The sequence below is a fragment of the Enhydra lutris genome, unplaced genomic scaffold, assembly GCF_002288905.1.
Source record: "Enhydra lutris kenyoni isolate GAN:26980312 unplaced genomic scaffold, ASM228890v2 scaffoldscaffold1, whole genome shotgun sequence".
Taxonomy (NCBI): Eukaryota; Metazoa; Chordata; class Mammalia; order Carnivora; family Mustelidae; genus Enhydra; species Enhydra lutris.
Genome location: NW_019154085.1, coordinates 68,814,539 through 68,886,627, shown reverse-complemented (window position 1 = coordinate 68,886,627; position 72,089 = coordinate 68,814,539).

Below are 72,089 nucleotides of genomic sequence, written 5' to 3'. Positions count from 1 at the left end.
AGAGAGGGGGAAGCAGGCTTCCCATCGAGCAGAGACCTGATGCGGGGGTCGATCCCAGGACCCCCAGACCATGACCTGAGCGGAAGGCAGAGGCTCCAAACCACTGAGCCACCCAGGCGCCCCTGAAAGAATTATTTTTTAAGATTTATTTATTTATTTTAAAGAGAGAAAGGGAGAGAGAGCGCGTGTGAGTGGGAGGAGAGGCAGAGGGAGAGAATCTCAGGCAGACTCCCCGCTGAGCACAGAGCCCGATGTGGGGGCTTGATCTCATAACGCTGAGACCGTGCCCCGAGCTGAAATCAAGAGTCAGACACTTAGCCACTTGAGACACAGAGGTGCCCATGAAAGAATTTTTTAATTTGGGATTTTCTTTTAGCTTATGATCTAGGAAAAGTAATACAAGAGGGTTCTGAACCATTGGGAGGACAAACTGCTTGTGACCAAACCTATCTTGAGTTCAGCGCCTGCATTTGTGCTTCCATGAGACTCAGTGCCAAACTTCAGTGTTGTATACAACACCATACACGAATTGTATACAAGGCAATGTACTAACTTCATTGGACAACCAATATAATGGATCAAGGATAAAGCTTCAAAAACTGTAAACCTAAAAAAAACATCAGTGACAGTAAGGAAGCCTCAAACAATGGTCCTTCATTTCCAAGATTGAAAGAGTCAGGTCAACTAGGGAAATGTAAAGCAACTAAACACATCTTTCCATTATTAAACCCAACATCAGCAATTTAGTGTCCATAAAAATACCATCTATGGCTCATCTGGATTTTACTGGTTTTATAAGCATGGATGATTAATTGTTACATTCATTCTGGTATTATGCTTGCCTAACATTCATAAACCTGGTTTTGTGTGTGCTTATATTTAAGGAACGTTACATTAAAAAAATAATTTGAGTCATCACTTGAGCTAATAAGAATTTTTCCGTGAACAGCATCAGTCTATAAATTAATTTGGAAAATGCCTAAGGCATTAGCTGCAGTTTGGTTTGTTAAACAGAAAATCTCATTCTAACGTCAGCTGTTCAGAAGGAATTTTGTCAGGAACTCTCAAGCAGAGGTTTAAAGCTGGTGGATCTTCCTAACATTGTTCGAAGTTTTCTTTCCAGAGCACCTGTATTCATACAGTCACTTATGCACCCATCAAACATTGAATACCTTTACTATGTACCCTGCAGGCATGAGAATGAGGAATATGATATTATTTTTACCCTCAGGGTCCACAGCATAGTTGATAAACTGAAAAAAAAATACCCAGTATTAATCTATATTTGCCTGGGAGGTGAGAAGCCTCTTTGGGAAGGAAAACCCCAATTATATGTGTTCACTCCTGGGCATGCCTACTCAGTTGGTGGAATGACCAAATATGTTGATTCCTGTCCTAGTCATCTGTTCCCATGATAGTACCATATTGCTTTGATCAAAATAACCTTATGATACATTTTGAAGCCTGGGCAAGTCCTACATCATTATTCTACTTTTTCAGGATTTTCCTAGATAACTCTTAACAGGGATTTTTTTTTTTTTTTTTTGATGAACATTAGAAGATTTTTGTGAAGTTCTCCATAAAATCCCCTTGGCATTCTCATTATAAATTTGTTAAAAACCAAAGCTTAATTGGAGGAGACTGACTTACTAAAGGGTATTATGTCTATACTGGTAGTAAAATAGAACGTGTTTCTTCATGTATTCGAATCCTCTCTTACCTGTCTCAAAAAGGAAATGGGTTTTTCCTACAGATAGATCTAGCATATTTCTATTCCTATATAGTTTATGTTTTGTGTCTGTCTGAGTCTTATTGTGAATAAAATCTGTGATTTTATATTTCCCTTTATCAATCGCATAGAGGAACAGTCTTGATCTACACAATTATTTCGTAACTAATCCTCCTAAATGCTTATTCGTTCTGATAACTGAGTACTTTCAAGTCTTTTTACCTGAATGCCCTCAATGGAAGATGCCATTTTAACTGATGTTATTAACTCAACATCTCTTTCCATCTCGCATTTGGCCAATATTCGCATTTGATTCCTTACTCCAGTACTTGCTGTGATAGAAATAAATTTGGTGATACAATTTTATTCATACAACTGATTCTCGAGGATGACATGGCGAACATAGTTCCCAGGATGTTTGGTCCAATTTTGTTTTCCTGTTGCTTCCCTTGGTTTAGACAATTTCTAGTAGACAGTCTTTCAATTTTAAAATAAGGATTATTTTATCTCCTTTTATATATATATATAGCTCTCACAGAATACTTTGTTCTAAAACAGCAATATAACAGGTTCTTAACCTTTAAACTATACTTGAGTCCAGTGCCCTAAGTAAACTCCGAATTTAGTGGTAACATCGAATAATAACACTGTTTCATATTTCCAAACAGTGACAGGTCAGAAGCAAAAATCCGGTTGCTAATTGGCTGTCTCTGTGCCATATTCAACTCCGATTTGTGAGCAGCAGAATTTTGACATTTTTGTTCTGCTTGCTCACTGCTCTGGCCCAAGGAAATGAGTTGGACGAGTGCCCTTCTTTCTTATTCAGAGATGCCATAGGTTAATTTTAAAGACTTCCTTTCATCTACATAACAGAATGGGTTCAGATAGCCTTTTAAGCTATTATCTGCAGTTTGGAACTTTGTGCTGGAAAGTCATAGCAGTTATACAAAAGGGGTCTGTTGGAAACACTGAACAATGAGAGTTTGACATTTTTCTCCTTCTGCCTCCAGAAAAGAACCAAAGCAACTATTTTATTGCATTTATGTGTTTCATAAAAGAATGTGGGATTATATTTATATGCCAGCAAGCTTCATGGAAATGACAAAACTGTGCGGCTTGTTTAAGGAGACACTCTCATTAATCCCTCATTCTCACTGAGCTGGTGGAGGCAAAGTGGCAGCAAATTATTCCATATGCCCTGCTCGATGCTGAAACCACATCCTTGTTTAAGTGTAATAAAAATAAGGAGTCATGCCTAATTTAGAACGAACCTCAGCCTTATTGTATAGCCAGGGAAGAAGAATAGGAAACAGCGTGCAACACATTTAGACTTTTGGCTGAAATGAGCCTACGTAGATGGGTATTTTCAACAGAAAGTAAACACACACACACACAAAAAAATTACAAATTTGCCCTTCCATATAAGTGCTCCTTGTTTGCATTTATGGGTTTTTTTTTTCCGTTTCCTCTCTTGATTTCATTGATTTTGTGTGAGCCTGCACATGCAGACATTCTTTGAATATAAATTGCTTTAATTAAAAACCACCTGAGCCAGGAAATTCAGTCCTCAGCTTATCAGCGTGAAGATTTCATAGAAGGGTTTTCACGTCCTGGTTGCCCTTCTGAGGGAGCTGTGATTTTCCAGGACAATCTCTTCTTTGAACCCAACATGAAAACACATCAGAGCTCTTTTTGGAACAAAGAAATATACATAGGAAATAAAGACATTGTTTTATCAAATCCTCATCTTCTACTCTGACGTAAGCTGGCTAGTAAAGAAAGTGTCTCCTTCCAAGAGGAAAGTGGACCAAGTCTGTCTTCTCCATACTTTATCCTGCTCAGCTCAACTGGTATGACCACACTGTAGTGTAGACAAAGATCAGCTTCTTATGTTGTACATTTGAAACTAATGTAATGTCCTATACCAATTTTGCCTCAGTTAAAAACAAAAAAGCAGAAGCAAGCTTTCCCCCTTGCCTTCCCTGAAGTTGCGTCCCAGCTTCCCCTCACATATGCAGCCCAAGTGTATGCAGCCCGCACATCCGCAGCCATTCAGCTAGTGGGAGTCACTGGCTGGATGGATGCGGTTGGGTCTGAACTCCTTGGCCAAGACTGCTTCTGGCACAATATTAGTCATATTTATTTAAGCTCATTCTGCCTCATTCTGCGAGAGGAGGAGTTTTGGTGTCCGAATCTGGGCTGCTCAGATCAGTTAGAGGAGAGCAACCCCCCCCTCCCATCATCTCAGGCCCCAAAGGAAGCCTGGAGGAGACAGGCCCATGGTTCATTTGTCTACATGGTGTCCTCTGACACACATGATGTGTTTGTGGTGGCCCTCCAGCTTGCCACTATACAGAGCCAACCGACCAACTCCTTCTTATCCCTTTCAGAGCTCACTCATTACCCCCAAACAATCCCTTTCCACCCACAGACTCAGCTGCATGTTCATGGTGACAAAGTCCTTGCTGCATCCTGTTGCCTCTGGGAGTCTTTCCAGTACCTTCTTTCAGGAGTCTCCCTAGCTTCCTCTCCCTTCTAGATTCTTTACTTGGAATCCAGCTCTTGCTGTCCATGTACTAGTGTGGACTTGAGACAGCCTTGCCCCACACTCATTTTTGGACACAGAATCCAGCCCCACACACCTCCATCACCAGTCTGAGGGCCCAAGACCCCAGCTCAGTTCAAAGACGTGGGCCCCTTCTGCAAAGCATACCTCAGAACAAAAATAATTATGGCTGTGTGGTACACAGACTGCCCAAATCATACTCATTGTCTCTCAGAGCTTGTTCTCATTCTCATATTAAGAGTAAGAACAATCTGGCCATGCTACTTAACAGTCTGGTACCTGGGGACATTTAAGGAACATCCAGACCAAGTGTTGACAAAAGTCACATGGCTTAGTTCATATTCAAGGAGCAAGCACTCCAGCAGATACAAACAAAAGGGTGTATAATAATTGACCACTTTGAAACAGTTTCATTAAAGCGATCTATGTTCAAAATGTTTTTTATACTTACTTAGCACCTACTTCATAGACCACAGAACAAGGTGACAGATACTAGGAATTAATAAAGACACAGTCAGTTACCACAAGGAAGTGTACAATGCAGGACAGGAAATACAACACACAAACCAAGAGCAATGGCACTCTACCAGATGTGTGCTCTGGGCACAACAGCAATCTGCCACAGAGCTTAAGGGACTTTAAAGGAAGGCATGGGTCATTTTCCAAACATTTATCAAAGGCCTACTGTGTTCCTGAAACTAGGAATAGAGTTAAAACACAGTTCCTGGGGCACCTGGGTGGCTCAGTTGGTTGAGTGTCTGCCTTCGGCTCAGGTCATGATCCCAGAGTCCTGGGATCGACCCCCATGTTGGGCTCTCTGCTCAGTGGGGAGTCTGCTTCTCCCTCTCCCTCTGCCTGCTCCAGCTCATGCTCTCTCTCTCTCTCAAAAATAAATAAAGTCTTTAAAAAAAAAACAAAACCCCACAGTTCCTGTTTTCAAGGAGCTCCCTATCTACTGGCAGAAAGCAAGATACACAGATGAATGCCAAACAATGTGATATAGGGCACACCAGGGAGATATGGGAAATACCATGGAACTCAGAGAAGGGGCTCTAAGCATAGGTACTCATGACAGATACTTGAGCAACCAGGTCTGGCTCCAGAAGTAATTAATTGGCTCCATAAAAGGCTACACCAGCTGATGATGAAAGAACCCTGGCCCTGGCCCGGGCTGGATGGCCAGAAAATTTCCTGGAGGAAGTAGTGCCTGATCAGACACTTAAAGAACAAGTAGAAATTGATCAGGTAAGGGCATTTCAGACAGAGCTAACAGCCCATGCAAATGCTTGGTGGGGTGAGCACAGGACCCATCCAGGAGAATCGGTGTGCCTTCACCAAACACCACTGCCCTCTCCATGAGCACCCAGGCCACACACACCCGAAGGGGTTTATCAGAAGATGCCCTGTGAACTGAAGCAGCCTGCTTGTTGAAACCATCAAGAAGCCGTTGGAGGAGACATTTGACAATAGGCAAGATTGAAAACAACAGTACACACATGTATACACACACACACACACACACACCCCACCGCTGTTCATAACCAGAAGCCCAAAATACACCTGGATGTTGAAGACCAACCTCTGAGGCAAGCACAAGAAGGAGAAAACTGGTAAATAAAGAAAAGCAGGCCACAGATAGAGGGTAAACACAAGAAAACAGCCTACCTCAAGAAAGGCTTTTAAAAAAATGCCCAAAGGGGAGATAAAGAGGGAAGATTAAGCCATAAAACCGCTCCAACAATAACATAACTTGGTACTTAAGAGGAATTGATAGGACTGAATGCAAAAATGAGAATTAAATGGAAAAATGAGTAAATCCAATGTTGTAAGTATCTGCTGTTTCTCCCTGCCCACAACCATCCTTATTCATCTGTATTGGAATCTCCCCCTCCTATGATAGTACGTCATAAGCCATGAGGCTCGAGGCCGGGGTGAAGCTCACCCTCCAGGCCCCTCCTCCACCACATGTGACCCCAGAGCGTCTGAGGTGGCCCATTCACTCCAGCTTCAGCCATGGGTTCACAAGTTCACAAGTGATTCTTTGCCAGGACTTTCTGGTAGAGTTTTGTTTGTTTTGTTTAAAAGATTTTATTTTATTTCTTTGAGAGAGAGCAGGAGCTAGGGGGAGGCGCAGAGGGAGAGAGAGAAGCAGACTCCCCACTGAGAAGGAAGTCAGATACAGGGCTTGATCCCAGGGCCTTGGATCATGACCTAAACTGAAGGCAGATGCCTAACCAACTGAGCCCTCCAGGTTCCCCTCTGGTGGAGTTTAATGAAGGACCTCTTCCTCACTGGGAATTGGAAGGAGGTTGCATGTGAGCCTCGGGATGCCAGAAACCATGCACTAGTGGTGAGAGATGGGGTCCTGGTGACATTCATTTCAGCTTCTAGAGCTGATATTCATCCCTGGGTTTCTCTGTTATTTGAGCAAATTCTCATTTTCACTCGAGCTCATTTGAGTTGGAGTCTGTTGCTTACAAACCAAAAGGTCCTGATTAACTCAAGAAGACTTTCAGTCACCAGCATAATGTTTCAAGTGACAGGCATTCTGGCCAGTTATTAAAGACATCCCTAAATGACTAGACCTGACATATATTAAGCTTTCACAAATGGAAACATTGGGAGTGAGAGCTAGGTAGCGGTCCCAGAAAGCGCTTGGTTCTGCTTTATCAAAGAATTTCTGGTACAGAAAGTTCATGCCAACAAAAAACATTTTGCATAAGTCAGAAACACTGCCTAATTTCTACCTTCACTCCATGAAAACGTACTGAGCAGGCCCAGGACCAGGAACTACACACAGTGCTGGGGAGACACCACACAGCGTCCTTGCACAGAGAAACTCACAGCCTGGGAAGATGGATCCGTGAACGCGAGCAGAGTAAGAGCTATAATCCAGGAGAGACAAAGTGCTGAGGGAGCCCAAAGGGGGAAGCAAACAGCTTCCTTCCATCAGAAGGAAAAACAACCCATTCTACTTCAGGGGACAATAGATCACCAGCCGCTCACCCACTACATTCACTTTAAACATATTCAATATGGCAGAGAAGAATGCCTCAAGCTTTGAGACGTTTCCACACTCAGGTGAAAGAAAGGGCACCTAGACTTGTTAGTTGAGTCCCTGCTCTGGACCGGGCACAGATGCTTGATCTACGTTACCTCAGAATAGATGGCGTGCTGTGGTGCAGCGCTGCCAGGGTTTTGACAGGCTCTGAAACCATCACGAGAACAAATTCAACAGCTAATCTGACAGTAGTGGTCATTGAAATACTGTTGACTCCAACAAAATAAAAGGGGTCGCCAAAGAAGCCAGTAATCAAGATAATTCATATTTTAATGTCAAAAATCGAAAATAAACATCAAAATTTTAAATAAAGATGGGCTCAGGACCTGTGTTTGTATGACTTGTCCTCACTTGCCTTATTCCAGTTCCAGTCTTGCTCTGGAGATGGTGGCTCTATGCACCTCTGTGCATAAGTTTTGTCATCTCCTGTCTGTCTTCCTGTCCCAAACAGCAAAACAATCCTTAAAATGGCCGTGGCTCATGTGTCCGTATCTGGGAACACCAAAATCACGTGAGGCCAGAAACTGCCTAAAAGCTGTGCCTCCTTAGGTGGGGAGGAGAGGCAGGGAGACCCATCCTGTACCCAATCTAGGTTGGAAGGAGAAGGAAAACCAGCATGGATCATGGAACCCTGTCTTCACTAACTGAGATAAGGGAGAGGGGACTGTCTGGCCTGTAAGAAAGCCTCCCTCACCAGGATTATTGGAAACATCAGAAACATCATACCCTCTCTAGTTCCCTGACTAGCCATCACCTCAGGAGTTCTGAAGACAGCTTCGAGTGATGAAATGCATGCCATCTCCCCTGTTTCTCCTCTCAGTCCCTTAATCCAGCCTCATGTTCTAGGAGACCCTGGGGCCCAGTGTCCCAGTGGTAGAACTGTCCTCGTTGAGCTCCATGCAAAACAAAAAGAATGAGGCAGAAGTAAAATGAAGAACAAATGGACTACCAACTCAGGTTTAGGTCTCTGAAGAGACTGGGACCTAACATTGAGCCAAATTCAGCTAAACCATCAATTTTTTCATGTATACATTGAAGGTACTCTTCCTTGCCTTGCTGTGTGAAGGCGTTCCTAAAGAATGAAGATTACAAAACAAAATGGCCTTCAGATACAAAAAATTATTCTCTGTGTTTAACTAGAGAATTTTTCAAGAGTTATTTTGTATTTGTTTTTATCATTCTTTTTATATGCTTTTAATTTAACAAAAGGGTAGGGGAATTCTTGGCATTAACCATGATTTGCACTGATGGAGGAAGCATGCCACTTCATTATCTATATTAAAATAATCAAAATAGCTACCGTTTATGTGCCACACACCATGCTATGTTTATAAATATTACTGCCTTTAAAGGTAGGGTATTTCTTTTAATAATGGAGTTCAAAGAAAGTTAAAGGGAATTTACGTATCTTCTGTATATTAAAAGATTCACTTTTCATTCATTTATTCCTTTGGCAAATACTTCTGGATGGAGACATGAGCATAAAGGCTTTTTCCTTCTGCATGCTTAAGGCCTCATAGGACTACTTCATGTTATCTTGGGAGACTTTGGAATTTTACTTGTAAGAAAGAAAACCAGTTTAACCAATAATCTTATTACATCACCACCAAAAGTTAACCCAGTCTCTGAACTCATAGCATTTCCTCTCCTGATACCTGGAAACCTAGCTATCAGTTTTAAAAATACTTTGACTCTTGGTGGTCTCACTTTTCCTGGAAAGTCACCGAAACTCCCTGAGGTCGTTCATGCGAAGCAGTCATTCAAATAACATGTAGTTGGGGCACCTGGGTGGCTCAGTGGGTTAAGTCCCTGCCTTCAGCTCAGGTCATGGTCTCAGGGTCCTGGATCGAGCCCCACATTGGGCTCTCTGCTCAGCAGGGAGCCTGCTTCCCCCGCCCCCTTCTGCCTGCCTCTCTGCCTACTTGTGATCTCTCTCTGTCAAATAAATAAATAAAAATCTTTTAAAAAAATAACGTAGAGTTAAGACCTACTATGCACTAAGGACTACAGGCTGTTAGTGGCTGAACGTATAGGAATAAACAAGGCACAACTCCCACCTTCAGGAGGTCATTGTCAGATGAAGAAATACACAAGGGATTATGATACTTCGTGATTCGTGACACAGACAAAATTCTGCACCATGTGCTGTGGGCAGGTGAAGGGAAAAAGCACGAAATCCATCATCACAAAGCCTGAGGAGCGCTTTCCGACTCTAGAGAAAGATCGACGACCAAGTAAGAAGACGACCCAGGAAGAATGGTGTCTGGAAACCTTACCAGGAAGTGTGGATTATCACACTCTTGAGAGGCGTCCGTTTCACCCGTGTGTGTGCAAGTCTTCTGGAGTCAGATGGTGAAATCAATCACGGGGGCGTCGGGTTTCAGAGCCAGCTGGGAAGAACTGGCCGGATTCCACTTCTAGGGAATGGCCTGGGAGGGGCGGCTCTGGGAGATAGGCATCTCACGCTATTTGCGGAAACCCCTTTCAGCCTGAGCTGAAAGAGAGAAAGAGAGCACAACAGAAATTCTCAAATGAGTTAGAAAAATGAATTCCCCATCTTGCTAAGCCCAAGAGGATCCATTTAGGAGACTGAGGCTCCCAGGAGCCTATAATTTCTTCCCGATGAGCCTTTCATTTTGACCGCATTTCCATGAAATAAAAGAACTGCCATCCATGTGGACTCAAGTCACTTGGAGATAGCCCCCTACCACTCTTGCCGATAATCGCAATTAGTTTCCCATACGTGGAATTGGCAGGCTGTTGACTACTGACACCACATGGGAGGAGGAATTTGCTCACTGTAGAAGAGTTGTCTGAGGCCCAGACAGATGAACTGAACTGTCACACAGGAAGGCAGTGGTAGACTGAGGTGTAGAAGACCATAGCTGAGCTCTGACGCCTATCTGAGGACTTTGGTCCAAAGGTGTCTTGTATATGTAAAGGTTCTCTCCTATATAATAATACGGAAGAAGAAAGAATGATAGTGTTTCTTCACATTTGTGAAAGATTTTCTTACATATTCACTAGCTTTTGTGTACTTTATTTTTTCCTTGGCAAGGTTGGTGTCTCTTCCTAGCTATCAGCTCAGTCCCCTTCTGTGGTTCGGGTTCTTCAGGTCAAGATGAACAGCCCTAAAGTTCAGCCCGAGAGATCTATTCGCACTTCCCAGTCTCCTCACATCTGCTGTGGAGGGGCCGCCTGGAAGCCTCCCAGGGCAAGTCCTCCTGAGGGAAGGGAAGAGAATACCACCCAAAGAGCTCTGTGAGTTCCTGCCATCTCCAGTGTGCTTGTGTTCCGAGGCTCTGGCAGAGACCATCGTTGGAATTTAGCAAGAAGCCTACAGAATAATTACTGTTCCTATGAGGCTGACAGCTGGTAAGGACTCATTAAGGAGTGTCAGTTTTCCATAGGCAACTGCATTTCTGAAAAAAGGGCTTGAACTTGGCGGGGGTGGTAAAACCCCACAAAACCAACAGCTATTTCTATTTCAAGAGAACAAGTTGTTGAATCTGAAGTGACAAGAGAGTTTACAAACCCTTTAATTGCCCACTTCTGGCTCATTCCATCCACTCTTAAGACTAAGACGTGGGTCAGGACTATAAAATAAGCACTTGATGAACCTTCCTTTTCCCTTCCCCAAACACAAGCTGGGAACATAGTGAAGGGTTTCAGGAATTCCTCACAATCATGGAGGAAGTTGGGAGACTTGGTTTTGAAAGATGAGACCAACCCGTTATGACGCACACCTGGATATCTGTTCATCATCTCATCGTGTTTGGGGATACCAGTAAGTGCACATACAGTGGCTGGTGTTTGGAAGAAATGAAAGAGGCATCAGATGACCATCCCTGCCCTGCAGCAGCATACAGTCTGGAATGAGACCTACCCCCTTCGGCAAAAAAGACCAAATTACAAGCTCTACACATAATTCAGATCTAGTATGGCACACACTAGAGGTTAGGGACCAGAGAGATCACCAAGGGCTAGAGTGTGGTCCTCAGCCTCCCTTTCTTCAGGCCCTCTGTGGATGTTGTCTTCTCAGGAGTCTGTCCCAGTTTTCTTGTTCAGTCTAAATCTTCTAGTTCAGTGGTTTCCAAGAACCCACTTTAAGACTCTCTCACTCTCGGGCGCCTGGGTGGCTCAGTGGGTTAAGCCTCTGCCTTCGGCTCAGGTCATGATCTCAGGGTCCTGGGATCGAGGCCCGCATCGGGCTCTCTGCTCAGCGGGGAGCCTGCTTTCTCCTCTCTCTCTATGCCTGCCTCTCTGCCTACTTGTGATCTCTCTCTCTCTGTTTCAAATAAATAAATAAAATCTTTAGGAAAAAAAAAAAAGACTCTCTCACTCTCTCAGTTGCTGCTGGATACATACCCAATTTGAATGTGCCTAGCAGTGGATATCCGTCTTGGTAGCACATTAGAATCACTTGGGGAGCTTTAAAAACGACCCGTGCCCAAGTCCTATTCCAGACTGACTGAATCAGAGTCCCCAGGAAGGGGGTTTTGAGCATCAGCCTAATGGGCAGCCAGGTGGAGAACCACCAATTAAAGCAAGAGAGGGTAATTTGCAGACTCACAGAGGGAAACCAGAGGAAGGGCCAGTGGAGTTGCCCGAAAGGACAACCAGAGCCAGGACACTGAACACTGTGAAGATCTCTCTGCTCCCCAGCTCACTTCTCCCACGTTTCTGCTACATCTCAGAACAACTCTTCTGTGAGATGGGAATCACTGGGCCTAGCAGCTCTGATTCACACTTTAGCAACTAAAGAGGACAGGTTTCCTTCTCCCACCTTCATTTTGCACCCTCCAACCTCCCCAATAAAAAAAAGCAAAAACTCTGATGGGCCACACAGCTGTCATGTGCCACCCCTTGACTTGTGTTGAGATATTATTGTTGGTTCATGTTCAAGTTCTTACCCCTGAGGAGGGGTGCTAGGAAACGGAACATAAAGCCTCACTATTCAAAGGGAGGGCCACAGACGAGCAATGCAAGCGTTACTAGGTGCTTGTTAGACATAGATATCCTCAGACCCATCTCAGATTTGCTGAACCTGCTTTCCAACAAGACCCCCAAGTGATCTGTACACACATGAAAGCTTGAGAAGGATGGCTCTAGACTCTGCATCATTTTCTCCGGTGGGCAAGAATAGGGGTATTGTTTTCTCTTGGTTTCACATCAAAGTCTCAGGAATAGGACGCCACCACTCCCCCTTTTCTGCTTCTGACAGCAGCAGAACCCACACCAGGTCTTGCCTGGGTGGCAAGAAACCCAGTCAAGTTCCTTGCGCTGTTTCACATTCCCCTTCTTAAAAGCTGGCTCTGGGGGCACCTGGGTGGCTCAGTGGGTTAAAGCCTCTGCCTTCGGCTCAGGTCGTGATCTCGGGGTCCTGGGATCGAGCCCCGCGTCGGGCTCTCTGCTCAGTGGAGAGCCTGCTTCCTCCTCTCTCTCTCTCTCTCTGCCTGCCTCTCTGCCTACATGTGATCTCTGTCTGTCAAATGGGTAGATAAAATCTTTAACAAAAAAAAAAAAAAGCTGGCTCTGGGGGCTTGTGGGATGGGATCTGTAGTTTGCTGCAAGAGCTGATATGGAAGAGGATGTGGTGCTCAGGGCCAAGCAGGGTCCAGCAGCTGGCGCTTATCAGCCACACCCCACCATCTACACAGATGTGTCCACGCTGACCTTCCTGGCTGAGGATGTGTGGGAACTCAGAGCTTCCCATGGGAATAGATGACAGAACAGGGAAGCGAGAAGGTTGATGTAGGTGTGGTGGCCTCCTGCCAGCCACCGCTGAGCACAGAGCCCCAGCACCTCTGCTAATCATCGAGAGGGATTTGCCTCTGAAACCTGAAGCATGTAAGAAGCACAAACATATCATCTAAGTGTCTCTCTGTTTGCTCAGTGGTGCTCTACGTCCTCCATGGAGGTGCCATTTTCACCTTGGGGGTGCTCCCTAAGCCCCAAGCCCGTCTTCTGTGCCCAGGCAGTCAACCAGTTTTTTCTCTTACTTTTTTCTTCCTCTGTCCATTGCCTCTCCTGCTCCCAGAGGAAAGGGTGAAAATCAGGGGGCACTCGATAAATATTAGTTGAAGAAATAAATAGTTGAATAAATAAATAAGGGAGGTTTTTTCACATTTTCGGAACAGCTGAGCTTGACTTTCATCTGCTTTGATGGATAAATAGCTTTAATTCTGGGAAATGACACAGAATGGCCACAAGAGAATCATCATTTCAATTTTGTTTATATCTCTCCTGCATCTCCATCCTCCACAAACAGGAAGTTCTCTATAAATTTGTGCTTGAGAACCTCAAGTTTTTATTCTCCCTCGTATGAGCTGTAGGAAAAGCCTGCCTCTGGTGTCCATGGCCTCTTACCAGCCGTGCCCTTAGGGATGAAGATAATTTCCGCCCCCCCCCCCACAATCATTTGAATACTTTCATCCCAAGAAGAGATATATTTCTATCCCCTTATTCTGGAGCAGAATTAGAATGGAGAGGCATCCTAGCTGCTTCCTCCAGGAAGCCACTAGATCTGTCCAAGCCAACACAACTAGTAAGAGTTTCCTGAGTTTGGGTCCAGTTCCTTCTCCTTTCACACCACAGCCTACTGATGGCCCTGCTATCAGCCCTCAGTTTCGGGACAACCATGCCATCACTATCCCGTGACCTGACGGCAGCCTATGAAAGGGCCCCTAAATGTTCCACCCAGTGGCATGGCCTCTAATGGGGGCTGGTGGGAGATGGACAGAGTAGGATTCAGTGGCCAGTTCCACACCAACCCCAAAGTTACAGACCTGATTTTCCAAAAGCCCATTTTTTTTCTGTCTCCTTGAAGCCAATGCAAGCAGCTGTGGAGAGGATTTTGCTCAGACTTTCCAAAATAACTTCCCTTTGGGCTGAGACCAAGCATATGTAGCTTCAGGCCAAAGGAATATGGAGAAGTTTATGAGCCACTAAAAATAGACAGTTACAACAGAAACTCCCTCCTTCCTCTGCCATTTTCCCTGTTGGCTACACAAGTATGGAAGCCGACTCCAACCAGGAAGGGTGGAAAAAGCAGCACAAGCTCCAAGCTGCAGTGTAATCAGATGGGAAATAAGGAAGACTAGTGCCGTTTCGGGAATAGGGATGACCCAGATATCACACCTGGACAGTAGAGGACCCATTAGTGTGTCCTCTGGCCCCAAATTCTAACCTCCCACAGCCAGAGAAGGGCAGAGGAAGGACTTACGGCAGGACTGAACCACAGCAAGAGGGGCAAACCCCCCACAGGCCTCTGACCGTGTGCAGGATCTTGTCTCTTTGGGGGAATGGAAGCCAGGTGTAACCATGCCATAGATTCAAGAACAATCCAAATCAATTCCAACAGCACAAATGGTTTCTTTGAAGTACGTTTGGCCTGGTTATGCAAACGATCCTTTGCCATCTGCCTATACTAGGTCTGTACCTGGCTGCCTTAAAGATTCTGTTCTTCTTTATTGACTTTATAGAGTGAATAAAATAAGCAAGTTAAGTCTTTAGGTCCCAATGTACCTGGTTTCTCGCCAGCCACAGACCAGGAATCCTTGAAATACACTCCACTGAGGTTAATGACCAAAACTTAGAGACTCGAGTTAGTCCAGTGTCCACGAGGCCTGTACGGCTCTCTGTATGGCACCGGGATGAAATTCTAGAATCCCACCAAGAATGAGGATCAACACAAGTGCTTCAGAGGAAGTAGTCGTATATTTGGTGGGTCCTAAGCAAATGACTTACGGCCCTCAGGCTATATAGGTATGTCATAAAACACCTGAAGTTATACCAAGCAATAAAGCAAGAATAACAGAGGTCTGCAGAAGAGAAGGCAGGTCTTTTCCATCCACTCTGTCCAGGTGGTGGGTGGGGCTCTGACATCATTCTCCCAATACTGGTTCTTCCCCAAAGGAATAATTGAAGGTTGAGCATGTTCCAAGCATCGCCTGTGGACTTCTTATTCTTGAACTCTCTTCATATAACTTTGCACTGTTGGAGGATGGCTCCCCGTTCTTTGTTTTTAAAGACTCTCAGAGGAGGAGAACCAGAGCCCTCCTTTACTGGCCTTTTTAGTGTTTTAACAGCTCTTTAGAGAAAATAAAGTCATCCTTATTCCTAACTTGAATCCCTCGTGCTGCTGTGTAAATTCATTTCTTCATGTTTTGGTCTTGGCAAAGATAGGTAACACCTGGTGTCCTTCCTGTGTCTGTTGTACATGTCCTCTCGGGCTTCCCATTTTTGTCTTTTTTTATCTTCTTATCCATCTCTTCTAAGTCCCCTCTAAACTCTTCACCTCCCACCCTTGTTAGGAAATCCAGAAGTAGTAACAATACCTGAAATTCGATACCAGTGCCCCAAAGTGAGATTTATGTAATATAAATATTAGATGATATAATTATACATACATACAATCTTTTTTTTTTTTACCCACTTCATCCATTTCTTCCACCCCCCACAACCTGCTGCTGGCAGCCACTAATCCGTTTTCTGTATCTGTGACCTTGGTTCGGTTGTTTGTTCGTCGTTGTTTTGCTTGATTCCACATATAAGAGAGATCGCATGGTATTTGTTTTTCTCCGTCTGACTTGTTTCGCTTAGCAAAATGCCCTTGAGCCCCTTCCATGTTATGGCAAATAGCAAGATTTTATTCTTTTTTAATAGCTGAGTAATATTACATCATGTAAATGTGTACACCACGTCTTCTTTACCCATTTGTGTAAATGTGTACACCCGTCTTCTTTACCCAATGGACACCCAAGTGTCCATTGATGGACACTTAGGTTGCTTCCATATCTTGGCTTTTGTAACTAAGGCTGCCGTGAACATGGAGGGGCATCTATCTCTTCGAGTGTTTTTGTGTTTTCTTTGGATAAATACCCAGAAGTGGAATTGCTGGATAATATTGTAGTTCTATTGTTAATTTTTTGAGGAAACTCCATGCTGTTTTCCCCTGTTGCTGCACCAAGTTACACTTTCACCATCAAGGCACAAGGATTCCCTTTTCTTTCCATTCTTGCCAACGCTTGTTATTTCTTGCCTTTTTGATAACAGCCATTGTGACAGGTGTGAGGTAATATCTTACTGTGGTTTTGATTTACATTTCCCTACTTTTGACCATCTTTTCATGTACCTGCTAGCCATCTGTATCGTCTCTTTTGGAAAAATGTCTACTCAGATCTTTTGTTCATTTTTTTAAATCAGGTTGTTTTTTGTTTTTGTTTTTGCTTTTTGCTGTTGAGCTGTATGAATTCTTTACATATTTTGGGTATTAGCCCCTTATCAAATATATGATTTGCAAATATTTTTCCCATTTGGTAAGTTGCCTTTCAGTCTATTGATGGTTTCTTTTGCTGTGCAGATGCTTTTGAGTATGATGTAGTCCCACTTATTTATTTTTCCTTTTGGTGTCAGATTCAAAAAAATCATCACCAAGATCGATGTCAAGGAGATCACTAGCTGTTTTATTCTAGGAGATTTATGGTTTCAGGTCTTACATTCAAATCTCTAATTTATTTTGAGTTAATTTTTGTGTTATGGTATGAGATGGTGGTCACATTTCTTTCTTCTACATGTGGCTGTCCAGTTTTCCCAACACCATTTATTGAAGATACTGTCCTTTCCCAATGTGTATTCTTGCTTCCTTTGTCATACATTAATTGACTATATATGTGTGGATTTTCTTTGGGGTTCTCTATTCTATTTCATTGATCTATGTATCTGGTTTTATGCCAATACCATACTGTTTTGATTACTAAAGCTTCGTAACATAGTCTGAAATCAGGAAGGTTGATGCCTCCAGATTTGTTCTTTTTTCTCAAGACTGTTTTGGCTATTCAGGGTCTTTCGTGGTTCCATACAAAACTTAGGAATATTTAATCTCTGTGAAAAAAATGACATTGGTATTTGACAGGGATTGCATTGAATCTGTAAGATTGCTTTGGGTAATATGGCATTTTAACAATACTGATTCTTCCAACCTATGAACATGGAATATCTTTCCTTTTTTGTGTATCCTCTTCAATTTCTTTAATCGTGTCTTACAGTCTTCAGAGTATAAGTCTTTCACCTCCTTGGTTTAATTTTTTCCTAGGTATTTAATTCTTTTTGATGTGATTGCAAACGGGATTGCTTTCTTAATTTCTCTCTCTGATTGTTGTTTGTGTATACAAATGCTACAGATTTTTGCATATTAATTTTATATCTTGCTACTTAACTGAATTCACCTGTTAGTTCCAATGGATTATATATATAAACTTTAAAAAGGATTTCCATTTGCACTAGCTCATTTGAGCCTTAAAACCAAGATTCTATGAGACCAGTGAACAGCTATTATTATTTCTATTTTGTAGATGAGAAAACTTGGGGAATTGAAGTAAGTTACCCAGGGTCACAAATCTAGGAAGTAACTGAACAAGGAGCCAAACCCAAACCTAATCTCCAGTGCAGGGCCTTTTTCCTGACACCTTCTCATCTGTCATGGGTAAATCCTACATTGTAGAAGGACTGTGTGGACCAGGTCCCTGTCTATGTAGACCAGGCCCCTTCCTCCATAGTTCCACTGCATTATTTTCGCACTTATGTCAAAGCTAGGCAAACACTCCATTCCACTTGTTTTTTACTCCTGGAGGGCAAAGACCAGATCCTACTCATCTTGGAATCCTGCATCCTCTTACCTTACACAATGGGTTGACCCTGTAGATGCTTAACAGGCCAGTCAGAGACTGAATGAATAGGGAGCATTGGGAGGCATGGAGAAAGGTGTTTATGTGATTAATTCTACTATTCTGAAGCAAATAGGCTTAAAAGAACAAAAGGTACAATTACACAATTCCTTTAGAGCATTAAATGAAGCTCACACCTTGATAACTTTTATGAAATGAACCTTCCTAGTCACAGTGTATTATCCAGCATTGTAACATTCAGATTATATCAGGTATTTTTGTGGTTATAAAATAATAAAAATGTATATAACACGAATGTTAAATATTAAATGAATTGTTTCATGTCACTTCAAGTCCAGGAAACATCCAGTGGACAGTCACGTTCTCCATAGTAAAATGGCCCTGCCTTTTTAAAACTTTTTTTTTTAAGATTTTATTTATTTGATAGACAGAGATCACAAGCAGGCAGAGAGAGAGGGAAGCAGGCAGGCTCCCTGCTGAGCAGAGAGCCTAGTGCGGGGTTCGATCCCAGGACCCTGGGACCATGACCTGAGTCGAAAACAGAGGCTTTAACCCACTGAGCCACCCAGGCGCCCTCCTTTTTAAAACTTTTTTCCAAAACATTGCCAAACAGTTCATGTCTAATCTGTCACTAAGCACAGGGCAAATATTTATTGCTCACATTGATGGGGTCCTAACTTTTTAATTATTTATTTATTTATTAACATTTTTATTCCTAACTTCCCATAAGATGCTACATAAGATAAGCTAGCTTACTCTTTATAAAGTATTGCATCACTTTCTGTCCCATTAAAAAAATAACAGAATATTAGAAAGCCCAACCTACTGTACCTGGGTGGCTCAGCGGTTAAGTGTCTGCTTTCGGATCAGGTCATGATCTCAGGAACCTTGGATCAAACCCTACATTGGGCTTCCCACTAAGTGTGGAGTTTACTTTTCCTTCTTCCTCTGCTCTGCCCCTCCCATTTGTGCTTTCTCTCTCACTCTCTCTCTCTCAAACAAAGAAAATCTTAAAAAAAAAAAAAAAAGAAAGAAAGAAAGAAAAGAAAGACCAGCCTCTGTTTAGGGAGTGACCTGGCTTTTAACTTCGTTATGGTTTGGGATAACCTAAAGTTCTGATAGTTAAAACTAAATACTGGAGCTAGGGTTCACACCTAAAAGCATAGTTTTAATCTAAACACTTCATTTAGCCAGAAAATTTATGTCCTCTGTAGACATACTGTAGAAATGGCCTAATTCTTTGCTTGAGGAAAACAAAAACTTGCATTCAGTGTCCTAGTCATGCATGGTGTACAAATTAGGGGCCAGCAATTCATCAATAACAGTGTCTTCTCACAACTAATGAAAGTCTTAAACACCAAGTACTTATAATATTTAAATCTTCTATTTTTATTCACTGTAAAAACTTAAGAAAAATAGTGGTGTTTGATGTCATTGCTAAAGTACCATTATAGGATTACAAGAAGAAAGGCAAAGGCTGAGTAATTGTTTATGTAATTATTTGTGGTTTCTTATCTAAGATCAAACTTTTTTAGGTCCTCCAAAGGGAGAAGGGAAGTGCTTGTTTCCTGTACATAAAACTTGCTTTGTCACAATCAACAGTTTGGAGACCATAATAAGCAATGTGGAACTTGATGGTTTCTCCACCAGTAAGGACATTCTTTAAAGACTTTCAACTGAGCTTTTTGATTTTGATGAGCCCAGAGGTCCCTTGCCGGCAACCATGGTGGTGGAAATTTCTGGCATTTTCAATTCTAACAACTTGGAGATCCCTTTCGGCTAAGAGAAGTCCAGTGTGATAAAGAAAAGATGGAACATTTCCCACAAATGAAAAATTTGATTACAACTTGGTACAAGAAATACCTTCACAAGCTGAAGGAAGGACACAGTAATTCTTGAAGGTTAGCCAGATGAAACTGTAGGTAACTAAAGGCTGGCTTCCAAAACATGGATGCCATGTTTGCTTGCTATACGGTGTTGAGTCATTCTATCATCCCATTGCAAGATTTTTATCCAAAGACTTGACTAAGAAACCAAATGAGAGCCAAAAAGTGAGGTCATGGCCAGTAAAAGTTCAGCACTTGGTTTAGACACATCAGGCCCTGGGCTCGATGCTTAGGAATCTGGAATCTGGATTAGTACAGACTTCAGAAAAGCAAATACAAGGGTGAGTTGACTGGTCAATGACAGGTCTCTCAGTCTGGATCACATGGTCTGAGAATGTGGTTGGGGTCAAAGTGCAATAGTGCCAGAAGGATAGAGAGGAACAGATGATACCCACATTAGATTTGAAGTTCAAGAGTTTGAGAGACATCATCCAGACACAGAGCATTGGTCAAAGCAAGTGAAACAGACAAAGTGGAATAGGCAAGAACATAGGTTTGACCTCAGCTCACCTCCCCAGTCTCATCTGAAACCAGACACTCCAGCCATATTGAATACCTTGCAACTTTCCTGAAGAAGCTAAACTTTCCTCACCTTGCTTCTGGGACTTCCCACTTATGGCTATCTCTGCCTGGGAGGTACACAGCCTCCTTACCCGACCTTACACACACATTCAGGAATCACTTTATCATGGAAAGCTTTCACCCATGCATTCCTCACCCTCAAAAATGGACTAGGTGTCCTTCCTCAGGTATCTTCATGGCCCCCATGGAGACACTGCCTGAGTATTAGAATGGGGTTTCAACCTTATGTCTAATTAACAGAGCATTTTCTTCAAAAGAAATCTTACTCAGAACTCAGTGCAAAAGAGCCAGTGCTCTGAGAGTGTGGAAGCAAGAGAAAGAGGGAGACTCTATGCCAACCTGCCTGTTTGGCCCCATTCTTTACCCAAAGAGGCTGCCTTGAGCAATAGCCAAGGAAAGGTTAAAGGGACTCAGAAATGTTTTTAAAATCCCAGGCCCAATATATGTGACGGATTATGCATAAAATACAGCATCTTCATTTAAAATTGTCCCATGAAATACTTATTTATATTAACATTATTAGTCACTGAAATGGTTCCAATCTGTATAACATGACATCGACTAATCAGAAAATACACCAGCTATTAACAACCAGTGTATTGTCCCAGTACATACTAGGTGAATATAAGAGCTGAACATCCACTGACAACTCAAAATTTATGCACCAGAAATCTTCTGTTAGTATGTATTTTTTCCATGCCATGAGTCACTAGCACTCAGTTAACAAACATTTTTTTTAAAGATTTTATTTATTTATTTGACAGACAGAGATCACAAGTAGGCAGAGAGGCAGGCAGAGAGAGAGAGAGGAGGAAGCAGGGTCCCCGCCAAGCAGAGAGCCCGATGTGGGGCTTGATCCCAGGACCCTGGGATCATGACCTGAGCCGAAGGCAGAGGCTTTAACCCACTGAACCACCCAGGTGCCCCAACAAACATATTTTTAACGCAAGATGGACCTTCTCCCTGCCCGTCATTTTACATTATGCCGAACACCCACCATGGCCGATAAGGTGTGAAATTATGGCACCGGGCCTCCCAAGGAGCAACAGAAGTGATGTGGAATGTAGGATTTGGAAATGCACATCTTAGGGGGCCTCGCACCACCTCCAAACAGATGGCTAAGGAAACTGTTACATATCAAGGTCAGTAGACAATTAAGGATCAGTACACATCACAGGTAGTAGTAGTAGTACTGGGAGGTTTAACCCACAGCTGTACAAATGAAAGTCAAAAAATATCAAAGTGTTTGCCAGTGTACAAGGGCTGGGGACACCGCTCGAGTGACCGTACACTTCCCTCTTCAATTCAGTCAGGGTCCTCTCGTCCAGAAGGCATTTACTGTATGTCACCACCCTCGGTCCCCAGGTACCTGCGTGTGTTTACATGTGCATCCCTGGAGGCATTTCAACTAAGTGGTTGAAGGTAGTGGGAAGGGGAACTGGGAATCTGCACAATAGGAATGAGAATAAAATGGTTCACTCTAAATCTTCCATATGCTGTGAGTTTTGTGTGTTCATGTATAAAATCACTGGCCTTTTTGCCTCGTCCATTAAACTGTAAGTTCCTTGAGGGCAGAAAAACCATGCCCTATTCATCTCAGTATCCCCCACACCTGGCATGTAGTAGGAAGGTAATCAATAGATGGACGGATGGAGGGATGGAGGGATGGATGGATGGATCGATCAAAGGCAGACCAACAGTTTTAGCACCAAAGAGGTATGACAGCAGGGACCAAGGGCCTGGGCAAAGAGCTCAGGGAGGGAGGATCTCCACAGCACCAGCCATGTGAGGCTCGGAATCTAACTGCAGAGTGAGTGGGTAGCAGGTGCGGAAGGGTGCAGCGGCAAGACTGACTCCCGCCAGAGCGGCAGGTGGGCACTCCTGGGGCCCGGGGTCCTCCCAGAGACTTGGAATAAATGGAACTCCGTTGTGCCCAGATTGCTGGGAGAGTCAGGTAGAGGAACCTTTGAAGCCTCATGCTCAGAGCCTGTAAAATACTTATCAGTCTCTTATGTAAGGGGTTTTCTCAGCCTCTAGAAAGAAAATGAGCATTATGAAAGGACCTTAATTGGCCCGGACAGTGCCAATAGTTACATAAGTTACCATGGTAGCTAATGCACACACTTCCTTCTCAATAAATAATGCCTTCTTATCTGCTTTCCAAACAAAGATGAATGAAAGAAGGAGAGAAGAAAGCAAAACTACACCTCCTGCCAAAGATGTCCACTTCCTTCTGCTTTCACTTTTCTGTATTCCAACTGCTGCCTGGGACGCTGCCCTGTGATTTTTTGGATCTCAAAGAGCAAACAAGGCTGACTCCATAACCGACAGGGTAAAGTGGTGCAAAGGGGTGGTTTACCCTGTTTGGCGGGTGTAGGGGACGCACTTGGAGGCGCCCGAGGCAATTGGGAGAATTACACAGGGCCCACTCACGAGGACACCTGCAGGAATTATGGAAGAAGAAATGGGACCACAAAAGGCTTTTTGAAACGAATTCTGTCTTTAAAGTGGAAAGGAGGATTGTACGGTATTTCAGAACGGCGGTATGTGTGAGTGGTCTTACAACTTCATTGGTGGAGACCATCTAGAAATCAGGACGCAACTAAGGACTAAAGGGCGAGGGGGTGGGAGGGCGGGTGAACTTCCTTCTTTGTTTCATGGTTCAGCTCCAGTCTTTCTCCTTATAGAAACCAGACACGAGGAAAAAAAAGCTCTGAGGTCATCTTATGGATGCCCCGCAGGGTCAGCGGCAGTCTATTCTGCTTACTTGAGTGAAGTGCTTTATTCAGGCTATTTTGAAAGGATTTAAGTAATGCGGTTCCCACTGCTTCCTTTGGCAAATTTGAGTAGTCACAGCCTCGAGCAAAGGTTTGGGGGTTTTTGTTGTTGCTGTTCTACACGAGGCAGACTTGCTTTCAGGCCAGCAACCTACAGGCTCTGCCATTGGTAGAAATGCCATCTACATAACAGGGACCTCCGTAACAGTGCCACACCAGGATGCCCTGACATCAGGGGTGCTGTCGGATTGCTGCAGAATTATAGCAAATTTCATTTTCTTCCTTCTCACCTTTGGTCTTACGTTCTGGAGGGAGCCATAAGCTCGCAGTCTTCCACTGGGGAAAACGCCCGAGCCTCCTGCAAGGAGACAGGACTAGGCAGGCAATCCACAGACTGGTGAGTAGCCCAGAGGACTGTTGGTGACAAACCCAGACCAGTCACATTCTGTGTCTTGTAGATGCTTGAATATAAGGTATGAGAGCACAGATCGGCAGTGAGTAGAGTCCGCAAGTGAACCAAAGTTCTAAGTAAACGTTAGTCAGTGAACATCCCTGAGCTGTGGGCTAGCAGAAACCCTTGGCATAGAAAGATGGGAGCACTGGGGTGGCTCAGTCAATTGGGAGTCGGGCTCTTGATTTCACCTCGGGTCATGATCTTAGGGTCGTGAGATCAAGCCCTGTGTCAGGGTATGCTTGGGATTCTGTTTTTTCCTCTCTCCCTGCCCCTCCCCCCATAGATAGATAAATAAATAAATAAAATCTTTATTTTAAAAGAATAATAATAAAAGGCCAGTTTTGTTCATGAGCCTTCTTTTGGTCATGGGTCTCTATGGGGGCAATAGAATAATCTGCCATATGTTTAGTACATGGCAAAACCAGAAGAGCCTCTCCCCCAGGAGGGGCACACCTTGGCCCTGAGACATGGGCTCAATGCCCGAACGGAAGCATGCCAGGACCTGCAGGAGGAGCGGGCGCGGAGTCATAGGTCTGCCCACTCCTCTCCTGTCTTCCCCTCAGGCATAAGCTCGGGAAGCCACAGACCTCAGAGCCAGCATGACCCAGTTCCAGGGTGAATGGGACCCCCAGAGTTGTGCAAGACAGTCCTGCCCGATAGCCTTTTAGACGGCGCAGTGGCAGGAAAGCGCGTTCCTCGGCGGTGGCTGTAGTCCACTCCCTGCCCTGTATCTCCAACCTTGGCCATCTCACTGCGCTTCCAAGAGACAGCCCCAACTTGGTCACTTTCAAACACCAAAGTCAGCCTTCTCTCTTTGCTCCATTACAGCCCCTTTGGCTGTGACACAAGAGGGATCCAAGTCAATGACCTGAGGCAGCCGTGACGATGAGCCACTGACAAATGGCAACCCTGGCCCTTTCTGAGTTGGGAGTGTGTGATGCGGGGCCCCCTCACGAGGGACCAGCACAGCCATTAGTATTCAGCTTGCTCTTTGATGAGAACAGCAGGGAGGGAAGCCCAGGAGAGAGCAAACACATCTATCACTACATGTCTATACAGCAGTTCATTGCCAAAATAAATAGGAAAGAGAGAGAAATTAGACATCTTCGAAAGCCAAAATGCAACTTATTAGTGTGTTTGATTACAAGTAGTCACAAAGTAGGGTGAGGTGATGGGTCTGTTGGATTCTTCTTTAAGTCCCAAATCTGGTACTTGGATAGTACACTCGTGTATGAGAAAGTGGCCGGCAAATATACATACACCACTAGAGATAACGTTTCAGACTTCTTTTCCGATGGAGACTTTTATAAGCAATTCCCAAAGTTTTATGGAATTTGTGGCCAAGAAAAGTAGGTGGGCCAAAAGGCAGCCCCCCTCCCCTCTCCCATAGCATTGTTCTCTGTATCTGAAGGCTGAATTCCTGAAATCTCAAGGCACAGTTCTTGTTCCCAAAATGTAGTTATGAGTTCAAGATGGCTCATTGCTCAGATCCTATGTGCTGATGCTCTCTTGGCTATGGATTACCCCAGAGTCCTCACAGGCAAAACCTCACAGGCCACCATGCAAGCCAGCTAGAGGTGCCTGTCTTGAAAGGCCACTCACAGGCAGGACAATTCTGAGTAAATAATTGAGATAAATGTAGGTACACTCAGGCCTGCTTCCTCAAGAAATGTAGGTCCTGGGAGTTTTTAGCGAGACACCCTGCTTCCACCCTCAAAGCCTGGGCGGGTCCAGCAAACACTATGGAAATGTCTAGAAGTTGCAGGAAGCTCCTCCGGTTCTGAAAGGGCATCCGGTAAGGTAAGAGCTGAGCGTGTTTGCAGTATGTCTTTGCAGTGCCTGGCTTTCCTTCCCAATGGCTCCATTCCCAAGCCTTTGTGGCTCAGAAATTCTGTTGCAACACAGTGCCTCAAATCCTCCGCCTGTGGGCCTAGGAGGATTCTATATGAGGATTTAGAACAAGCTCGGCATTCACCAGAATAACCCGGCCTTCTTTTCTCTCCTTCGATTGCTATGTTAATGAGGCTGTTGGCCCTCCCCGTGACCCACAAGCGCCTACGCAGCGGGAGAGCCCCGCCTCTGAACTCGATCTGCTGCCCTTAGAAAGGAAGAGAGGCCCTGGCCAGGCAGAGGGGATCCGGGCGTTTAGGATGCCTTCCAAGACTCAGGTCATTGTGGGGAGATGTGAAAGATCACAGCTCTGCTGGTTATTACCAGTGAGAAATGGCTGGGCCGGCAGCTCTGCCCCAGAATGGCTGAAATGGAGGAAACCTCCTGCAATGAGCCGCGATTGAGGAGGAAGCACGAGGCCTGTGGCCGAGTGACCTGAGTGGCAGAAAAGCCATGTGTCACCTTGCTGCGAGAGTTTACAGCAAATACTTCACTGTCTGGGATTTGCCTTTAAATAGAAACCGTAGATGACGCAAGCTGAGGGCCATCACCTCGAAGCACCGAGAGAGCCCTGCCGGTGGGGAAAAGCACGCCGCGAGGTTTCACAGGTTTGGCACCAAAGAGCCCAGCTGCTGGAGTTACATGTGCTGTTTTTTAAAGGACAGCGGGCCTGTGAGAGTGGTAGCTGCGGATAAGCAGCCTTTATCTCAGAGGCTCTAAACCAACTCGGGGTTCTCCGCTGCTCACCGCCTGAATTCTCCCCAGCAACTCGGACCTCAGGTCTATCCCGTAGGGGTCCCACCCGTGAGGACTTCCCGAGAGTCTCAGGCCTCAGGGGAGGAATAGCAGTGTCCATCGGTCTGGACAAAGGCACCAGGGCCAGAGACGCCCTGGCACCATGTTGGTCACACCCCTCTCCTCGTTTCATTTCCATGACTTCAGAAACAATGCTGAAAAGTGTGACTGGGTTGGGTTACCATTCAACACCAGGAAAGACATGCTTAAGCCCTAGGAAACCAGGCAGACATCCCAGAAGTAGGACTTCCAGGGGTTCAAAGATGGCGCCATCCTAGAGGTCTGGCCATAGGAAGTATTTGATCCAGGAGTGGGCAGAAAGTAGCATTGTAGGTGCCCAGGCTGGTGGAAGGAGCAGTTGCACCTTTGGCTCTCACCCAGCAAGCCCTGGTCTTGGGCCCAATTCCTTCAAACCACAGTTCTGTCTGTCCCTCCCCATTTGTCAGTCATAAACGCGCCTCCTCTTCCTCTAGGTCTCATGAAAAATTTCTATCCCTGCATTTCCGCAGGGAGAATTTCCTCTGAGGGAGTTTGAGCTGAGGGAAGGGCTTGACATGGTCATCACAGCTTAAATAGCATCTTCTTCTTGTGTCCACTCCCTATCCGCCTAGTCAAACAGGGCCACTCGGCGTTATCAGGCAGCCTGTGAGGGCCAGGCATTCCATTCTCTAGGGCTTGAAGTGAGTCAACCAGGAAACAGAATCTACTCAATTGTTAAGCACACACTCCCCAAACAAGTTCTGTTACACAGTGCACACTGATAGAATTTAAAATGTAGAATATTAAAAACTTAGTGGCAAGGATCAACACCTCAAAATGCACAGAGGTAAAAGATCAGCAAACATAGGTCATAACTCAGAAGTATAATATAATAGGGGCCTGGGTGGCTCAGTGGGTTAAGCGGCTGCCTTCGGCTCAGGTCATGATCTCAGGGTCCTGGAATCGAGCCCCGCATCCGGCTCTCTGCTCAGCAGGAAGCCTGCTTCCCTCTCTCTCTCTGCCTGCCTCTCTGCCTACTTGTGATCTCTCTCTGTCAAATAAATAAATAAAATCTTTAAAAAAAAAAAAAAAGGAAGTATAATGTAATAGAGAGTTCTTAAAGCAGACATCCAGGAAAGTATCTTAAAATGCACAACATGGTCAGAAACAAACACTGGGACTACACAAACTTACATGAGTGCAGGTCTGTGTGTGCATGTGCCCTTGTAGATGTGTATGTGGGTGTGCATATGTACACACACACGCATATGTATAAAGAGAGGAAGGTAGAAGCAAGCACAGATCTTTTGGCCACTACCCTTTCTTTCGTTCCCTAATTCTAAGATGCAAAAAAAAAAAAAAAAAAAAAAGAAAGGCCCTCAAGATTAAGTTTTTAAGTTAGAAGGGATGCCTAGGACATTAGAGACGAGGGCATTAGTACAGCTAATGGTAATTGATTTGACATTCACATAATACCCACATGATCTGTCTTTGCACAGGACCCTGGCCCCCTTCTCTCCCGTCACTCACTCACTCCCTTCCTCTGACCTTCAAGCCACTGGCCCAGAAATGTGCAGGTCTCTATGCGGACACGGTACAGACTCTCTCAGGGAAGGACTCTCTGCCTGGTTTGTTTTATGGGACAGCAGGTAGATGAGTTCTTCTCTGTCCACAGGCAGGAGAGAAGAGCGTCAAGCTGGGATGCCAAGCCACGCTGGCACAGGCGGCCATTCCAACCAGTCTGCTCAGGCAGAGTAGGATACAGGGTGACTGAGGTGACTGAGGTCAGCTGTCATGGGCCCAAAGAGTTCCATGCTGAACTGGAACCAAGATCTGGGAGCAGTGGTTCTAAACAGAGTCTGAGGCAGGAGGATATGTGCTTGGGAGCGCCTCTCTGGAATTGGGCTTCATTGACCATGGGGAGCCATCACCATTTCAGGGGCTGAGCACTTCCTTCTAGCAACAGATCATCTTCTCAGAGCAGAGGCTTTGCCTGTCCTCAGTGCCTTTGGTGATCAGCTGGAGGAAAATCCGCAGTGTGTCAGAGTCAGAATGCTGGACCTTTGCTATTCCAAGACATCTGCGGCTTCAAGGCCTTCAACATTCTGCCAAAAAGGTCACAAGACAATACAGAAGCAACAACACGCACCCCCCCAGGCCACCACCCAAAAAAAAACAGAAAAATGCTGGGGCTCAGAGAAGACTGAGATGAGGGAATTCATCTTTCTATCCACTCTCTTTATGAATGCCTTTACTATGAATATACTAAAACTGATATGCATTTTTCAGGTATTTAGCCAAAATACTAAACTATTTTTAAGTTCAACCAGAAGGAGAGTTATTCCTTCGAAATCGCTACCTTGATAAATGTTTTTATTTTATCCCCTGGATGGTTTTAATTCAGTCATTTGCTTATTGCACTGAGAGAGGCAAGCTTCAAGACCTTTAATTATGTCTAACCTCTATCTCATTAAGTAGATTAAAAGTCTAAAGCATTTACTGGCCTCGTATTCGGCAGATCTGTTAGATACATATTTTCAATTGCATCTTGCAAAAAAAAAATTTAAAAATTGTATCAACCTTAAGACAGTATTTATTCAGGGTTTGGTTCTATGATGAACTTACACTTGGGTTCATTTGACAAAGCAAGGAAATAATATAACAGTGAAGCCACTGCATTCATAAATATATTTCTGTTAGTGAGAGAGGCCAAAGGAGCCATCCAATGCAAATTTATCCTTGGCTCCTGAGTGATTACTCTTCCAAGGACTTGGGAAATTGACAAGACTTATGGTTCGGTGCCAGCAATACTCTTAAATACAATCTTAGAGGGGGAAAACGCCAGACCTAAGAGAGTAGATGGAGGAATCTTATTTGGATGAGGTCTCTCCCAACTGGCACTTCCTTAAAGGGAGTCAAGGTAGAATCTAATCACTGTGGTGTCTGGTAATACTCATCTACTTGCCCCAATAAGAAAGGTAAATATCTCGGTAAGAAATCCTAGCTGTGGGGCGCCTGGGTGGCTCAGTGGGTTAAGCCTCTACCTTCAGCTCAGGTCATGATCTCAGGGTCCTGGGATCGAGACCCACATCAGGCTCTCTGCACAGCAGGGAGCCTGCTTCCCCCTCTCTCTCTGCCTGCTTCTCTGCCTACTTGTGATCTCTCTCTCTCTCTGTTGAATAAATCAATAAAATCTTAAAAAAAAAAAAAAAAGAAATCCTAGCTGTGAGTGATGCGCATAGCACAATATTTTGATGCATGACAAGGTTTTCCCTGATACATTGTGCTCAGACGAAAGGTAGTAACACCAGTGTTAAGAAGGATGTAGAAGAAGTCTACAGCAGAAAAGGGTATGCCTGTGTGAACACAGGGGCATGCTGGTAGATGTTTAACCACCAACCCTGTGAGATATAAAGCCCTGGTTTGTAGCATTTGCAGATTCCCATGATGTAAATACTCCCACCATAGCTGATTTCAAGCTACCAGAGGTTGACTTCACTGAACACAGCTGGGAAGAAATATATGGCAGTGCATTATTATATAGTGTCCCCAGCATACACATCTAATAGATGCAAATAATCAGGAGGGAATGGATTTTGAGTATTTCTTATCTCTGCTTTTAAAATAATTCATTTAATTGTGAAGTTTATGTAAATTTTAGTCATGGTTGTGTTTAGCCATTGGCTTGCAAATTTCCTGAAAATTTAAGAGCTGGCTCTCAGGAGCACACCGACATGTGTATTTGTGCGTGTGTGCATGTGTGTGCACATGTGTGAATGTGTGTGCATGCGTGCACGTGCACATGGAATTTAATTGTGGTCTGGACAAAGTATATGCTTACCTATAGGCTAAGGAGTGTGCCAGTTCTAGAACCCTTCCCTCTGAGTTTGAAAAGAATTCCAGAGTAAGGCAGGAAGCCTAGGGAATAGAACAAAAATTGACCAAGATCAGGACTCCAGACTGAATACAAAAGCCAGAGTATAAATTCAAGACTCCCGAGAGTGTGGGTGACATTAGTGACAGGCTGAGAGTGGAAAGGTACTCCCACCTTAGCTGACCCCTCTCCACAGCCTAGGATTTTAGCACAATCCTTTTGGCTAAATTACTCAGAGGACACTATGTTTTTATTTATGACACTGGAATTTTTAGCAAAGAAAATATATTTCTGTAGCCTGAAAATATCCTTGACTGTGGATCAAAATACATAAAAAAAAGGGGCTGCCATAATTCTCATTCAGCAATTTTTTTCAGGTAGTGGACCGTGATCATACATTTTTTCTTTTGGTCTAAAAATTTCGTACACACCCATTTTTTGGTAACTGATCCAGGCCTCCTGACCACAGAAGCAGGTTTATAACTCAGTTCTGCCAAATTAGAGCATTCCTTCCATCCCTCTGGGAACAGTCATTGGTCTGTGGCATCTGTGTTCGACTCCCTGGATCTAGCTGAGACTAGATCCCTGCACTTCTCAGTTCCCAGGTAGGTAAGTAATCAATTTCTCCCTGCCCCAACCCCTTCCGCTTCCTCCACCTCTTCTTCTTCTTCCTCCTCCCAACTCTTCTTAATTAAGCTAGTTGGTTTCTGCCACTTGCAGTAAAGAGTCCTAATTAAAAGAGAGATTGGAATAGGCAAAACAAAATCTCTAGTTAAAATCACTGAGAAGGAAAGAAGGAAAGGAGGAAGGGAAGAGGGATGAAGGTTAGGAAGGAAGAAAAAGAAGAGAGGAAGGAAAAGATGGAAGGAAGGAAAGAAATAAAAGAAAGTCAAATTTAAGTGATATAATTATGTATGGGAGGTAGTTGGGAAATTTGCCTAACAGTTCTTGATCATTTGGGGAAAATATGGATGAATCATTACCCAAAATATCATTATAAATATTCTTCTGAAACACTCAGCTGTTTCCAGACATTTTTTCAGAAACTGTCTCTTTAAAAAAAAAAAAAAAGATTTTATTTATTTATTTGAGAGAGAGAGAGAGTATAAGCAGGGAGGAAGGCCAGAGGGAGAAGGAGAAGCAGACTCCCCACTGAGCAGGGAGCCTTGACACAGAGCTCACTCCAGGCCCCCAGGATCATGCAAAAGGCAGATGCTTAGCTGACTGAGCCACACAGGTGGCCCTGACAAACTCTTTCTTAACACAAGCTTTAGATATAAGGTACAGGAGCAGTGGCAAAGGAAGTGATTTGCTGTAAGGAGACTGGACAAGTGTCTCATCGAAATATCTCTTAATTCTGACCTGCTCACCTTTCCTCTTGTTGTGGCCCTAAGTTCGGCCCTCTTCATCTCCTGCCTGGATTGTGGCAGGAGATACTCTTCTCTCTGTTCTTGTTGTTCTAATCCCCTCTTTATTTGTCCAGTTTTTATATTACTGTATGAATTATCTTCCTAAATAGAGATCTGATCATGCAAATAAAGTCTAAATGCCTTGATACGGCCCAGGACGTCCTTGACCCTGGCTTTCTAGCCTCTTCGCTCACCATGCCCACCTTACACCTAGCCCTCTGGCATTCTGTCCAAATTTTCTGTTGTTTCCCATACACACTGGGATTTTTTCCATTGTTGTGCTCCTACTTGTGCTATCCTTCTATCCAGGATAAACTTTTCTCTTTTCTTCTCCTGAAAAAGTCCTAAACTTCCTTAAATACCCAGTTTAAATGTCACTAGGAAGCCTTCCTGAAATCCCCCATGGAAAGAATGCCCTTTCTGCATATTAATAACACTTTAGTTCATATTGTCACAATTACAATTATCCCAACACAGGAGGAAACTTTATATATTTGTTTCTGTACTCAGCTGTGAGCTCCTTCAGGAAAGGGCCAGCTTCTTGTATTACCATTATCTAGCTCGTTATTTGGTACACTTTGGACATTTGGCATATTATTTGAAGGAGTGATGGCATGAATGATCAAATTAATGGTAGCATAAATTCATATGCACTTATTATGTATTAAATACTTTACTGGATTATTTTGTCTGATTCATTCCAGAACCAATTTACCCAAGAGGAAACCAAGGCTTAGAGAGTTGAGGTCACACAGGAAACACTGGTGGAGTCAACATTTGACCCAGGACATCTTTCTTACTCCTACTTTTATTCCTATATGAAACTGCCCCCCTAGGCTGAAAAATCTTCTTTTTGCCCCTGTTATTCTTTTTTTTTTTTTTTTCTTTTAGGCCATCTAGGATTGGAGATCTACACAGCCAGCTCTTATTCTGGAAACCATTGAACATCCCATGAAAATTTAATCCACAATCCCAGTTATACTCTTACTTGAGTTTGGAAGGAAGATCTCTAAGACATCTGGGTGTAGGGCAGAAAAGGATTACTCACCCCTGAGGGCAGAACCCTCCTGGGAGAGCTCTTTTCTGTCCTTCCAGGGTAGGGCTTTAATACTGAAAGAGCTTGTTTTAATTAGAGCATTTCCTGGCTGAGTAAATATTAAACTTAAATTCAGCTACGCCTTTGGTTAGCAAGTCCCAGCTTGATACTTCACCCTCCATGTTTCCTCCTGGGTTCTTCATGGGGAAGAGGGTGAGGAGGCAAAGAAAGAATGTGGTCCAGGGAACAGAGACCCCGGGAGCGCTGACCAGGCAGAGACCAATCAACCGGTGCTGCAAATCTGTTGCTAAACCCCATATACTCAATTACCCGTTCCAGATGGTTAAATATTAATCCATGGCTCTGTTCCTGCCTTGGGCATTAATTAGGTTTTGTTTAAATAAGTAATTCCAACAGTCACTTGCCAGGAAGGCTATCTTAAGCAAAGCAAGGGTTTCTTCACATTCTAAGAGGCCAGATACTTGGCAGTCACAGAAAAAGGACTCTGGAGTTTTATAGGGCAATGGGAATGTCACTGGATTTAATCCTGCTTTTCTCATTTTAACTGGAACACTGGCCAGAGGGCCAAAATGAAGACTGCTACACCTGGAAATCAACCCAGCCCACCCTGCCCCCACCCCCTCCCAAGCTCACATGAACAAGTCAGACTTTCCAATGGCCTATACACACCAAGAACTTGGGAATTAAGGGCAGGACAGGGTGACCAGGCACTTTATTAGAGCTACTATTATTGCAGGAACTATTGTGTAAACCAATTTGGATCTTTGAGGAAGCTGTGAGTTCTAAAATAAGAAAAGGTAGAAGCTGTGAAAATTAGAGAATAGGGAACTGAACCCAAGGACACACTCCTAGGCATTGCTGCTCAAGGAGGTTGGCACCTACAGCACTTAGCAGATGGTGGTTCTTCTCACCAGTGTCCATCTACTCTTCTAGAAGCAGTACTCTCTAATTTTACCCTAGCGACCTAGCATCTCTCCTTGGTTGGGACCATCAGTCAAAACACCTTACCCACAAACAGCCAAAGAGAGTGCCTCTGACCCAAGCAAGACTATTTAGATGCTCTCTCTCAGGAATCTGAATTTTGAACAAAATGACAACATGACTGTTGGAGTCAATTTCTCCTAATAGGACAGCATCAACAATCCTAATGCTCAGAACACGCCTTCTGCTTCCCTAAACTTCACAATTCCTGCCTGTCCAAAGCTGACTTCTTGAACTTCCCTTTTGATTCTATGACTTACTCCACAGCCGTTAAGTAAATGCCTTTTCTGTCTGTAAGCCAGACTTTCTTTCTCTCGCTTGGCACCTAAGAATCATAATTGATATACAATGTAAATATATACTAACACTATATTTATTTACACGTTGTATTTATGGGTATGTGTCTAAACAGCATCCTACTGCACAACTGAACATTTTTCCCTTCTGTCTGTTTCAGTGCCTGAAGGCCACCCATTGGACATAATTTGAAGGAGACTTTTTATAATGTAGACATGGAGAAGAGACTGATAGAGGAATGATCAGTGAAACACAAAATGGTGCCAATCAGTTCAGTCAGATTGCTCTCCAGCTGCCGAAGGGGAATGCAAGCCTTGTCTGGGCAAAAAAGAAGGAAGTAATTGAAATGTTTGAGGCCCATGGGGAAATTGAGCAAGTCTGGGGTGGAGCTCCATAAAATCGCTTGAGTGCACTGCCGCCCAGGAGGTGGGGGACTCCAGGAAGTGAAAGACAGGAATAAAGGAAGATCTGGGGCAAATGTCTTGTTTCTCCTCCTTCTTCTTCTTTATCCCTGGGTCCCAGCTGCCAGAGATCAGGTTAGTGATATCTAGATAAGAGGGTGGCTTCATTGATGTGTACACAGGTGTTCGTGGGAAGGCCTAGAACTCTAATGATCTGTTTAATGTTGTCTTTATGGCAACATTGTTTTCTAGTATCAAGGAATTGACACGTTTTCTGGACCACCATTTTCTAAATGTTCCACTTCTCTATCTCCTCCATTGCTTCTGGCATCACAAAATCTACCTGGGAGACTTGGCATTGTTGCTGACATCTGTGGTCTTCTTCAACATTAATATGAACTACTTACATATTGATATTAATATGAACTATTAATTAATATGATATTAATATGAACTACTTACATATTGATATCCCCAGTATGCGTGGATTACCCACGCCCTGGTCAAACTTCATTTTGGATCAAGTTGAATAAATTCCGTATCATTCTAGTTAATAGATATTTCAATCTCCAAAAATCCATTCATGATATCTGGGAGGTAATAGAAGCTATAAGATCAGTTGTCAAAGATGAGAAAAAAATACATATACATTTGGCCACAAAGAGATTTCTGGGTACTTCTCACATTCAAATTAACATCGAGTCATGCTTATATATCATTGGAGTCTGTCACCGAGGTCCTTGTTTGGTTCTGGAATACTGGTAATAGGTATAGATCAATTTATGAGCCTTTCAAATGAATTGTTTCCCAGACAAGGCAATACAGATTCTTCTTTCTAACCCTTACTCATCAGTCTTCCATATGAAGATAAAAAATAGAGTCAGGATGAGACCTGCCCAGTTAATTAAGTTTCCTGAGTTGCCTTACAGGGTGATCTTCCCAGCATAGCTCTAGGCAATGTTACCTAGGGGTGAGGAGAACAGAAATTCCATTCCCCACTGAGTCACTCACTGCAGTGTCTTGGGTAACTTACTCAAGCACCCAGGGAAAGGATGAGGATGAGGAAATAAGAATCCCAAGTAACTACATAATTTAGAGGAATGGAGGAGGGATTAGTGACAATATCTGCAAGGGATGACAAGTAGCCACAAATGACACCTTGTAGGGCAGGAATATTCACAGTCAGAAATGTAAATATGCTTGACTATGGGTATTCTTCATTCCTATAAAATCTTCTCTCCAGAAACAGGTGAGACTTTCATTATTCAAAAGACAAACAATTTAGCTTTTGTTTTGTTTTATTTTATTTTTTAAGTTTTATTCATTTATTTGAGAGAGCAAGAGAGAGCGCTCAAGCAAGGCAGAGGGGCAGAGGGAGAGGCAGTAGCAGCTCCCCGCTGAGCAAGGAGCCTAATGCAGGACTTGATCCCAGGACCCTGGGATCATAACCTGCGCCGAAGGCAGACGCTTAACCAATTGAGCTACCCAGGCATCCCAACAAGATTTTATGTCCATATGAAGATGAGAAAATAGAGTCAGGATGAGACCTGCCCAGTTAATTAAGTTTCCTGAGTTGCCTTACAGGGTGATCTTCCCAGCATAGCTCTAGGCAATGTTACCAGGGGGTGAGGAGAATATTAAGATTTTAATAACCACATTTCATCTGTTCAAAGATACTTATTGCTGCATTTTAAATTTCTGAAATCTGGACGTGTCTTACAATTCTTGTTTTCACATTGCGGAACTAGGGATGCATCTTACAATTTCTGGCGTCTTAATGTTAATGACCCATGGTGTTTCTCTTCTCATTTAAACAAATAGGTTTACATAGACTTACTTCCTTTGACCAATAGGCTTGCTGACGGGATTGTGGTGACCTTGCTGGCTTTGGAGCCCTGAACTTTTGCAAGGGGTTGACACATTCAGAAGTAACCAGCAGTACCATCAACTAAGTAGGACTGATTCATTTAGAACACAGCTTGATTAGTGACGGCTCTGACAAGTGGACTCACAGAATTCTATGGGACCAGCCAGCCAGATGCAGTTGGAGGAGGGCTGCCAGGAAGACTTCCTAAAGAAAGTGACAACTAAGCTGAGAAGGAAAGAAAGGGTTAAAGTTATCTAGACAATTCTACTCAGTGTCCACTAAGGCATCCAGATTGGGAAGGAAGAAGTAAAACTTTCACTATTTGCAGATGACATGCTACTATATAGAGAAAACCTTGAAGACTTCACCAAAAAAACCACTAGAACTGAGAAATGAATTCACAGAGTCACAGGATACAAAATCTATATACAGAAATCTGTTGCATTTCAATATACTAATAATAAAGAAAGGGAAAGAGAATTAATAAAACAGTCCCATTTACAACTGCACCAAAAATAATAAAATATACCTAGGAATAAACTTAACCAAGGAGGTGAAAGACCTGTCCTCTCAAAACTATAAAACACTGATGAAAGAAATTGAAGATGACACAGAAATATGGAAAAATTTTCCATACTCATGGATTAGGAGAACAGACATTGTTAAGATGTCCATACTACCCAACACAATCCATAGAGTTAACACAATCCCTATCAAAATACCAACAGCATATTTCACAGAACCAGAGCAAACAATCCTAAACTTTATATGGAACCACAAAAGACCCCGAATAGCCAAAGTAATTTTGAAAAAGAGCAAAACTAGAAGTAGCACAAACCCAGATTTCAAGATATACTACAGAGCAGCAGTAATCCAAACAGTATGGCACTGGCACAAAAATAGACACAAAGATCAATGGAACAGAATACAAAACCCAGAAGTAAACCCATGATGATATGGTCCATTAATTCTTCAGTAAAGGAGGCAAGAATACGCAATGGTAGAAAGATGGTCTCTTCAACAAATGGTATTGGGAAAACTACATAGCAGTTACATGCTGTGTAGTAACATGCATGTAATGTTACTACATGCTACATGCTAAAATGTAGCTACATGCTACATGCAAAAGAATGAAACTGGACCACGTTCATATATCATACACAAAAATAAACTCAAAATGGACTGAAGATCTAAATGGGAGACCTGAAAACTTGTAATTCCTAGAAGGGAGCATAGGCAGTAATCTCTTGGACATCAGCTATAGAAACAATTTTCTAGATATGTCTCCTCAGGCAAGGGAAACAAAAGCAAAACTAAATTACTGGGACATCAAAATTTAAAGCTTTTACATAGTGAAGGAAACCATCAACAAGCAAAAAGATAACCCACCAAATGGAAGAATATGTTTACAAATGGCATATCCAATAAGGGGTTAGTACCCAAAATATATAAAGAACTTATATAACTCCATACCAAAAAAACACAAGTAATCCACCTAAAAAATGGGGAGAGGGCATGAATAGACATTTCTCCAAAGAAGACACACAGATGGCCAACAGACACATGAAAAGATGTTCAACATCACTCGTCATCAGGGAAAGGTGAATCTAAACCACAAGGAGATACCACCTCACACCTGTCAGAATGGCTAGTATCAAAAACATAAGAAACAAGTGCTGGAGAGGACGTGGGGGAAAAGAACCTTTGTGTACTGTTGGTGGGAAGGCAAACTGGTATAGCCACTATGGAAAACAGTATGAAGTTTCCTCAAAAAATTAAAAATAGCATTACCATATGTAATTCCAGTACTGGGTATTTACCCAAAGAAAATAAAATTACTAATTCAAAAAGATATATGCACCCCCTATGTTTACTGCAGCACTATTTACAACATCTGAGATATGGAAGCAACCCAACTATCCATCGATAGATGAATGGATAAAGAAGATATGGGTATGCATACAATGGAATATTACTTAACAATAAAAAAGAACAAAATCTTGCCATTTGCAACAACATGGATGGATCTAGACAGAATCATGCTAACTGAAATAAGTCAGTCAGAAGAAGATAAGTACCATATGATTTCACTCATACGTGGTATTTAAGAAACAAAACAAAGGAACAAAGAAAAAAGAGACAAACCAAAAAACACGTATTTAAATATAGAGAACAAACTGATGGTTACTAGACAGAAGGTTAGTGGAGAGGATGGGTGAAATAAGTGACAGGGGTTGGGACTAAGAATACATTTATCATGGCTCAGTGTGTTAAGCCACTGTGTGGCTCAGTGTGTTAAGCATCTTCCTCTGGCTCAGGTCATGATCCTAGGGTCCTGGGATTGAGCCCCACATCGGGCTTCCAACTCAGTGGAGAGCATGCTTCTCCTTCTCACTTTGCCTGCCTCTCTGCCTACCTGTGCTTGCTCGCTCTCTCTCTTTGTCAAATAAATAAAATCTAAAAGAGAGAGAGAGAGAGAGATTACACTTACCATGATGAACACTTAGTAATGAATAGAATTGTTGAATCACTATATTGTATGCCTGAAACTAATATAACACTGTATGTTAATTATATTTGCAATAAATGGAAATTTTAGAAGTGTCAGTGCACTAAGTCTATTTGTGAACAGTCTTCCCTGGTTAAGTACAGAAATTGATAATTAAGCATTTAGCAATTTTATAACAGTTTAACAAATTGGTGTTATGTCTGCTGACACAATAAAAAAAATTGGAGAGAGTCCTTTGTGTCTGATTTTAAAACTTCAGTCCCTGGTAATTAACTTTATTGTATTTTATAAAAAAATATTAGGTCAGACTGGAAATTTTTTAAAAAATGCAAAAACCCATCTGGCTCTTCATTACAGATTTTCAGAGAAACACTAAGCTAGGGGCAGTGATGAAGAAAGACTTTGAAGAGGTCAGCAGTGTCTGTGAGGCTCTGGACCTGAAAGAGAACAAGAGAGGAAGAGAGGAGGGTGGTGGGCACGAGTGATGACCATTTTTATAAAATTTCATGTGGGAGTTAAGAGACGGGAAAAAATACTAACCAAAAAGGGACAAGCTGATTATCTCTGAATGGTGGTTTTCGAGAGATTTTCATGGCCGCATTTTTAAGCTTCTTCACTACACGAATCCTGCGGTGAATGCGGTTTGGTTTTGCCTACTCAATATCTTTCCCCTTCCACGGAGACCCTCCCCAGTTTCCTTCTGGAAATTTCTGCTCCCCAAATGTGCATGGTCTTAGAGGAACCATTCATTGAGCACCCTGCTCTCCTAAGTCAAAGAATGGATGTGGAAGTCATGCTGGACCAGCAGCGCCGTCTCCCTGGGATTTGCAAGAACAGAAGTGTCTGGGGCTCCTTCCACCCTCTGTGGCAGTGGGTATTTGGTTCTGGTACCAAGAGCTGCAAGCCACCCTCGCTTCTGTGAGGCGCAAGCCTGCGCCTTCGGTGTTCCCTTGCATTCTCTGAGCTGTCTCATTCTCTTCAGATAGATTCCCTTTGGTTCAAGTTGGTACAATCAGTTTCTTTGCTTGCATCAAAGTACGTTGTCTCTTAAATATGTATGTAGTCCCTTTGCAATAAGAAAAGAAATTATGAAACTAAAGCCCCTGGGGATTGACTGATAGCACTGTGGAATGGGGAAAAGCATGGGTTCCAGAACCAGAAGGCAAACCTCAAATTTTTCTCTGGTCGCTTACCAGCTGTGTGGTTTTAGGCAAATTTCCTTCTTCCTTCTTTTCCTTCCTTCCTTCCTCTCTCCCTCCCTCTTTCCTTTCTTTCTTTCTTTTCTTCCTTCTGTCCTTCCTTCCTTTTTCTTTTCTCCTTCCTTCCTTCCTTCCTTCTTTGCCTCCTCCTTCCCCCTCCTTCCTTCCTTCCTTTCTCCTTCCTTTTCTTTCTTTCTCCTTCCTTCCTTCCTCTCTTTTGCTTTATTATCTTTTCTTCCTTCTTTTTTCCTTCCTTCCCCCCTCCCTCCCTCCATCGTTCCTCTCTTTCTTTTCATTTTTTCTCTCTCTTTCCTTCTTCCTTTCTTTTCTTCCTTCCATCCTTTCTTTCTTTTCTTTTCTCTTTCCTTCCTTCCCTCCCCCTTCCTTCCTCCATCCCTCCCTCCCTCCCTTTCTTTCTTTCTCCTTCCTTCCTTCTTTCCTCTCTCTTTTGCTTTCTTTTCTTCCTTCCACTCTTCCTTCCTTCCTTTTTTCCTTTCTTTTATTTTATTTTTCCTTCCTCCCTTCTTTTCTTCCTTCCTTCCCTCCTTTTCAAGATTTATTTATTTTAGAGAGAGAGAGTGTAAAAGCAGGTGGAGGGGCCGAGGGAGAGGGAAAGGATCTCAAGCAGACTCCCTGCAGAGCCTGGACCTCCATGCAGGTCTCCATCCCACGATCCTGAGATCACAACCTGAGCTGAAATCAAGAGTGGGCTGCTCAACCGACTGACCCACCCTGGTGCCTCTAGGCAAATTTCTAATCTGTATCATCCGTTTCCCTCTCATATGGAGAGAACGGTGAAAGCACCTAGCTCAGGATGTTGAGGACTGAATGAGGGGATAGACGAAAGTGCTCAGAACAGCGATTGTCACAAAGTGCTATGAAGGCGTTTGCTTATTTTTGTTTTGTGCACAGAGCCCTGGACTGGAAGACAATGCCGCTCTGGACACCAGATTATCTATCTGTTGATTCAGGCTTAGAAGTTCACTGGTTCCTACTCTAGGACATAGCAGTCGTGACACACGTCCACTCACTCCATTTCTTCTTCTCTTCAGACTTGTCTTCTTGGCCTGATCCCTACTGTCTGGCTGTGTTTTATAGTCAAACCCTGGTAGGACACGGCTCTGGTTGGCCCAGTTAGTCTCCATCCTTACCGACCCCCATAACCACTGTTGCCCAGCAAGCGTGCAGAGCAGCAGCCCTTGGGGTGGAAACTCCTGCTGCAGCTCTCACATGCGGCACAGCGGGTTGGCGATGAGCAGGGCACCACCTTGGGCTGCCACGCTCGGCACCCTGGTGGACAGTCGGGACATTTCCAGGACACAGGTCTAGCCTTCCCATTGCAGCTACATCAGCTCCAGAAGCCCACCAACTCAGTTCTGGCTCCAAAGGCGCCAACTGATCACCCTGTCTGGAAGCCGGGTTCCAAGAGTTTCTTCCAAACACACAGCATGCACCGAGGGTGGGCTATTTCCCTGCCATCTCTTCCTGCCATAGCTTCAGGCTCCTTATATCATGGGGAAACATTTCAAAAAATGCATCAGGAGAATGAGCTTCCTTGTGGAAAATAATGGGCTTAGAAGGAGCCCTAATTTCCCCCATTTACGTAATTCAGCTGGCTTAGTGTTCTGAAGGTTGGGCTGTTTTATAAGATTGCTGAGAAGATGAGTACAGGAGTCCAGCGGTACGATTATACCCGGACCTTATACTGACGGCTGCAGATGTTGAAGACATCTGTGATTTATCAGCTCCTAAGTGAAGCAGACGCATAGCAGCACCTGCCGCAGAGAATTCTTTCAGCGTTGCGGCATCTGGAGCTGGATTCTGCTGACACCACATAAATTCATCTCTCTATAAAGCTTCCCCCCCACACCCCGAGAGCACTTAAAAGGAATAAAGATCAGGAAGCCACATAAAATGTGGGCTCCGGCTTCTGTTAGCCAGGTCTGGGAGAGGGAGCAAGAAGAAACAAAGCCCAAAGCAGAAGAAGCCTGTTACAAGGGACTTACCAGGAGACAGGAGATGGGACTAATATCTGGAGAGCGGCCTAAAGTATGAACCTATCCAGCTGTTACATTGTTACCACAAATCCCACGTAACAGGCTACATTATAACTGGTTCACGTTATTCAGAAATTGAGGTATTGAAAATTTCAAGCCCCATTTCTTGGTTGAAGGCTCATCTTTCAGCTTTATTTAGTTTCTGCATGGAAGTTTGGAGCTACCGAGGTGGGGAGAAAACTCTGGGTGCTTCCCAGACAGCATCTGGAGAAGGGGAGATGGGGAGTTTGAACTGGGAGTGCAGAGACTTAGAGAAGGTGTGCTGTGGTTCCCTGAAGCCCCAGGGTGAGGATCATGTCAAAGGTTCCTGGGGGCCCCCATTTTGGAGCACATCTCCAGCTCCCCATTTACTAGGGGGCAAAATCAGAATGGAAAAAGGGCACACAGTTCTTGTCCATTATAAAGCTTACACCTCAGTTCCCATTTTCTCTGTGACAATATAAAAATCATGAAGATCTAAGGAAAGAAAGTCAAATCAAACAAACTACGTGCTCTGTCTGCTATAAAGTGTCCCAGTCATGCTATGCCTATGCTTGTCTCTCTTTTAGCAGCACCGAGGACATTCCAATCACACCACGCTTGTTGCTGCCCCATGATCAAGCCAAGGTTTCCTATTTACCTTTCCCTTTTGCATTTTTTCTGCTTAGAATGCTTTCCCCAGTCCTTTTGCATCTGGCGAACTCCTACTCATCCCCTAAAACCTCAGCTCAATATTTTGCCTTTCTGGGGAAACTTTTCTGACTCTCTCTCTCTCTCCCTTCTCCAAAGTAAGGCATTTGTTTCATTGTCTGCATATGATGGATACTGCTGGTTGTTCCCTAGAATTCATTCTTCCCCTCTTTAACAGAGTGGTAACTAGACACTGGGTCACCCAGCCAGTGACTTACTTTCCCAGCCCACACCCTGTCTCCAGTTATGTGTGACCACATAGAACATAGGTGTGATTCGTGCCACTTCCAGGCTTTCAAGCATCATTCCTCTATGGTCTATCCCCTTCAGGTGAGCTGGAACATGAACACACCATGACCCAGCTTTGACCATTGTATCAGTGAGTTGTCTCTGTAACAAATCACCCCAAAGCTCAGACTTAAAACAACAATTATCTGATCTGTCCAAGGGTCAGCTAGGTGATTCCACTCCAAGCTGCTGGGCTGGCAGGACCTGACTCCTTGCTGGGCTTGAGGTCCGATCTGCTTCACAGGTTCACTCTGTGGCCCAGGCTGGAGGGGCAGCAACTACCAAGGGAAAGTCTCATTGTCACAGCGCAGGGACATGAGGGCAAGTGTACACATGCAAACACATTTCAAAGTCCTGCTTGAGTGCTTGAGCCATACCTACGAACCTTCTAACCTTAGCCAAAGCAAGTTACATGATGGAGTCTAAATTCAAGGGGAAGAGCACAATATATCTCCCACTTGGGTTTGGAGAGAAATACTCTGAACAACTCAACCATGCAGACAAGAGTAAACTCCTAGGAGGGAAGGAAAGCAGTATGAAGCGAAACTGCGTTTCTCAAGGACTGTGGAGCCGAGCAAGTTGCCTAACCTACCTTCTCTGTTACATGAGATAGATAAATTCATTTTTTTACATCACCAAATTGTTGGGTCTGTTTGTTATAGCTGTTTATCCCTCTACCATGACCAATATAGTACACACTCCCCCATAACACATATTATTTGCTTTTTTCTTTTGTTTACTGGTTTTCCTTTTCCCATTAGAAGTTTCTTAAAATCAACAATTAGGTCTTAATTTTGGAATTTCTAGCACCTAGAAGAGGATCTGTCATAAAATGAGTGCTCAGTGAAGAATTGCTAAATGATTGGATGACTTTCCTGTAGTTCTGATTTTTATCCAGAAAATAAATATATCTAAAAAGCATGACTTGGGCTGGTTATGGAAATAACAAAAGTACATTAGAGGCCCTGGATGATAATCCCCTTAAAATGTGCTGATGTTTTGAAGAACTGCCATTCTTCTCAAGGCAAGTGGCTTCAGGAGGACCTTCATTCATTGGCCCAGCCATTGTACAAATACTTCTTTAGTGCATACTACATGTCAGGCACAAATTGGGTAATGAGGATACAGCAGGGAACAAAAAAGACAAAACTCCCTGCTCTCTCAGAGACAAAGAAAGAGATAACAAACAAATCCGTGAGTAAAAGATAAAGCCAAACTGAGGTGCCAGGGATGAGAGGGATGGAACTCTTTCTGAGGGCAACATTTGAAGAAAGATCTAATGAAAGAGGTGATGGAGCAAATATATAACTATTGGGAGAGAGCTTGTGGCTAGGGGAACTGTCAAGTATAAAGGTCCTGGGGTAGAAGCCTCCCTGGTATGTTCAAGGAACAGTAGGAGTAGACCAGAGCACCCAAGGGGAAAGTAGTGGGAGACGTCCTCCAATGTTGGATTCGCCCAAGACGAAAGCAAACACCCAAACAGGTTTGCCCATGGGGGCATCCTGACAGCCTGTTTAGCCAATAAAAGTTCACACAACAGATTTCCATGGCTGTAAGGCTGCAAAATCCATTCTATTGAAGCAGCACAGGGTGCATTTGCCTGGGTGTCTTTGTGACTGATGAAGGCAGGGTACAGAGGCCAAGTATTAAAGCTCAACCCCATTTCTACACTTGGGCTCATTTGTCTATGTTCCTTCTCTAAGGAGTGATGCTGGACAATCAACATCAAGTCTTAGATGGCCCATTACATATGGTTTTTGGGCATTCATGTCTCTTCTCTACTGCTCAGAGGCAGATGGCCCTCACAGGGAGAGACTGGATTGTGTTAGGCGGATCCTACCCAGGCTCTCTGTGCATCCTTGTTAGCCATACGTATCATCACTTAAGTTCCAAGCCCATGTGCCTTTCTCTGTCCACACTAGCTAGCTTCCCCCTATTCCTCTTTCTTATTAAAGAAAAACCATAGCCGTGTGTGTGTGTGTGTGTGTGTGTGTGTGTGTGTGTGTGTGAGAATGGTTTGGGGGGGCTTCTTTTGGCGGGGGTTGGTGGAAAGGTGATACTGTGGATCAGAGAAAACAGATTTCAAGCAGAATCAATAAAATTGAGAGCTTTTGAACATGCTGTCTTAAAGCATCCTCTTGGGTCCTATTAACTGACTAGAAAGGAAGTAAATTAAAGATGGAAAGGTGAGGTCAAATGCAGCTTCCCCTGCTTTTTTGTACATTCTAGGTGGAATAGTTTGGGTAGTAAAAGTCAAATGTGTTAAGGTTATTGTCTTATGAGCCCGTCCTATAAAAATATTGTTAGAACTGGTGTGTTCCAGATGTGGTAAACACCAGTGGAGGAGGAATTTGGGAAGGGGTGTGCTCTGTTGTCTGGCTTGTGACCTGTGTGTAGCCTGTTGTTATGGGTTCTTCAGAATTTGAATGAGTCTCTAGGCTCCTGAATCACAGGTCTCTAGATTCCCCAAAGGGAAACAGCTTTGTTTCTTGTGATATATTTGCCTAGTAAATTATAATTTTATTTGTTCTATTAAGCAGCTGAAGTTCAGCACATTTTTATTCATTTTGTACAATAGGCACTAAATGTTTCTGAATTCCAGGCACCTAATCAGATTTTAAAAACCTTCATAACATGAAGCCAACGGTTTATGCTTTTGTGCCACAGTGAATTTCCCTGCGATTTAATCTGAATGAGAAAGTCAGTTCTTTCTCCTCTAACCCATCTCAGGGAGGGAAGTAAAACAACTCAGTGCTTTCAGAAAAGCTCCCTCTTGGTACAAAAGGCCTTATCCCCTGCCTCCCACCACCACCTTGGTCATTTATATTAGGGCTGAGGGTGAGGAGAATGGGCCCAGTTACACAGGATCAAAAGGAACATTGGGGGAACCTGGGTGGCTCAGTCAGTTAAGTGTCCAACTCTTGATTTCGGTTCAGGTTATGATCTCAAGGTCTTGAGATGGAGCCCTACCTGAGCTCAGGGTGCTCAGTATGGAGTCTGTTTGAGATTCTCTGTCTCTCTCCCTCTGCCCTTCTCCTTGGCTCTCTTTCTCTCTCTCTCAAATAAATAAATAAATAAATAAATAAAATTAAATTAAAAAAAGGAAGATTTGTCTATTGGTTTAGCAGCCAAATGATATCCTGATATGCCAAAACTGGACTTAGCTCTTAGCAGGTTGTGGCAGCATCAACATCTGTACCTGCTCTACTGAGAAGCTAAGCCTTTACTCACCTTCCAGAAGAAAGTCGGTTCTAACTGAAACTATGAACCCAAGTAAGCAGATGACCTAGGTCTGGCCTCAGGAACTTCCATTCTTGCCCTGATCATACCTTCAGGTTGTACTTGGCAGTTTGTCATATGGGAAAAAGGAATAAGGTCACAAAACATCAGTCATGTCAACTTCAATGAAGTTTTCACAGGAAGCAAAAAAAAAAAATTTTTTTTTCACTTTATGCTGCACACTGAATCCTTCAAAGAAGACTTTTTTTTAACCATCAATAATTTTTTCTCAACATTTTTCTCTGTGGGTCACCACTTCACTTTCCTTCCTCTCTCTTTTCCCTCACACAGCTTCTGAAACTCCAGGGGAAGTCAGTTCTGGTGCTCAGTTTGCATATCTCACTTAGCAAAATAAAATCATGGTGGCATATCCATGCAATGGAATCTTACTCAGCCCTAAAAAAGAATGTAACACTGATACATGCTACAACATGGATGAATCTTAAAAATATGACGCTAAGTGAAAGAAACCAGACACAAAGCTCACATGTCGTAAGGTCCCATTTATACGAAATATTCCGAGTAGGAAGAGCCATAGAACAGAAAGAAGATTGGGGCTACCACAGGCCGGTGGAGGGTAGAGGGAGGAGACAATGGGGGTGACTGCTTAATAGTACAGGGTCTCCTTCTGAGGTGCAGAAAATATTTTGGACAAGGCAGGAGTGGTAGCTGTACAATACTGTGAATTTTTCAGTTGAAAATTGTTCCTCCTATGTTATATGAATTTCATATCAGTAAAAATAAATACATGAAACCATGACAGTAAGTCCCCCCCCCCCGCAGTATTTTCACTGGAAAATAGCCCTACAAACATCTATTAATATTCAACCATGTCTGTTGTCTCCCCACTCCGAAGAGTATATGAAAGTATATTCTCAACACAACTGGTGAAGTAAGACTTACAGAGGGCTAAGAAATGAAGATTTTATTTTCCCCATTTACTCAAGAAAATATTCTAGAGAGAGTGGGTCCCTACAGAGCAGGCTCTGTCAAAACTCCATTGGGCTGGACCATGAGGCTTCCATGAGACTTGTCCCAATCCAGGGAAGGAAGTGAAGAATGAGCCAAACAGGAGCACCAATCTCCACCATGGTGAAGCCTTTCAGTGGGGAGGCCATGAATCACGGCACAAGATTGGCTATCCAGGCTTATCTTGGGCCATCGGCATAGCCAAGGATGCCTGCTGTAGGAGAGGGGGTGATGAGGGCGGTAGGGCTGAGGCAGAGGAAAGGGCTGGCAGGTGCCACTTCATAGGCCATAATCCCACCAAGCCAGTCCAAGGTCATTCTTGTTAAATTCATCAAAGGTGTTCTATATACTTATGTTTCTATAATTTTGTGTCTAGTTGTGTTTTATTTTGTTCCTTAGTAAAGTTCCTTTTGAAAATTTCCACATGTGTCTCAGATTTATGCCATATCACCTATCTTGGGTTATTTTATTATTAGTGATAGACTCCAGGGACCCGCTGGCCTTGTTCCAGGGTACTTGGGGGCCAGAGGTGATGATGGGAGATAATAATAACACCAGCTCATATTGTATGACATGTTCCAATTTTTATCACATTTAACCCTCATGATAGCTTGAAACAAGTATTATTGTTCCTGTGTTAGAAAGGAGGAAACAAAACTTAGATTTAGAGAAATACAGTGGCCCATAAATATATCAAGTAAAATCCAGGAACACTGGGCCAGTTGATGAAGGGAAATTCAAAAGCATCTATTATAGGTTCAGTTGTGAACCCCCACCCCAAGAAAGATATGTTGGAGCCCTCACACACCCAACCCCAATATTTTGGATAGGACCTTATTTAGAGAAAAGATCTTTCCAGAGGGCATCGAGTTAAAGGGAGGTCATATTCAGGGCCCTAACTCAACAGAAATGCTGTCCTTATAAAAAGGAAAAATTTGGACACAGAGATGAACACACCTAGAGGGAAGGCAATGTGAAGAGACACAGGAAGAAGACAGCCATCTACCAGCCAAGGAGAGAAGCCTGGACCAGAGCCCTCCTTCACAGCCATTGGGGGAACTAACACTGCTGCCATCTTGATTTCTGAATTCTAGCCTCCAGAACTGGAGGCAATAAACTTCTGATGTTTAAGTCACTCAGTCTGCAGTACTTTGTTACGGAAGCCCTAGCAAATCAATACCAGAGGAAAGAATTATGGGGAGGCTTGACTCCCCATAATTCCTTACTGATGGGAAGCGGCAACATGCAAACATCCCCAGAGAAACTTCACATACTAGTTTGGGGTACCAGCACCCTTAGAAAGATTGTTCAGGTAGTTTCCTGGTGGATGAAAGAGTCACTGCCCTGGAGGGGAACCCCAACATTAGTGGGAGTCCTGGGAGTCACCTTGTACCAGAAGGCACTGACCATCGAGGGCAAAGGAAATAGAAACATGAGCTATAAAAGGAAGGGTGGGTGTAGTGGCGACGGGCTTGAGAATGCTTCATGGTCCCCTCCCTTGTTTCTCTATCCCTTCCCTCATTCCAGCTATCTGAGATGGCTTTCCTAATAAATCTGCATGCACTTTGGATATTCTGAACCAAGCTGGGCTGGAAATACAAAGTATCTCCCACATGTCAAGGTATGAAAAATCATATAAAGCACCCCCTCATATTAGTTCTCTAGTCCTGCTGTAACAAATCACCACACATCTGATGGTTTAAAACAACAGAAACATGTTCTCTCACCTTTCTGGGGACCTGAAAGCTGCACTCCCTTAGAGGGCTGGTGGCGGACTTGGTTCGAGGCTGCATCCCTGACCTCCGTAGTCACATGGCTTTCCCCTGGGGTCTGTGTCTCCTCTCCTGTCCCTTATAAGGGCACTTGTCATGGGATTTAAGGCACCGCCTGATAATCCCACAATTTAGCTCAAGATCCTTAACTCAATTCTACCTGCAAAGACCCTTCTCCCAAATAAAGTCACATTCACAGGTTCCAGGGATTAGGACGCAGATATAACTTTCAGGGGACCACTTTCCACTCATGACAATTGTTAATTTTTTTTTTAGTGTTGGTGATAGGGTATGAGTTCACTAGGGCCACCATAACAAAATGCATAGACTCAGTGGCTTAAACAACAGAAATCTATTTTCTCACAGACTCACAGAGACTGTGAGTCCAAGATCAAGATGGCAGCCCAGTTTGTGTCCTCCCAGGGGGCTCTCCTCGGCTTGCAGACGGTGGCCCTCTTTTTTTTTTTTTTAAGATTTTATTGATTGATTTGAGAGAGAGCAAGAGTGAGAGAGATTGCAGAGGGAGAAGGAGAAGCAGACTCTCTGCTGAGCAGAAAGCCTGACACCAGGCTTGATCCCAGGACCATAAAATCATGACCTCAGCTGAAGGCAAATGCTTAACCGACTGAGCCACCCAGCCACTACGGATGGTGGCCCTCTTGCTGCCTCTCCACTCGGTCTTTTCTCCACGCACATACATCCTGGAGGTCACTTGTGTGTCCAAAGCCCTTCTTCTCATAAAGACATCAGTTAGATTGGCTCAGGGCCCACCCAAAGAGTCTATTTTAACTTAATATCACCTCTTCCGAGCCCCTATCCCCACGTGTATTCACAGTCTGAGGTTCTGAGGTATAAGGGTTTGGGCTTCAACATGAATCTGGGGGGAAATCAATCCAATCCAATTCATAATAGATGGTAAAATAAAATTTGGGTTAATGGGATTAAATGGAATTTATTATTAAAATATAAATTAGGGGCGCCTGGGTAGCTCAGTGGGTTAAGCCGCTGCCTTCGGCTCAGGTCATGATCTCAGGGTCCTGGGATCGAGTCCCGCATTGGGCTCTCTGCTCAGCAGGGAGCCTGCTTCCCTCTCTCTCTCTCTGCCTGCCTCTCTGCCTACTTGTGATCTCTGTCTGTCAAATAAATAAATAAAATCTTTAAAAAAATAAAATAAAATAAAATAAAATATAAATTAAAAAGGATGGAGAGGGGCATCTTAAATGCACTTGGACTCCTTGTATATTTGTCCAGGGTCTGCCCTAAGTCACCCCAGCCCCACCCCGCTCCGCTCCAGAACAAAGGCTGCTCCTGGGAAATCCTAAGGCCTTGCTCTCTGGGTGGTTTTGAGAAACATGGGAGAAAGGAGACCAGGAAGAAAGTCCCAGCATTGGTGTTACTGAGGGACTTTAAGGACAGAACAAGGAGACCTATGAAATCCATTTGAGGACCTGTTCTGCAACCATGACTCCACGCCTACACACATACCATCTCTGCAAGTCTTGAGCAGAATCTGCCACACCCCTAAATGTCTGTTTCTTTAAAGCCATCAAGGGAAGGGCCTGGTCCGCACAAACCTGAGAGGAGAGAGCAGCCACAGACGTGGGATGTGTGTGAGCCAGAGGCCAGCAGGAGGAGGAATGTGGAACCACAAGTGACCACGAAAGCCCTGGGAGTTTCCAAAAGATCTTTGGGAGGGCGTCTGACTTTCCACAGGATGTGTGATAGGGGGCTTGAGCTAATTTTATTTAGATCTCAAAGAACAGGGTGACGTCAGCTCACATCTGGGTTATACTTGTTATCAAGGAGTTGAAATGAAGACACAGGAGGCATGCTTATCAAATTTGTAGAGGACAGGAAGCTGAAAGGAACAGCAAATACATAATTAGAATCCACAAAAGTCTCAACAAGCTAGAATGCCAGCCTGAATTTAATAAGAGGAAACTTAATAAGGACAAAGGGAATGCCCTGCACTTGAGATTTAAAAAAAATAGTAATCAAACGAACTATCTGTACCAAGCACATGAAAAGGGGTCAGGGGTTTGACTCAGATGGGGGGTACCTCAAAGCAGGTGGGATCTGAAACTATTCTAATAGAAAAATGGGATGTGAAGGAAGGAGGCAGTGATCAGGTCAATTCTTCCTGGCTAGACCCCTGTAATATCAACTTCAGGTTTGTCCACTTGTACATTGAGAAGGAAGCAAACTGGAGAGAATGAATGACCAGTGTGATCAGGGAACTCCAATCCACAGAAGACTGGAACAGTGCTGTTTTGCTGGAGAAAAGAAGCATCAGGGGAGAAGTAAGAATTCTTTATAAGTATCTAAAATTCTGCCTTGTGAAAGGGAGACTGGGCTCATAATGGATAGCCCTGAGGAGTGAAATCAAGATGGTGGGTGGCTGCTTCAGGGAGCATGTGGAATAATATATAATAAAGAAAGTAAATGTATCCATTGGGATTTATGTAACTGGAAGTAATAGAAAATCTGATTAATCATAGCTTAAAAATTTTTTCCCATTACTTAAATAAAAGCCTAGAAATAACCCATGATTAAAATATCAGGCTTTTTCCAATCTTCTTCTCCACCAACCTCAGGGTGTTGGTTTCACCCTCCTATGAGGCCTCATGGTTACAAGATGGCTGCTGAAGCTCTAACAAAAACAAATCAGCATTCAAAGCAAGGGTGGGGGGTGATGGTGAAGGGGTAGGTAATGTAACAAGGAGGACCTTTTCCTTATTGGTGCTAGACTTTTGTCAAAAGGTAAATAATTTCTCAGATGTCCTCATATATCTCATTGGCCATACTGGGTGATTTGGCCAATTCTACCCACAAGAGAGACTAGAAAAGGATTATCTAGCTTTTCCAGCCTATATAGTGTGAAGCTGGAAAAGAAAAAGAAAATGACATTTTAGTAGATCTCAATAGTATCTGCCACAAGAAAAAAATCACCGTAAATCAACTACCAATAGAGTGTCTTAATCCCCTTAATGCAAATATATGTGTGTTCAAATAAACACATATGATCACATATAAGTTTTCACATATGTGTATCATAAAAAACTCTTATTTCCTGTTTTTTTCTACTTAATACTTGAGTATCTTCCCATAATATTTTGAAATTCTTTAAAAATACAATCTTCAGTAGTTGCAGAATATCCTATATGCTATTTCTCATTCAACCATCCCCCTACTGTTAGACATGTATGTTATTTCTAGGTTAATAGAACTTTCTAGCCACCAGCTCCAGACACAGAATGGTATGCCTTGGGAGTCCCACCCTTGGAAGCATTCCATCAGAAGGATGAAATAGATAAGACACAGCTGGGGAGGGGTGGGCGGTATTGAACTCCATGACATGTCAAGCCCTTCCCCACCCCCTGAAGATGCAGATGATAGGGTATAAAAGAGATGGGAGACCAGGCAGGGCAGAGCCCTGTACCCTCTCTGTTTCATCCAATCTGCTGCCTGAGTCCTTAGGCTGGGCCACATTCCCCCAAGATCCGCACCCCACCTGCTTGTTACACTCTCTCTCTCCCTATCTCCTGTCAACGAGGAACAGTCTAAATCACTCTTAATGTGCTTTAAAGTTGCCGGAATGAAGACAGCAATGCTCCTGGCTTTTATCAATGGGGTCAAACATGAGAATGGACGTGAAGGACTCAAGGCTGAACCAGAGGGACCAAGGATAGAAAGAACATAAGACACCAAGAGCTGATGACAACATTCCAGTGATGTTCCTCTGCTCCCTCTTGCTGCTTTGAAGCCTATCTGTGGCTTTCCAGTGTGCCACGGGGACAGACAGGGGTTGGAATCCTCATTATGACTGCTCAGCAAACACCACGAGGGGCACGCAGGCAAGCTGGGTAATGGAAGGAGTGAGAGGTATCATTTCCCAAGGTCAGTGTGCTCAGGGGTCACAGACACAGGGGTGGTGTTGGGGGACAGAACAGACACCTGCCTTATCAGTAAAGGGTTTAATGTCAGCCTTCACTATATATAGCTATGTTTCAAGGGATGTGATCAGATCTGAGTCTAAATGAATTTAAATCTACCTTCCATGGGATAAGTACTCACTCTCTTCAATAGGGTCAATATTCCAAGCCTATCATTCAAACGCTGGATTTCAAACCCACTTTTTTTTAAAGACACAAGCAACATGCAAGATGACCAGTCAATGACATAAAAACAGCCATTAGCAACTTCCAACTTTGCTAGTTTATTCTCAAATAGGTGGAGCTTAGCTCATTCCTCCAGTATCTAGCTCTTTTAAGGAGTCTTAGGGGCAAAATATTTGAAGGTCAAATCATTTCAGTAAACTTTAGTGATACAATATCACTAACACCACCCACAAAACACCCAGTAAGAAAAGCTGTAATGATTCTGTCTCCTTTTTAAAATGGATTTCCAGTTGTTTGCTGGTTGCACGGAATTGGCAGTCACTCACTTTGCCATGGTCAGCAACCCCAAAGGCTGTTGCCTTGCCTATGAGGGCAGTGTGTCTACCAGGAACTCCAAATGGCATGAGAACATCTGTACTACCAGCTCATTAGGGACAGACCAAAGGATAGAGCAGGGCACCTGAGAAGAAGAACTCACCTGTGTCTTAGTTCTACCAACAAGTGCTCCAAAACCATGCCTCTTAATTTCTCCATGACTTAATTCCTCCATGTGTAAGTTCTTACGTGAGGTCCATGAAGCTGGCTGCTGGAAGAAATCTTGAAAAGTCCTTGCTACTAATAGCTGCCCCTTTTTCCTTAGGTGAATATCAAAGAAACCCTCTTTAATTTTATTAAATCAATAAAATAATCCTCATAGTATTATTTTTACCTTTGGAAAAGGAACACAAGTCTCATTCTGTTAATCGCCAATCTCTTAAAATTCTGTAGATGCTAAGTCTTAGACCAAAGTGTGTCTGACCTTAGTGAAGCATAAGTTGGAGATGTTAGGTATTCCACATGTGTTTTCTTTCTCTTTTTTTAAAAGATTTTATTTATTTATTTGACAGAGATTACAAGCAGACAGAGAGGCAGACAGAGAGGCAGGCAGAGAGAGAGGAAGGGAAGCAGGCTCCCCGCTGAGCAGAGAGCCTGACTCGGGGCTTGATCCCAGGACTCTGGGATCACGACCCAAGCAGAAGGCAGAGGCTTTAACCCACTGAGTCACCCAGGCAACCCCCCCATATGTGTTTTCTACTGTAACCCTCATAAGGTTCAAGACGTTGTATGAGGCAACCTGCCTCATACAGGCAACCTGCTTGTTTATAGAACTGGGTAGACCTGGTCTCCAAGAACTTCCAACATGGAGATGAACCCAGCTGCACAAATGATTAATATATATATTAAGAGAGAAAGGAAAAAGGGATACATTGGTTACACATAAAATAAGAACAGCTACAGAAAAGGTATCTGGGATATCCATCCAGCCCACAATAACCTGCTTTCTCTGAGAACTGCCTCCCCCCTGAGACACTGCACCGCAATCATGTTTGCTCACCGTTGCTCACTGTTGCTCACTCTCGACCTCAGCCATGGCTGTTTGGAACAGGAGAGGATATCTGACCAAGCTGAGCCAAATTCTCTCTCCTGGGAATCTGCGATTGTGATCCAGAGTACCTCTACACTCAGTGTAGGTGATCATTCCTCTGAAGGAGGAGGACAAAGAGAACAGAGAACAACAGCCCCTTAGACCCTGTGTGCCTGTCCCCATGGACAGAGAAGATGGCTGCCCCGATCGCCAACAGCTTTGCCCTCTCTGGTTCTAGGCCCCCACGGGGTCCCAGCGACATTCTTATCTTCCTGAAACATCTGTGTTTCCTATGAGAAATTTCCCATTTCCCCTTGAGCTGGCTCTGATTGCCATTACTTACATTCACATCAGCCATGACGAGGATTTGACCACTAATATGTCCTTCCTCATATAAAAAAACACACAGATAATCCCAAATAGCTAATAATCCAAAGACATTTTTGGCTCTGGGGGACATTGTGAAATGAATATGTTTAAATTGCTGGAATTCATAACACCTTGAATGGAAGGACGAGCCCACCTTGAATGAAAGTACATTGCCCACAGCAATGGAAACTTGATTGGAAAAGGCTGGGAAAGACTGTCCATTTCCTTTGTCCTGACAGAGACTCTGTTCTCCTCTGCCCTCTGGTCTTTACCGGACATGTAAACATAGCCCCTCTCCCCCACCTCATCTCCCCAGCTTGCCCATAGCCACCCCCACTATGTCCCACTTAGAGTGTCCTGTCTTTTTCCACGGGTATTTTTTTTAAAGTCTTTTCCTGGTATAGCAGCAAGCAAAAAAGACGTCAACTTGGGAAAATAGTCCATGGAGAAAGCAAGGAGACCATGGATTCTTCTTAGAAAGAGTTTACCACCCACCCCACCCCCAACACACACACCTCTGATATTTATAAAACAAATAAAGCCTGAAAGAGAATAAAGCCTAAGAGAGGCCACTTGAGTGGCTCCTTCCCAGCCAATGACGGCTTCCAGAGTGGTTCAGAAGTTTTAAGGGAAGAACCATGGAGAAAGGAAACTGTTTGAAGATCCACAGAAATAAAAAGTGCCAAGGGGACGAGGGGGAAGAGGACTATCTCAGAGCCACTTGAATGTCTGTCTGGGGGAGGAGTGTGCTGAGCAGGGGTGCAGGGTGGAGGGGGGTGTGGGTGTGGCGGGAACAATGGAGCAGTAGTTACAAAGGTTGGGTAGGGCCCCTGTTCCTGGAAACAGAATCCACCGATTGCATTAGAAGAAATCTCTTTGTATAACCCAAGTTGTTCTCAGGGCAATTTCCTTTTCCTCTTGGCAGCTCCCCCATGAGTAAAATTAGGTTAGAAACACACACACACACTCACACTCTCTCACCCTCACAGACACACAGGTACAAGCACAGTACCCCACGTTCTACCGCATGTTCCCAGAGTTCCCCTCATCGCTGCCCAACACCAACATCTCAAGTAGTTTGCAGACCTACTAAATACCACAGCAGCCAAGGACCATGTCTGGTGTCTTCCAGACAGGCACATGGGCAACAGCTTCCAGGTTATGAGGACTTTACAGGTAACGTCATTCACTCGCAAAACAGGGAACTGGACAGGAACCTCATGGAACCCCTTCCAGTATAACTCCCTCCATTTCCAGATGAAACCAAGGCTTGGCGTGGTCACCAGAAAAATGATCCTCGTCTAAAGACCCCCTAACGTTAGATTCTCCTTTGTCTTCCAGTCTGATGGGACCGACCAGCCTGGCCTGCCTTCCAGCCCAGGCATGCGACATCCTGCCAACAGCCCTTACAAATGTCCAGCAGACCGGTTGCCAAACTCAGGCCGCACCCTGGCTTGTTATCTACACACAGGGCTCTCCCATGACTTTCTGGCTGGCCCTGCTGCCACCTCTCTCTGTGGGACAGCTGTACCAGCTTGGCTGCTGGTGTGTTCGGTCACAGGTCCTACCTTTGTTCGGTGGATAAGCACGGTCAAGTTCCACATCCTACCACTGTGACACAGGCACCCCTGCCCCCACTCTCCGCAAGCCCATGCCACCTTCACAGTCTAACACGTAGGACCTGGGGCAACCCAGGTCCGAGGCTTGGACACAGGGGAAAAGAGGAAACTGGAGTTTCCAGGAGCCACGGCTCCAATAGTCTTCAAGAATCACCCTCCTGGGGGCCCTTGGGTGGGGGCTGTCACACATCTGACTTCAGCTCAAGTCATGATCTCAGGGTCCTGGGTTCGAGTCCCATGTGGAGCCCCATATTCAGCAGGGAGTCTGCTTCTCTCTCTCCCTCTGCCTCTCCCCCCACTCATGCCCATGCTCCCTTTCAAATAAATAAATACATACACACATAAATGCAAGAATCACCCTCCAGCGTTTCCTGCCAGTTGGCTCTCTTTAATTATTCTTTTGCGCCTCAGTTATTACAGCTCTTCATGTCCTGAAAAGCTCCTTTCCTGGGAAACTTGAAACACTCAGTAAAAATCACTGAGTAGCTTAAAATATCGAGGTCAATGTTTCCAAACTGAGGTCCACATCAGAAACATGGGGTGCTTGGGGCACCTGGCTGACTGGGTCAGAGGAGCATGTGACTCTTGATCTCAGGGTCATGAGTTCAAGCCCCACACTGAGTGTAGAGATAACTTAAATAACTAAAATAAAAATGAAAATGAAAAAAGAAACATGGGGTGCTTGTGAAAAACAATGGCGAAGGGCTGTATCCCAAGCTTTCTGACTAGAATCTCTTAGAGGAGAGCCTGGCAATCGGTTTGTGAATAAGCCCCCCAAGTAAATGTGAGGTACACTAAAGTTTTAAGACCCAGTGTGGGTATGACCTAATTACATCTGGCAGTAGGGTATAGTTTTGTTCCCTAGGACCTGCAGATCTTTTCTTATAAGACTTCTGTGGAAAAACAAAAAAATTACAAAGAACTTTGAAAATGTCAGCTTAATGATTAAGATAATTAATATTTGCAGGCAGGAGTCCATTTCTTTCTCCCTGACTTCACGTTATCAAGTCCCAGCAGTAGGTAGGATAAATGCACAAGGAGGATACCTAAAACCCTGGGCTCATGGACCACCTTCCCTCCCCATCTCTATACAGAATTTTTAGCCCTCCCCCCCTCCGACTCCCAACCCATGAGACCCACTTGATAGTTTAGTGCCCATTTGGGGTGGCACAGACCTATGGATTTCTTTTTGGGTAGCAAGGTCTCTGTAGCCATTGATCTCCATTTTACTTGTTTAGAAAATAAGATAACATGAAGATTTTGAGAACTAATTTCAACTCTGTTTTTAGAAAGAAGTTCACAGGAATGCGGAAGTCACCACTCCCTTCAAAAACAAATGAGATCTTATTCCTGTGCCCGAGATGACTCTTCATCTGTTAACAGAGGGATAAAAATCGATTTGGGGTCCGCAGACTTGTTTCAATGGCAAGCAAAACTGACAATGCATCCTTCACATATTCTGTGTCTGCCTGTTGCCTCTGAAGAATTCAAAGCACATCCACCTAGTTCCGTGTGTCCTCCATCATGGCGGAAGACACTGACCCACCCTCTCATAAGTAACCCCTCTGTGGCCACAAGAGTAAGTTATTTGTCCAAAGGTAGAGCACTTCAGTAACAGCAGAATTCTAGAAATTAGTTAAGTGACTGGATCCTTGGGTCAGAAAACCAAGCCACACTCTTTCCACATGAAGTTGTCTCTTGGAGTATTAAGAACGTTTTAATCTTACTGGCATTTAGTTTGCAAAGAAAGCTGACCTAGAGGTAACACCATTTCTGTATCCTTTTCCCCATCTTTTATACTTTACTTATTGACATTGGGATCCTCATAATTATAAAAAGAAAAAATAATGAATTATTGAGAAAAAAAAGTAATGAATTCGTTAACATTAAGATGTTAAGGACTTGGGGCCCCTGGGTGGCTCAGTCGTTAAGTGTCTGCCTTCAGCTGAGGTCGTGATCCCAGGGTCCTGGGACCCAACCCCGTATTGGGCTCCCTGCTCAGTGGAGAATCTTCTTCTCCTTCTCCATCTGTGATCTCTCTCACTCTCCCACTCTCTCTCAAATCAAAAAATAAATCTTAAAAAAAAAAAAATGGGGCCACCATCTGCAAGCCGAGAAGCTCAGCGGGAAGTCTGCTTCTCCCTTTCCTACTTCCCCTATTTGTATTCCTTCTCTCGATGTCTCTCTCTCTCCATCAAATAAATAAATAAAACCTTTTAAAAATATATGTTAAGGACTTAATGTATATTATTTTTCCCTGGAGGTATCTGGATTATGGAAGAGAAATTTAGAAGAGGGCTGCCTTACCCAAAGAAAAGGCTGGCTGATGGTGAAAGGTTAAGCATCGGTGAGGTTGAGAACTTTCTGGTATTCCTTTAAAAGTGTACTTATTCTGCCCAAGCAGAATACCAAGATCTGTCTATAAAAGAGAACATACTAGAGCAAAGAACTCTCAAACACAACAGGAACTTAAGCAACCAAACTCTGTTCCAAATCACCACAAGAAGGTGACGTTGGAGATTTGGAATCGTGATGTTAAATAAACCTGTAAAAATTATCAAGCCTGGGGACTTTCACTTTGGACCAACCAAGCTGGAGGAACAAAACCCAGATTTATTTTCCTATCTGGAACAACTGAAAAACCAGACAAAATATATGAAACAGTAGCTCTCAAGACATTGGACATCAGGCAGTGAAGGGCCATGATCCCTGAAAGATAAGAAACAGATCAGGTGAGCCCTAAAATTGCTCCAGCTTATTGCACTGAGGGAATTTCCAGGCCACTGCACAAGGAGTGGGAACCGGATGGAGTCTGGCTGCCTCCTCGAGTAGAGAAAACTGGAGAAGCCAAAGTGACTGGAATCCACAGGGGATGGGGGGAGGGGTGGAGAACTGCACAGAGAAAGGACTCTGGAGTTCTGCAGAGGGTCCTCCTTAAGAATTCAGTTAAGCTGGGGCACCTGGGTGGCTCAGTGGGTTAAAGCCTCTGCCTTCGGCTCAGGTCATGGTCCTAGTGTCCTGGGATCGAGCCCCGCATCGGGCTCCAGGGAGCCTGCTTCCACCTCTCTCTGTCTGTCTGCTTCTCTGCCTACTTGTGATCTCTGTCTGTCAAATAAATAAATAAAATCTTAAAAAAAAAAAAAAGAATTCAGTTAAGCTTCTTTTGGGTCTGCCTGACAGGAAACTGCGCAGGACCAGGGAATAGGGTAGACTACTCAGAATGGTCTCAACTCAGCCACGGGGGAAACTAACCCTAGACTCAACACTCCATCAGTCCCCCTCACTAAGTTTCCCTAAGAAGGAACAGATCATCTGAATAGCCCTATTAAATAAATTTGATTTGAGGCTAAAACCCTTCCCCAGAAAACAACTCCTGACACAAATGCCTTCACTTGGTAAGTTTACCAAATGTTTAGAGAAGAAATAATATAAATTCTATACAAATTGCTCCCAGAAAATTAAAGAAAAGGAAATACTTTCCAATATTCTATGAGGTCAGCATTAGTCTGACACCAAAATCTTGACAAAGCTCTTACAAGAAATGAAAACTACAGACCCATATTCTTCATGCAAAAATGCAAGAATTCTTAACAAAATGTTAGTAAATCGAATCCGACAATATATAAGAAGGGTAATATCTTATGACCAAATAGGGTTTATCCTTGGGATGCATGCCTGGTTCAACATTTGTAAGTTATACATGATGGGTTCTGTTTCCCTGGAAAACCCTAACACAATACAGATGATAAAATTTATCAAACTGTGCTTTAAATATGTGTTATATCTCAATAACTAGACCTCAATAAAGCTGTTCTTTTAAAAACAAAAGAAACAAATAAAACGCACACATCATCCAGCCTATGAAGGAAGACACGATGGGAGTGCTACCATTCTCTCAGCCCATGGCAGACATTGCCGACCAACCACGTAGTGATCCAGGCCACACTACCCGCCAGAGTCACGTCTTGCGATCCAATCTACTTTGCACCTCTCACTCAGGTCAGACACGTGGTGTAAAACTGAGGCCCCGGTGCTGGCCCAATCAGGGCCATTTGAAACTGGTATTGAGGTCCCCCAGTTGCTAGTCCAATGGACTTTCCACAACCCAAGTGTGAGAAAATTGGAGTGGCAAGAGATCGAAGCCAGAATCTGATAAGGAAAGGCTCGTAGAAAACCATGAGAAAAAAAGCAAAGATTTAAGAGACGTCAGATGGGAACTTCTGAAGAATGTCAATGACGCATTGTGGTGCTGATTTTAAATACATCTGTTTTTCATAGGACCAAGACTAGTTTCCATGCAACAATAAGGATTATTTACCAGGAAATGGATGGAATTCTTATTTTTTGTATTTTTAATACTAAAAATGTTAAAATTACTCAAACGGGTTGTTTAAAAAAAAAGATTTATTTATTTATTTTAGAGAGATGAAGAGAGTGCATGTGAGTGGGGCAGTGGTGGAGGAAGAGGGAGAGAGAGAATCCCAAGCAAACTCCCAACTGAGCACAGAGCCCGATCTCACGACCCTGGGATCATGACCTGAGCTGAAATCAAGAGTTGGATTCTTAACCAACTACATCACCCAGGCACCCTTCCAACTGTTTTTGACCTAACATAAAAGTGACACTTCAGGCCAGAAAGCTGCCTTATTTGCAAATAAGGCCAAGAAGCAAAATGATCTAAGATTACACAAAATATAAGCCAATAAAATCATATGTAGATACACAGAAATAGTATTAGTCTTGGTGAGAAAATACATCATTGGTTTGAAATGCAAATATTTCTCTTAGAAAGCAGTGACTTATTTAGTAGCTATCTTTAAGCTATAAGTTCATTAATAATAATCAGGTGTGTCTATCACCATAAAGACGGAGGACCAGGTGATGGCAAACACCGGGCAAATCCACTTTCTGGTGTTACGACTCTTATAAATTCCCATAAGCAGGAACTAGGTCTCCTCATCTTCATCTTGTCAAGGCTGGCAGAATCCTTGGCATACGATCAGTCCTTTTTCCTTGCTCCCAGACTCTTTGCGTGTGAGAGAATAAATGTTCTTGCTGTGTGAGCCAGTCAAGTTGAAGTTCTCTTACTTGAAGCCAAGGGCATCAGAATGGACACAACCACTGCCTGTTGCCTCAGTTACAGAAGAGGGATAGTGAAATCTACTTGAAAGGATTTTGCGGATAATTAATGAGCTAATACATTTAGAATTCCTTGCACGGTGACTTGTGTCAGAAAGTACTAAGTCCATATGAGTTCTCTTCCCCCTTTCTCTCTTATGAAATTTTCCATTTAAATATTAGGGAGGCCATGTTCAACACACATGAAGCTTATAGGACTGTCTATCCTTTATGTCACCTGCTAGTCTTGATGCCACCAATTTTGAAAGGATTCCTTGTTGCTATTAACTATGTTTTCCTCACTTCTGCTACTATGAAACTCACTAAAGGATTTGTTCCAGAAAATTATTAAAAGAGGGTCTGTGATCACTTAGCATCAGGGAAATACAAATCAAAACCACAGTGAGATACCACCTCACACCAGTCAGAATGGCTAAAATTAACAAGTCAGGAAATGACAGGTGTTGGCAAGGATGTGGAGAAAGGGGAACCCTCCTACACTGTTGGTGGGAATGCAAGCTGGTGCAGCCATTCTGGAAAACAGCATGGAGGTTCCTCAAAGAGTTGAAAATAGAGCTACCCTATGACTCAGCAATCGCACTACTGGGTATTTACCCTAAAGATACAAATGTAGTGATCTGAAGGGGCACGTGCACCTGAATGTTTATAGCAGCAATGTCCACGATAGCCAAAGTATGGAAAGAACCTAGATGTCCATCAACATCCATTATGAATGGATAAAGAAGATTCAGTATTCATATATATATATGTGTGTGTGTGTGTATACATATGATATATATATATTTCTAGTGCTATATATATATATATATATATATATGGATAAAGAAGATTTTATCCATATATATATATGGATAAAGAAGATTTGGTGTATACACACACACACACACATATATAGGAATACTATGCAGCCATCCAAAAAAAACCCCAAAATCTTGCCATTTGCAACGATGTGGATGGAACTAGAGGGTATTATGCTAAGCGAAATAAGTCTATCAGAGAAAGACAATTATCATATGATCTCTCTGATATGAGGAATTTGAGAGGCAGGGCGAGGGTTTGTGGTGGGGAGTGGAGGGAAAAATGAAACAAGATGGGACCCGGGAGGGAGACAAACCATAAGAGACTCTTAATCTCAGGAAACAAACTGAGGGTTGCTGGAGGGTGGAGGGATAGGGGTAGGGTGGCTGGGTGATGGACATTGGGTAGGGTATGTACTATGGTGAATGCTGTGAAGTATGTAAGCCTGACGATTCACAGACCTGTACCCCTGAAACAAATAATACAGTATATGTTAATAAAATTTAAAAAGAAGAGGGTGTGTGAATGAAAACCTAAACTTGCATTAAGAAAGCAACCACAAAAACAGCTGAGAAGACTCTTCCTTCCCAAAAAGAAGCTGCCATGCTGGTCTCCCTGAAGTTTGGGTCCATGTTCATCCCATCAGGATTTTCAAAAACTTTTTATTTGGAAAATTCCAAATCTGCAGGAAAGTTGTGCATACAAAAGAATAGTAACATTAAGAACATTCATGTGTCCTTTACCCAAAGTTCTCTGTGGTCAACATTTTGCCCCTTTGCTCTATTGTTCTCTGTCCCTCTCCATATTTATATACATATTATATTTTTCTCTGAATCGTTTGAGAGTAAGTGATGATGATGGCCATTACAATAAATTTAATTTTAAATTTCATTTTAGGACCTAACACTTAAAGGAATATACACTTGTACATGATTTTCATGGATGAAAATCCAAACTGTACTCAAGGCTTTAAGAGTGAAAAATTAATCTCACTTCTAATCCTATGCCATTGACACCCCATGTCTCTGCATGAGAATTTAAAATTCAGAAGATATCCCGAGATTCTCTGAACCCATTTTCTTCACCAATTATATAAAAACTCCATACATCCAAAACAATTGAGAAAATTACATTTACTCCAAAGAGTCTAAGAGACCGAATACCTATTAGAACCCCCTAGGAGCCACTATTCCTTCTCGTGCTGCAAAGATTTGGCATTTCAGCTTTATTTAGCCATTTATTTGTTCATACAGTTCTTCATTCATCTACCAATCCTTTATCATGCCCTAGGCCCTGTGCTAGGGTGATGGGTCCATTTTCTAACATTTCCTACCCATAAGCTCTTGTGGCAAACACTATAAAAAACACTAGCATCTTCTTGTCCACAAGCTCAGTGACATGCTGGCACTCCTCCCATGGAGGAGTGGGACCCTCATTCCCTTCCCTACCACACTAGACATCATCTGACCTCCAAGGCCAGGTCATAAAAGGCAATACATCTTCTTCTACCTGGTTCTCCCGGGATGTTTGTTTTGGGAACCGAGACCCTGTTGTATGAGGAAGGCGGTGTGGAGAGGAACTGACGGTTTGCACCAATGGCCAGCCATGTGAGTGAGTGATACTGGAAATGTCACCCAGAGACACCCTAGCTGACAAGGCATGGAACAGAGACAAGCTGTCTCAGCTCAACCCTGCCCACATCACATGAGCTAGTAAAATCATTTTTGTTGTTTTAGGCCACTATGTCCCGGGGTACTTTTTTCCACAACAAGAGTTAACCAGAACAGCATGGCACAGGGGATGCACAGGGAGAGAGACAGAGTAGCTGCCTTTAAAGAGCTCATTCTCTAGTGGAGGAGAAAGACAAGCAACAGAGATTAAATACAGTGGGAGGAGTGCTCTCTATAGAAATACCATTATGATATGAAATTTTAAGTGGCAGGAGAAATTACCTGAGTTTCTGATGGGAGCCTCAGAAAGACTGGCAGAAAATGAAAGTTGAGTTAGGTGTTGAAGGCTGAGTAGCAGTTCGTCAGGTAGAGGAAAGGGGTCCTTTCCATCAGTGTGGTAGGAGAATGTGAAGAAGAATGGTAAGGAGGGCGGGGCCAGGGGTAGGATAAAATCAGAGAGAAGAAGGACCAAAATCAAGGATTCTGGTTTGAGTGAGAATAAAGACAAGGGAGGAAGCAGGAATGGGGGAGGTTGGCGGAGAACAATAAATGAGGTCACAGGATAGTTGGGGTTACCAGGTGGAGCGGGGTTCTCAGGGAGCCCAGGACCAAGACCACCACCTGCTTCTGCCTCCCAGGAACCACATGGGCTATGAAAGCTGTAGGAGCCAGGGAGGGTCTCTTCAGGTCTCAGAACCAGTCTTCCCTCTGTCAAAGAGGGATGGAAACTTAGGAGCTTTAAGATCCTGTCCAATTTTGTGATACTTAAAGTCATAAGGTGGAGAGTTAAGATCTCTCAAAATGCAGTCCCACCTACACGTTTTATTAGTTTCCCAAGTTATCCTAATGCCAGTTATGTTTAAGAAAACTGCCTATGCGATGAATGGATAAAGAAGGTGTGTGTGCGCGTGTGTGATGGAATATTGCTCAGCCATCAAAAAAATGAAATCTTATCATTTGCAACAACGTGGATGGAACTAGAAGGTATTTATTATACTAAGCGAAATAAGTCAGGGAAAGACAAATATATGACTTCAATCATATTTGGAATTTAAGAAACAAAACAGATGAACATAGGGGAAGGGAAGGAAAAATAAAATAAGACGAGGGGCACCTGGGTGGCTCAGTGGATTAAGCCTCTGCCTTCAGCTCAGGTCATAATCTCAGGGTCTTAGGATCGAGTCCCGCATCGGGCTCTCTGCTCGGCAGGGAGCCTGCTTCCTCCTCTATCTATGCCTGCCTCTCTGCCTACTTGTGATCTCTCTCTCTGTGTCAAATAAATAAATAAAATATTTTTTAAAAAATAAATAAATAAAATAAAATAAGACAAAAACAGAGAGGGAGACAAACCATAAGAGACTCTTAACCACAGGAAACAAACTGAGGGTTGTTGGAGGGGATAGGGGGATGGGGTAACTGGGGGATGAGCATTAAGGAGGACACTTGATGGGCTGGGCACTGAGTATTACATGCAACTGATGAATCACTGACCTCTACCCCTGAAACTAATAATACACTATATGTTAATTAAATTGAATGTACATTAAAAAAAGAAAACTGTCTATGAACTGAATGGAATTGAATTTCTCTTATTCCTGGTTTCTCTGCATAGAGAACAAAGAAATTTTGGCATTCTGTAGCCAATACTATAGAAATGCAACAGAAAACTATAATTTCTTTTAAATACCACACCATTTCCCCAAGCTGCAAACTGAATACTTCTTTTCCCCTGAGGTAAGAAAGCAGTACATCCTTCCCTTTGTTCTTAAGGAAGCAAACTCACTCTAAGGGAGAGGCTAGGAAAAGGCCCACCTTGACATCAGAGGCTGGGGCTACTATTGGGGAGGCTGGAAAGCCCCAGAGAGGGAAGGTGGTCAGCAATTTAGGGTAGACATGTTGAAACTTTCCACAACCCCTCTGACTGGGCAGCTGCTGAAAGCATTGGCTTTTGTTTGTGGCAAACACTATAAAAACACGAGCATCTTCTAGACAGTCCTATAAGAGATGAGGGTGATCAATTTCACCGACAGGTGCAGAAACAAGAGTCATGAGAGGAATCTTCTAGAAGAGAAAATCAGGGACTGGACCAGCTTCCTGACGTCAGACAAGCAGAAGCAGAGCACAGGCCCGGGTTTGCTTTTCAAATGTTAATGAGGGTTCTTAATCAGATAAACGAGATTTTCACCACGACTTCTGCTCCCACACATCCTGGTTTGAGGCTGAGCTAGACTGCCTAGCACCGGAGGAAGCTCAGCGAGGATCTCATCTAAGGGCAGGCCTGGTGCTTTCCTCCCAAGTCACCAGGAGGATTGTATGTAAGTCAAATTTGGGAACTATCAATTCCTCACTTCCCGCAGTCCCAATAAACTCACCAGGAGCACCCACAGATCGCTTTTGTCCAAAGAATTCAACACTTAGCCAAAAAAGGTACCAGATTATCTGAGAAAGGAGAGATGAGAGAGAAGGGAGAGGGGGTTGGGGACGGAACAAGAAACGGGGAGTGGGTGATGCGGCCCGGACATTCCTGTGGACTCCCCGGCCTGGTGCAGTGAAATGGACCTGAAGCCCTGGAGGGAGAAGAAAGCCCCCAGGACGGGAAGCACCGCCCCCCGGCCGAGGGCCCCTCCCACTGCCCTTGCGGGGTTGGTCTGCAGCCTCACTGCTGACTGCTAAGAGACCTCCACTCTGAGCAGCCTCTCCTCTCTTCCCTTGGGGCTGCCCACTGCTGGGTACAGACTCCCCACCAAATAAAAGGTCCAGGAAGTAGCCCCCTTTGTGAGGCGCTCCAGGAATTTGTGATTCATAGGAGGGAGATCCCCCTACCCATAGGTGTGATAACACAAACCCCAAAGGGATGAGGCTCCACAGTCCATATTTTAATTCTTCCTTTTCCCTGAGCTAGCACTTCTGAGGGGTCTATTAAAAACCTAAATCGGGGGGCTCTATAGTTTATTGCCTAATCTAGCTTCCTCCCCTCACCCCAAGGATTTTTCAAGGATTTATTTCCATTGTGTGTAACTTCTAAGCTTCGGTTCATCGTGACATTGTCCAGCGTTGAGTTTTACAAATTCATGCTCACATCAAAGCCAAAAAAATAAAACCCCTTATAACTCATAGGACATCAAAGGCAAGGCAGGCTTTACCCCATTGGACAGCCTGAAGTTGCTACCAGGTTTCAGGCTCTGGTGGGGTCACCAGGAGGGGAACAATGGGACTCAGCCATTACTCACCACCTGAGTCCATCCCGTCCTTACAACCAGGCCAAAAGATAAACACCAAGAAGGAAAAGAACTTTGCATAAATATCACCATGAAAACAAAGAACAATGTCCATGTATTTTATCTGCCCATGTGAGCTCAGGCACAAAGCCATAGTGGAGACTTCTTTCTCCTCCACAAGATGTGACAACACTATGCCACAAGGCAAGCCACGGAAACCCAAGCACGGGGAGCCCAGATCACCTAACATCAAAGGGGTTATGACATAGCCAGGTCAGGCCGCCTCCTCCAAGAAGGCAAAGCCACCAAGATCAGGGAACGGGAAGAAGGAAATTGGATCTTTTTCCAAGTTCTCCCATGGATTTTCTCATCTGAACATGCAAGTAGATGAAATGGTCCAATAACACAAGTCCTATAACGTAAGAAACAGTCTTCTGCCCCCCTTTAATATGTCCCCTTTTATCTCTTTCTTGTATTTTCCTCCAGATTTCTAAATAATAAGCTTATACAGCTATCAATTGATCCGTCTGGGACATCATCTATTGGCTTCCTATTACGTCAGAAGACTCTGATACCCTCTTCCCTATGCTCCTACCCCTGTTCTCTCAGTATAGATGAGTTACAACTTTTGGTGAAATGGACAATCCATGTTTATTTGTCCCATACTGCTCACTGTTGAGGACCGCAGCGAACTATAAAGTGAGTCCCTTGGTCTTCTGGCATCTAGTGTTGCCATTGAGAAGTCCCCGGGGCCATTCCAGCTCTGGTCCTTTGAACAGAGGCTGTCTCACCCATCTAGGGACATGATATGATTTCCCAAGGCCTTCAACTTCATTTTCTTTATTCCCTCTTTCTGGAATTCCTACTAGGTGAATGTTGTTAGCCCTCCTGGACCAGTCTAATTTTCTTATCATTTCTTTCCTATGGGCCATCTCTGGTTTTTTGTTCATATTTCTGGGAGATTTCCCCACTTTATCATCTGCCAAATCTTCTTTTTTAAGCTCTTCTATTTTTAATTTCTAAGAACTCTCCTTTCTTCTTCTTTGATCATTCCTGAATTAAAGCATCCTGTTTTTGATTAATGGGTGCACCACTGCCTCTTATCTCCCTAAGAATATTAAATACATGTTTGGTGTGTGAGAAATTTTACTCTGTTCCCCTACTTCGTTTCTGTTTCCTCCTAAATCTTTTTTCCTGCTTGAATGATTTTGGTCTGTTTCATGTTGAAGGCTTTCCTCCAGAATCAGACAACACCTCGATGTTCATTCCCATTGAAGACTAAAATCACACAAACTGATTTGTGGGTTTGCTTGAGGCACGTGGGCAGGGCATATCAGCTGGTGAATTTCATTGACAAAGACGAGGCAGTGAGCCCAGCCTTTTCAGGGTGGGACCCCAAGTGACATTCTCTGCAGGGTTTTTCTCTGTAGTCACTCAGTTCCCCCAGGGCAGAACCCCTGCTGTCCTGCTAGAAAAGAGGATGCTGGTTGCCAGCAGAGGCAGGGGCTAGGTGCCAGAATTACCGTCATTCCGTGATGACTTCAGTACTGATTTTCGCTTTCCGCTGGTACCAACCCCAAACCTCACTCCTGTCCTGTGCTGTATAATGTGGCTATATTCAGAGTCTTTTTGGTTCCATACATCTGGGGGAAAAAAACCTTCCAGGCAATGCAAGTAGGTGGCGGAGGAAGGGAGGGGGTGAAACACTATCTGATTGCATGGGTAGGAGAGGACACTTGGGCTCTAGACCTAAACTTCCCAACAATCCTCTATATTCAGTTGCACACCTTCCAGTGTGTGCAACTGAATATAGAGGATTCTACCAGGTGCCACAGAATCCCAGGCTTTCTGGGGTTTCTTGGGATGCCTTCCTGCTGGCTAAACTAGTCACCACCTCTCCATCTGCTTTCCATCTGCCAAAACTATGTAGCCATTTCAAAACCTGCATAGTTTCCCTTCCAGGGCATCTGGTTTTTATGCATTTATACCTTTTTTATTCTTCTACTGGAATGTTTAGTTGGGATTTGGGAAGAGAACATCTTCAATCCACCATGCTTAACCAAAAGTCCTCTCTCACTATTTGGATTTCACACTTGCTCTGCAGAAATCTGCTGGCCCGTAGTCCACAGAGCACAGTGGTAGAATCTGACTTTGGCTCTGCCAGGTACCAGATGTATGCCCTTGGGTTAACTAATTTACCTCCCTGGGCTTCATTTCCTCCTGTAAAAATTAGGGATAGAGGAGGGCTTCCATGTATTAAAAAAATTTTTTTTTGTTAATTGTTAAACAATCACTAACATAAAATTAAATTAAATTGCCCATTGTGTTAAAGATAATATTCATAATAATAACCAAGTGAGGTAGGTGTACAGCACCCCAATTTCTCCAATAAGTTCTACAAAAAAGTGGCCTTGGCCCTGGTAGCAGGGCGGCGGGGGGGTGGAGGGGGCCATATTTGCCCAGTGCCCTGTGACCTAGCTCTTCTCCATACTTTATTTCATCTTTCATGTGAAATTCAGATTTTCCATTAAAAGGGCATTTATTTTTTTTTAGCTTAAAAAAAGTTAAACATGGTGATTTGGGGAAAAAAACAAAAGAGTTCTACATGATTATGTTTAGAATAGAAGGAAGGGGATGCCTGGGTGGCTCAGTTGGTTAACTGACTGCCTTTGGCTCAGGTCATGATCCTGGAATCCTGGGATAGAGTCCCGCATCGGGCTCCCAGCTCCATGGGGAGTCTGCTTCTCCCTCTGATCTTCTCCCCTTTCATGCTCTCTCTCACTCTCTCTTTCTCTCTCTCTCTCAAATAAATAAATAAAATCTTTAAAAAAAAGAATAAAGAAGGAAGGAAAAGCAAGGCCCATAACGGGGAGATGGTGTCTTAGTCCATTTGGGCAGCTATAATGAAGTACCGTGGATTCGGTGACTCACAAACAACAGAAATTTATTTCTCCCCATTCTGGAGGCCACAAATCTGAGACTGGGACACCACCATGGCTGGGTTCTGGCAAGGGCTCTCCCCAGGTTGCACACTTCTTATACGCTTCGCAAGGTGAAAGGAACAAGAGAGCTCTCTGGGGTCTCTCTTATAAGGGCACCGATCCAGTCCATGAGGGCCCCACCCTCATGAACTAAGGCCTCAGTTCCATATTCCATCACACCAGGGGTTAGGATTTCAACATACGACTTTGGAGGAGGGAGACACAACATTCAGTCCATCGCAGGAGGGAAAATTCTAGTTCTCTTCGTGTCTCTCTACCTTATCTTTATTTTAGATGATCTTTCTTTCCTTAGATGATCAATGTCTCCATTTTTAACTTAAAATGGTCTCATACTTCATGGTACATTTTTAAGTCAATAATCATTGAAGAAACAAATGTTTTCCCATAGCACTTTGCCTCTTCGTCAACTAAGTTAGATGTGATGGCTATTTCACCTGCTGAACATTGACCTCCATGAGGGCTCAGGGCTCGCTCCATTCTTCTGTTGGCCACAGATACATCACAGCGTGCAAAGCATTCCCCATCACAGCCCTTAGGAGCTGTAAGAGATCTTCACGTTTATCTGGTTCGGTCGCCTTCTTTTGCAGAGGGTCTAGGCAAGCCCAAACAGATGAAATGATCTACGCAAAAATCCCAAGGAAGAGGCCAAGTCAAAACTTGGCCTGGACCTCCCAGCTCAAATCTAGCACCTTCCACGCTACCATGCTGCACAGAACCAATGTTCAGTAAATATCTTATACCCACATCACAATCTGATCTTCTGTGCTCATCCCATCGTAGCCCAACTTTCTCTTTTCTTTAAATTTTTAAACTTTTTTAAGAGAGGGGGGTGGTAGAGGGGCAGAAGGAGAGAGAGAATCTTAGGCAGGCTCCAAGCAGGGTTCCTGACCCAAGGGTTGATCTCATGACCCTGAGATCAAGACCTGAGCTAAAACCGGGAGTTGGATATTCAACTCACTGAGCCACCCAGACACTCTTCCTTTCTTTTTAAATGCTGCTTTTTTAACAGTAATAATGCTTAACATAAATCTACTAACTAAATACATCAAGGGGAAAGTCACAAGCTTAAATATTGCATGATTACATATAGACACTAATATAATACACAGTCGAAACTACTCCCCGTCAATATTTCCATCACTCCATGTTCTCATAAAGCATGTCACAGATACACGTATTTTCTGTCCATGGATGTCAAATGCTTTGTGTACTTGCAGAAATTGGACTTCATTCAACTTGACAAAACTAGCTCCAAGTGACCTCTGTGCTTTCTGATCATAACACTGCCTTTGTTACAGTCACTTGAGTGAGTACAGATCCAAACACCTGATTTTAAGTAGATTCCAGCTGTTTTCCTCTGTGTCTCACCCAGCAGACTTGCCCCCCACATCACCACCCATGCGCTTGGCAAACATTCATTATGGGCCTACTGTATGCCAGGCACTGTTCTGGGAATATAGAACGAGAAAACAAAGACCTCTACCCTAGGAGAGCTAACATGCTGGCAATACGCATTAAAAATAAGTATAGTATATAGCATTGTAGAAGATGGGAGATACTCTGGGGAAAAAACAAAGTTTTGGGAGATCAGGAGTGCTAAGGACAGCGATCAGGAGAAGGTAATGTTTGCACAAAGACTCAAAGGAGGTGATGGAATGAGCCAGGGAGATATCTAGGCAAGAGCTTTCCCAGCAGAGGGAACAGCCAGGATGAAGT